This window comes from Oryza sativa, chromosome 11 (genome assembly GCF_034140825.1).
Source record: "Oryza sativa Japonica Group chromosome 11, ASM3414082v1".
NCBI lineage: Eukaryota > Viridiplantae > Streptophyta > Magnoliopsida > Poales > Poaceae > Oryza > Oryza sativa.
Window position 1 is genome coordinate 24746066 of NC_089045.1, and position 72089 is coordinate 24818154.

General features: G+C 46.0%; 2 protein-coding genes, 1 long non-coding RNA gene and 4 pseudogenes across 4 annotated transcripts; 3 read left to right on the forward strand and 4 right to left on the reverse strand.

Moving 5' to 3' along the window:
• Positions 1-1807: 1807 nt before the first annotated feature.
• Positions 1808-11591, reverse strand: LOC9270199 (uncharacterized; annotated as a pseudogene). The gene is made up of 5 exons (XR_001541565.3): positions 11581-11591; positions 10863-11392; positions 5677-5873; positions 5416-5540; positions 1808-2448 (listed from the first exon to the last, which is right to left on the reverse strand). The product of XR_001541565.3 is annotated as an uncharacterized protein (transcript).
• Positions 2444-4712, forward strand: LOC9272653 (disease resistance protein PIK6-NP-like; annotated as a pseudogene).
• A 7321-nt stretch (positions 11592-18912) lies between the features above and the next one.
• LOC4350849 (putative F-box protein At5g55150) lies at positions 18913-21331 on the reverse strand (annotated as a pseudogene).
• Positions 21332-24373: 3042 nt separating this feature from the next.
• Positions 24374-51975, forward strand: LOC136353934 (uncharacterized). The gene is made up of 2 exons (XR_010737486.1): positions 24374-24729; positions 51570-51975. It is a non-coding gene; the product is annotated as an uncharacterized lncRNA (long non-coding RNA).
• On the reverse strand, positions 25245-30127 carry LOC4350850 (uncharacterized). The gene has a single exon (XM_015761865.3). It carries the CDS (start codon positions 30071-30073, stop codon positions 25805-25807), a length of 4269 nt encoding a protein of 1422 aa, XP_015617351.1. The 5' UTR covers positions 30074-30127; the 3' UTR covers positions 25245-25804.
• A 4035-nt stretch (positions 51976-56010) lies between the features above and the next one.
• LOC107279269 (uncharacterized) overlaps positions 56011-72089 on the reverse strand; it is a 16815-nt pseudogene continuing 736 nt past the window's right edge.
• Positions 64481-69402, forward strand: LOC4350851 (disease resistance protein Pik-2-like). The gene has a single exon (XM_026021615.2). The coding sequence runs from the start codon at positions 64987-64989 to the stop codon at positions 68857-68859; it is 3873 nt and encodes a 1290-aa protein (XP_025877400.1). The 5' UTR covers positions 64481-64986; the 3' UTR covers positions 68860-69402.

A 72089-nucleotide genomic window follows, 5' to 3' on the forward strand; every position in this document is an offset into this window, starting at 1 on the left:
GTGGAAGAGGACGAAGGGGCGGTGGTGGTGCATGTGGTGGGGAGGAGGTAGTGGTCAATCTCCTCCCTCTGTGTGTATATCTGTCTCCCTCCTAAGATCCTGATCGAGTAGGTGGCTGTGTGATGGGGAGGATGACATCAGGCGGCGGTGATGGGCGAGAAGGACAAGGGGGCAATGGCCGATGTTGTGGGCGAGGACGAGGGAGTAGTGGACAGTAAGGTGGGAGCTAGATCAAATTGGCCCCGAGCTAGGGATTGCCAGATCTAGCCCATGGCAGTGCGGTGACGACAGTAGCTCGGATGATGCAGTGAGGACGGTGGCTCCTGTAGCACATGTGCGGTGGCCGGTAGATCCGCGACAGGCACCGATGGATCTGGTGCCACCGAGTTCGTCGTACTGACATCGTGGAGGTCTTGGAGGAGTGTCGCCGACCATGTGAGTTTAGTTGATATTTTTTAGGTTCATCATTGGATTGATGTCGATGTGAAAGAGAAAAGTTTGTATTTGTGAGATTTATATGTTGGATCTCTAGAGAAAAATTTGTATTAAAGTGCGCAGCTACTGAACGCGTAAAAAACTGAAGCAGTGCATGAAAAAAATGAGTATAAGCGGTAACTTTCGTTTATCAGAATTTTATTGTAATTTATAGGAATTTTCACGACGATGTTGAGTACTTCAACGGTTGAACCTCATCATATACTTCCACCACATTTTATAGGAATTTTGTAGGACCTGTAAGAGGTCAATCAATACTAACAAATGGCTTTATATATACACAGGAGAGAGAAGCATTTCATTTGTGAGAGCGACCGCACCGTGTGAAGATTTTTTTTTTAATTTTTTAGACATTTTTATTTTTTAATTTTATTAATAGACCTTTTTAAAAAGTATTTTCAGATCTAAACCTTTTCGCCCACGCCACGTGCAACTGTCATGGCAGTGCTATACTATCATGCCAGCCTCTTGCCACGTCACCGTGGCTGGCGTGGCAGGACAACGCTGTGGCCAAAAGGTTTAGTTCTCGAAAATATTTTTTGAAAGGTCTATTAATAAAATCAAAAAATAAGTCTAAACAATAAAAAAAATTCCCACGTGAACGGCGACTACCATAACTCATTCCATTGTTTTAAGTCACATAATTAATCGAGGGCTGCTATACAACAGAATCTGATTGGGACGGGATGATACCAGTTAGATATCATGTCTTGGTACCTCTGAGGTATCATGTCTTAATACCTAACCGGTATCAGGCGATTCCTATCACATATCAGGTGATACCTGTCAGGCATCAGGCGATTCCTACCACGTATTAGATGATACTTGCGAGATATCAGGAGCCAGGCACCAAAGTGTCGTCACTAGTGGTCCCATCGTCCACGTCCCACGCCTGAGCTCGTCGGCGGCGGTCGCATCCTCGACAGTCCACACCACAATGGAGCTTGTCCCCGGCGGCCGCTCCTCCGTCATCCACACCCCACGCCAGGCTCGTCGCCGGCGGCCGCGTCCTCCGTCGTCAACGCCCCACGTCGGAGCTCGTCGTCGGCAGTCGCGTCCTCTACCATCACGCCGGAACTCATCACCCGCATCGCTGCATATCTTCTCCGGTGGTGTGCTCCCCGATGGAGCAGCGAGGCGAGGCAGCATGGGCCTTCTCCAACGAGCTCCCTTCTCTCCCTTCTTCCTCCGCTGCCCCAACGCTGCTCCACAGCCGCATGCATGCGCTCGTGCTCTAGGGAATGAGGAGGAAGACGATACCGTCGCAGGTGCTAGAAACGGGATACCGGTATCTAGCTTTTCCGATAATTAATTGCGAAAATCAGAGGCTGGCAGTATATATTCACATCCCACCACCATACGGCACCACCCCAGCGAGTTAGCCTTCCCCCGCGAGGCAGCAAGACCAATAATTGAAGCCATCAGTTGGGGGCCATTTACAAGGCAGGTGGCAAGTGAAATACATCTCAAGATTTGGATGGAGAGCTATCACCAGAAGACTAGAAGCTCAAGATTTGGATGGAGGGCTGGCACCAGAAGAATAGAAGCTTGATGGAAACCTTGGTCATCTGGAGAGTTTTGGGCTTCAGCAGTCACTTCTTTCTGCTGGCTTGATCACGTTTGTGTTGAGGATAGCTTTGCTGGGTCACTTCTGGACATAGGTCCTGTTTGATCGTAATTTCGGTTTCGGTCTTTTTTTTGTCCTTTGTTTAGTTTCAGCTTGGGCTTTCATTCCCTAGTTAAAAAAAAAAAGGGGGGCCATGACTGAGCTCGCGTCTGGCGCCGTGAGCTCACTGCTGGCGATCATCCGCAACGAGGCGGCTCTTCTCGGTGGCGTCCGGGACGACGTGCAGTTCATCAAGGAGGAGATGAAGAGCATGAACAGCTTTTTGGCGCACTTGGCGAAGAGCGCTCCGCAGGGTGGAGAGCACGACGAGTTGCGGGGAGGCAAACCTGATAAGAATCAAGCAACATGTGAACCTGATGTTCCACCTGATAAGAATCAAGCAACAGGTGAACATGCAGGTGTAATGGATCACAATGGAGAGGCTTATTTTACAGAAATAGAGCAGAAGATTGACGAAATCAAGCAGGAATTTAAAAAACAGCTGAAAATCAAAGGGATTATGGACAAGATCAAACATCACTTGATCGAGTACAAGATCAAACATGACTTACCGAATGAGTGCCCCCTCATTATCCTAAAATTTGATGATATGATGGATGGATCCAGATGGGAGGAGTTCAACCTTGATTGGACAATGGGTTGCAGAAGGTTTGACACTCAAGGAAGATTGGTCCAGTTCTGTGCATCAGGCAAAGATTTGATGCCCTCATCCATCGGTATCTTGTTTGTCCTGTTGATATTGGTGGCACAGGAAAGGTGAAGAGCTGTGTGGTAAATGATCCAGTTCATGGGTTCATTACCACAATTGCCAGAAAACAACATATTGTGGAGACACGCCTATCACATCATTTGGCTCGCCACTTCTCCATTTTCAATGATCTTCGACTCCGCAGCTCTGATGGAATTCACACATTCTTCCAAAGCCTCTCACGATCATCTCGAGTATCCCTACTAAAGGTGCTAGATCTAGAAGGTTCTCAGTGCTTTGGTGTTAAGAACCAGCGGTACCTCAAGGACATCTGCAGCAAGATGTTACTGCTCAAGTATCTGAGCCTAAAGAAAACAGAAATTACCCAACTGCCCAGTGAAATCAACTGCCTCCGTGAGCTAGAGGTATTGGATATCCGAGAAACTAAGGTGCCTGCAAATGCAACGGTTAATGTTCTGCTCTTGAAGCTAAAGCGTCTACTTGCTGGTCACATTGATTCAAGTCCAAGAAATTCTGGCACTAGCGTTCAGATTCCTCACAGGATAGACAAGATGGTAAACATAGAGGTACTATCTAATGTCAAGGCCCAACGCCGTGATGATTTGGAAGATACTGGAAAGCTATGGCAGCTAAGGAAGCTAGGTGTGGTTGTTGATGATAAGAGAGGTCACCTTGGGAATTTGCTTAAAGCAATCAGCAACCTACATGAGTGCATCCGTTCTCTGACAATCACTATTTCCACAACCACACACAAGGATACTCCTTCAAACCCAGAGTTACCAGATCATATTGGCTCTGACCTTCCCCATCCCAAGAAACTTGAGAGTCTAAGCATCAGTGGAGCCAGGCATCTTTTTCCATTGTTGATCAAAAGTGATAATAACAAGCTTGCCAAGGTAACTCTAAGTAGCACACCACTGAACCAAGATGATCTGGAGGTCCTCGCCAAGCTACCCAAGTTACAGTGTGTTAGGCTCCAACACATTTCATGCATAGTGAGTGAGCTCATCTTCAAGGAAGAAAATTTCAAATGTCTCAAGTACCTACTTATTGAGGGCTTTAACTTGACTAATATCACTTTTGAGGATGGATCAGCCTGTGAGCTCGAGAAAATGGTTTTATCTTCCACCAGCATAGAGTCTGTCTCTGGAGTTGATGTGCTTCCGAAATTCAAAGAGCTTGAGTTGAACAACAGCCATGTCCCGAATGAGTTGAAAGAAGCCGTTGAAAACAATAAAAGGATAATTCTTAAATGTAATGAACCATGAACTCAAGACCAGGCAAAACGGAGATGAACAAGAGGATGAAGACAATGCTGCAACATCCCCATTCTGCTGGAAGAAACAGGTTTGTCGCCAGCGGAGCATATCTCCTTTGATCCCATGGTGTGGTTTGTGTGTGCTAGTGTGGATTGCCATCTGCTGCTTGTCTGTTTATTTCTTTCTGCTGTGCGTGAGCGTGTCTTTATGTTCTGCATGATGTAATAATTCTTGTTGTACCCTGTTTTTTTCTTCCTTACTCTGTTTTGGTCTATTTCCTAGTTCGAGTCAGTGTAAGCTCAAGTCTTGATTGTTCAAGCCGGAGCAAGTCCTTAGCTAGTTGGCACAACATGCACTGGCGTGTGGGATGACACACGATTCAGCGAGCAAGTTAGCTGTGTCATTGGTGCGGCACGCCCTGACGTGCGGGATGGCGCACGAAGTGGACGGGCGTGGCGTACGTAGTGGCTTGAAGGCCACAATTTCATTTGCGTCTTGTCTATTTAAGTTTCAATATAATCGAGAAAATGCTGCCACTTGACAGCACCAAAAAATCTCTTCATGTTCGAGTTCTTCATCATCAAGTTCAGAGCAAGTTTGTTTGTTTGGTTTGTTTCTAACACTCCATGTGTTTCAACTGAGTGTGTCCGGTTACTTGCTATGCATAAGTGCCTTGTGCCTCTAATTGAGCTAAAATGGTCGTGTCTCTGCTCGGATTTGCATTTGTGTGGTTTTCATTTGTCAAACACCATATGCATTCATGGACATTTTTGTGTAATAATAAGTATAATATTTGTTTACACATTTGACTTCTAATTAATATAATGTGTGCTACATTATACAGTTTTCTTATTCCTGAAAAAGGAAATATTATGCAGCATGCTTGACTGGATTCTGAAACTCAACGATGAACTGGGTAAATGGGGGAAGCAAAGTTTTATGCAGATTACTTATGCATGATCTGCAATCTGTTTGCACCTTCCGATTGCACTGCTAGCAGTATGCATGATCAAGGAAAAACAGACGTTGTTTTCAGTCGTATGTTATCGTGCTTTTGGTTGGTCCATGTGGTTTCTCTCCGTTTTTTTTATGATGGAGAAGCAAGTATAGTTCAGAAGTTAATATAACTGAGTCCACGATTTAGCAAGCTGCATGCCTTGATCGATGGGGAAGCCAGGTCTTCAGACAAAAGGAATGATTTGTGCAGGAGGACAGCTTCAACCAAGCATTTAGCTAGCGAAGCAGCGGATATATGCATGCATACCGGAGTTATAATAATGAGCAGGAATAATTTTCAAGCAGTGAGACTACCAAGTGGCAATTACCTTGCATCAATGGCTGTCTTGGCGTGATCGACAATGTTGAAAAACTGGAGGCTGGAGTTGTTGGGGACGCACATCCTCCACCATGTGTTCACCATCAAGTCAATCAGCACCCAGCCTTTACAGCCCTGAACGGTGTTTAAGGTGTTATGTGTAATCAGCTACAAGTACTCGCTCTCCTCTGCTCCGGAATAGACGTTCTAGAATAGGGACCTGATGTCCTTTATATAGATGAGAACTCGATAGTGACGCTTCTTTCTTCACCTTTCCTTCCATGACCACTTGATCTGAGTTCCTCCCATTCTCCCCACCAATGAGCATCTCCTTTGCGCCTCGCCCGCACCCTGCCTTCCTCCTCCCATCTCCAGCGGCTCTGGCTTAACACTTCCTGCTGCACTAACCCAATGAGCTGCGACACCCCTGCCCCAACACTGCTCACACAATGGTTGACATGATGCTAGCTATAGTTTAAGAGGTTTTCTTATTAGAACCATTTATAAAGATATAACAAGATTGGAAGCAAGCAATAGTCAAACTGCCATCCTAACTGGAGTGTAATTCACTAGTAGGCTAGTAGATACTAGATACTAGATACTAGCTACAATAGTTTAGTAACAGGGCCAAGTACAACATGACACCATAACCAACCATGGGTCAGTAAGCATGGCTCAAGTAGGAAATGCAAAATATCCCAAAAGAATTTGAGAAGATAACTATCAGGATATCACTACAACATAGAAGAACAGTTTTAATTGTTGGGTAGTCAAACAAAATAGAAAAAAAGGTTAGGAGAGTAAAAAAAAAGGGGGAAATTACAAAGTATAAAAATGAAGTACAAACAGAACAATGGATACTACAAAAACTATAGATAAGTAGTTCATCATGTGCCCAATCATGATGTGTTGAGTGTTGACAAGAAGCAGAAAGGGGTAGCAAGGAGATGAAACAGCAGATTATGTGTATAATTACTACAATTTTTTACTATTTCTAGTTGTCCAGAGGAAATCTGATATCACAATACTTTCGTTGTTTACATTAATTTCAGTGCAAAAAGAACATTTATATTATCTGAGCCTAAGATATTCTTTGCATCTGTGTTTGGAAAATTTATACTTCAATTTTCAGGTTCTTAAAAGAAAACTAAAAATGACAAGTCCCGACACTTTCAGAGAAGAACCAATAGCGATGTCTCTCCTAGACACTCCCTAGTTTACATGGGGAGTAATACATTTCATGGAGTATGCTGTGATGTTCTATCCACATATACAAAAAGAAGAACAAGGTCATATGCTGAAACTCGGTTCAGTAAATATTATAACATCTTATGGCTATGGAACCTTCTTAACCAAAGTATCCAAAAATATAGAAAACTATGGTTCATCAAACTAACATGACAGACTGAAAGTTTAGCAACACTTTTAAATATTTAGTCCACATGAAACACTGAGAAATCATCCATACTTGACAATTTTCAAGAGAATTCCAACGAGCGTACAAACTCACTGTTACTGTCAAAACCCAAAGTTGATGCCTAGTGATTTAACTGAGCTCCCTTTTCTTCTGTGAGGAACTAAAGGTCCATTTTAACCCATAGCACTAGTTAGGAATCTTCACCAAGACAACTAATAACAGGGAACCAAGTCCACAGGATGATCAACACATTAGTCTATAGATCAGTATAAACATCAGATTTCCATGATCCCAAAGTACACAATCAATTGTTGGTTGTAGGGTGTCACATCCTGATTTTTGTTTCAGGATTTATAAATTATTATTAGAATTTATATTAAATGTTCATTAATTTGCAAGTGAAGTTAAATGTGGGAAATAAAATTTCCTAAATTTAAAGCATGGATAGAATTAATTTTTATTAAATTTTCCATGATTAAGTGTACTCTCTGAAATTTTCTCGGATTTTTTCGGAGCTCAATTCCTAAATGATACAAAGAACACATCGGTAATTATTTGATCATTAATGATCTAATTATAATTGTTAAGAGCTTTTCTTGTTCAAAAATCCTTAAATTATAAATTGTTGTTTAAAAGGAATTATTAGAAATGATCTTAAAAGCCTAAAAGAGAAGATCTAATTTTAATTTGCTAAATCTCAATATAAAATTGGGCTAGATAAAATTTTGTTAAATACTTCTCTTGAATCTTTAGTTCCTAGATTTTTCTGGGATTTATTTGAGCCAAGAAAGTATTTTTAATAAATGGAATTGCATTTCATGAATAATTTAAATTGAAAAAGGTTTTTAAAAGTCTTCTTTTGGCTTTGGGCCGAAAGTCGGCCCAAAACCTTCTCTCTCTCTCTCCCCGGCCCAAGCCGGCCCAGTCAGCCCGCAGCCGCCCGCGCGCGCGCGCTCGGCCGCTGACAGGTGGGTCCCACCTATCGGACTTGTCTTCCTCCTCGCGCCGTCGCCCGGCCGGAACCCTAGCCGAGCCGCGCCGCCGTCTCCTTCCAAATCCGGCCGCCCCTTTCCGTTTCCGATGGAATTAATAGAGGGGAAATGATCCCCGGGATCCCCTCTATCTTTTCTCTTATGGAATCATCGCCTAATTCGGTTTGGAAATCCGTGGATTCGATCTCGAATCGGATTCGTCTCTCTCCTCCGAACCCTAATCTTTCCTTCTCGTCGCCGGTCGCCGTGGGCCTTCGTCGCCGCCTTCCAACCCCTATAAAAGGACCCCCAAGCCCGCCGCTACCCGCCGCCACCCTCGTCTTCGTCCGCCGTCGCCCGTAGAGCCCTAGCCCCGTGAGACCTCGCGCTGCCGTCGCCGCCGCAGCTCCAGCCGTGCGCCGCCGTCGCTCCAGTCGTCATCGCTGCTCGGGAAGGTCGCCGTCGTGGTCGCCGTCGCGTCGCCGTCCTCGTCCGCCCCTCCGCCGTCGCTGTCGACCGCCGGAACACCGTCGCCATCGTCGAGCCGAAGAGCGCCGCCGCTTCTTCCTCGTCGCCGACGTCGTCCGGTCATCTTCCGCCGCTGTTTTGGTCATCAGTGAGTTCGCCGCGTCGCTCGCATCATTTTGGTGCTCTCCGTTCGCACTGCCGCGCCGTTGTTCGCCGGCGAGCTTGCACGCCCGAGCCGCCGCCGGTGGTGACGTCACCGCTGACGTCATCGTCGTCGTCTCCCGTGGTCCGGCCGTGGACCGGTCGATCTTGGCCGTCCGTTGTGGATAGGATCGATCTCGGCCGTTCGTTTCTGTGAGCCGCCGCCGTGCACCCGGTCCACCGCGAACCTAGCCGCTGACGCAATAATTCCCTTTTCCTTTTCAAAAATAATTCATTATTGCGTCATATTTCAATTAAAACCCATATAAGTGTTTTAATCCGATTTAATCTTTAAAAATTCGTAACTAATTCATCTTAGCTCGGATTTAGTTGGTTCAAGTCTCTAAATTTTTCTAAAATTGAGATCTACATGTTAAAAATATCCACATGTACTGTTCATGCTTGTTTATGTGCTGTTTTGGTGTTTTTGCTCTTTTCTGTTTAGATTCCGACGTTTCCGGAGAGTTCGTTTTCGCAGGAGAAGAATTTGAAGAGTTCCAAGGCTAGCAAGGCAAGTCACACAGATCCCAAACAACCCTTTGAGCATGTTGATCCCGTTTAAAGCTATTGTTTCTATTCAACTATTGCATTTATTTTCGAATGTCATTGGGTGGAATTAACCTATTGTTTGTTATAGCCCTTTCGTTCTTGATTACTTTATTCCTTGATACCTTGGGTTATTATAACTTGACTAGTTGAGCTTTATATATTGGTTCAGCTAGATATTAGATATGATTGCTTAGCCATGATTAGAAACATTAGCACACTATTGGGATAACTTATGACTCACTATTATTTAATGATGGCTTAATGATAGTTCACGATGGTCAATCGTGATTGATTAATTAATTAAATTGGTAATTAAAATATGATTAATGGTGGGTTGTGAGCACATGGTTTTGAAGGTCGTGCTCATAGCAATTAAGGACCGGTTCGCGAGCTACTGTTGTGAAACATTAACCGTGCCAACCACAAGCCAGCGTGGGCAACGGCTTTACCTTTTGTATAGCATGATTCATTGCGGAGCACCAGACTGAGAAGTGGCGGAGATAAGCCCACGGGGGTCGCTGGGGAGTCCATGCCTTGTTTATAAGGGGGTGATTATGATCCAGGAACGGTGCACTGTGGTGGATTGTGTTGTGCGAGGGGTACTGTCACAGCCCCTTTCCGAGGTACCGTGGTGGTATTGAGGCACATGGTGACATGTTGTGGGGCTGTGTCTCGTGGGTACAGTGGTACACCTCTGGCCAGAGTAAAACTATTCGAATAGCCGTGCCCGCGGTTATGGACGGGTTGAGCAATGTTTTTCGTGATTAGTCTCACACCTCTCACAATAATTATTGATGCTATAACTGGTAATAATTTGTTTAGCTCCTGGTTTGGAGTTAGATCTGTACAGCCGGATATGGTTGTTCAGGATGGTTGGGCCTGTGCAGCATGGGTGTGCTGTTCAGTGTTGATTAAAATTTCTGATTAATTACTCTACTGTTTTACTACTCTTAACTCTTTGCTAAATGCTGCTTTCGCAAATGAGACTATATTGTGCCATCCTTTGGTATCCTTATGCATTTGCATATTTGCTGTGTGGCTTGTTGAGTATGTCATATGCTCATTCTTGCAATAATCAATCAACCTCAGTTGAAGACATGTTGCGAAGGAGAAGACGTTTGGCTTATACCCCAGTTGAGCTGCCTGTGGGAGTGGAGCTGAAGCCATCGCTAGACCGTTAGTTCCGCTGCTGTTTTTCTTTTCTTTTGTAAGTATGTAACGTTATTATTATGATGGATTTGTATATTAAATTGTCAGTTTGTGTACCTCGGCTGATTCCTGGACGAGGATTTTATGCACAAATTAGTTCGGAAATTATTAGTGAATTTCCGGGCGTGACATAGGGCAGGAGTTACATTGCCAATATCTACAGCAAGGAGCCCCTCTGATCTTCACCGTTAGATAATTTACTCTTAACACATTAATTAAGGGTAGTAAACTACTTAACCACTGAAGACATCATGATTGCTACTAGTTTACAATCCCAATTCATATAACTTAAATGCAACCATATTAGTATAGAGTTAATCTCGGATAGCAAACTCTACTGATTATTCAAAGCTATGAAGGATCATTCTAAATCAGAAATATGGAACACGGCATCCAATCCACCCACCAAACGTCACTAATTCACCATAGAACCTACAAAAACGACATTTCTCACCAAGCAATGCACGCTAGTAAATCATCTCAAGCTCAAAATTAGGATCAGGAAACCAAGCTGACTAAATCGATCATTGCGATGGCACCCTTCTAGCTCTAAACTAACGCCCAAATCCTCATCAGTCATCACAAAAATTTATGAGATGCGGAGCAATTAAATTGGCACGAAATGAAGGCGAGGCGCCTCACCTCGGCGAGCCACCGGTCGTCCTCGGCGTCGGCGATCGCGAAGCCGGTCCACCCGCCGGCGCCGTCCTCGAGCTCTCGCACGAGCCCCTGCAGCGACGCGCACAGGCGGAGCCACGGGGAGTAGAACTCCAGCACGGCCGCGTCCCTGCCGCCCGCCAGCGCCCGCTGCTCCACCTCCGCCGCCAACCCGGGGATCCTCCTCCTCCTCCTCACCCCCACCGCCGCCTCCTCCGTCCGACGAGGGGGAGGGGAGGTCCCCGGCGACGAGGCGGCCCTGCGCCAATGTGCGGATGGACTTGAAGAGCCAGGGAAGCTCGAGGTCGCCGCAAGGCCATGGCCACTTGAAGCAGACGAAGGGAGGGGGGCGTCGCGGCGGCGGCCATCTCTCCGGCGAGAGAAGCGGTGGAAGCGCCGACGAGGCGGCGGCGGATTGGTCGAAGGCGTGGGGGATGAATGGACGGCGCAGCGCAACGCAGCACAACTCGATCCAACGGCTAACATCTAACTCACTGGAGTACTGGACGCGGCCTCTACTTTTGCGATATTTCCACAAAATACCCCAAAATTAATTTTCGTTTATAAATATGCCCTTTGGCTATGGGGCCATTGTGTGCTATAGCTGTCACTCCCTTTTTCTGAAATGAACCATAGTTCAATCTCAATTCATATCACCAACCCTTTACTCCTGCTCTCTAATGCCACTGAATATTTTGCTCACTTCGCTGGCATAACTGGAATTCTTTGCAGAGTACTCCATCCATCTCATGTTATAACTCGCTTTAACTTTTCTTTTATTTTTTAGAAAAATATAGCAACACAAAACAAACGTAGTATTAAAATATATTCAATGTGACATTTAATAAAGCTAATTTAGTATCGTAAATGTTATTGTTTTCTTTATAAACTTAGTCAAGCTAAAAATTGTTTAACTAGAAAAAATGACTTATAATATAAAACAGAGGAAGTACTTAGGATGAGAGCTCCTTTGGAACAAGGTTCCGAGGGAATTTGGTACTGTAGGATTTTTGAAGGATTTAATTTTATAGCAACATTTTCTACATGGTCATTTGGATTGTAGAGTTGGGCTGGCAAATTTTATATGGAACCATTCCTTTCCTTTACTAGATGATGTTTTGTGCTTTGTTGCGGGATATATGTTAGATAATAGAGAAATGATGAAATGATTTGGATTGAAATATTATGAAAATGATTTAAGAATTATGATTTAGCATGTGTATGTTTAGTTTTAGAATGAAATAAATTGTAGATATAATTACTATATGGTTGCATGTTGAGTTTTGTGTGCTTAGTGGGTTGATGTGGTATGCTTACATGTGTTTTAGGAGTGCTAATAAATACTTTGCTTGCATGTTGAGCTTTAGGTATTTTGTGGGTATTAGCTTTATAGAAAGAAGAGATTTGCTGAAGGATTTTTAATATGAGCTCTAACCTTATGTTTTGATTTCCATGGGGAAGTCGAAGGCATTTTTTTTCTATTCATCTCTCCTCTTAACTCTATAAGGGCTTCTTCGGTTCACAAGTTTTTCGAATCACAAGAATAGAAAAAACATAAAAATTACGCAGGAATACATGTGCAAAATAGATGATAGGAAAAAAAGTAGAAATGGACTCTCGCAAAAGAGTCTATTTCGTGGAAAAGCTCCAAGCAAACCGTCATAACATCATCGACGATGTATGCCACCCCTCCTCTTTACCATCATCGGGATTCTAAAAATCAAACCTAATCATCATTTTAGTTCTGATTTATAGTTTTTAGATGTGACATCAACTGCTGCCACCCTACTCCTAGCCTTTATAACCCGCTTGCTACCCGCTCTATTTTTTGTCATTTGCCACCCCTTATCTCACTCGTCCATCTCAACTACCGTCTCCATGCTTCTTTGTTACTCATCACTTGTCTACCTGCCTCGTCGCTTCTCATCTTTGTTATCGTTGGCACCTTATAAAATCAAACCTTATCTCATCATTGGAGTTCCTTTTTATAGTTTTTAGACATTGCTTCTACCACTTTACTCCTTTGTTACTCCTTTGCTCGCTCTCTCATGGCAATCACCACATCCCTGCCCCTGTGTTGCCTATCCACTCGTTAGCCCGATCTGCCTTTCTTCTTTGTTGTCATCGGTCCCTAACAGCTAACAAAAGCGAAACATATCTTATTTATAATTATATTAAAGGTCTCACCAGCTTTTTTTAGATCATATTTTTCTATGGACTTTCCTTGGCATGCAGTATTTCCTACCTCCGTCTCATAATAAATGTATTTGTTAGATTCAAATTCGTCCCAAAATAATTATCACGATAGAGTACTAACTATCTCATTAATCATTTTTTATCTGAATTTCTCCCTATTCTACCCTAAAACCATCATCCTACAACCTATACACAATTTAGTGAGGGACACATTAGTCTTTCTTTTCAAACCTTAATATATACTAAGCAATCTAGAATTGCAATTATTTTAGGACAGAGGTAGTACTTATTTAATCTAGCTAGATCATAGCTTGTGCATTTACGCATTTAATCGATAATATGTTTATATAACTAATGACAATGTCATTGAGTACCTCCTATTAAATTTCAACTACTATGATTTTGATCTACCATGATCTATGTCACATCCTGATTTTTGTTTCAGGATTTATAAATTATCTAATAAATTATTATTAGAATTTATATTAAATGTTCTTTAATTTACAAGTAAAGTTAAATGTGGGAAATAAAATTTCCTAAATTTAAAGCATGGATGGATTTAATTTTCATTAAATTCTCCATGATTAATTATACTCTCTGAAATTTTCTCGGATTTTTCAGAGCTCAATTCCTAAATGATACAAAGAACAGTTCAGTAATTATTTAATCATTAATGATCTAATTATAATTATGTTAAGTGCTTTTCTTGTTTAAAAATCCTTAATTTATAAATTGTTGTCTAAAAGGAATTATTAGAAATGATCTTAAAAGCCTAGAAGAGAAGATCTAATTTTAATTAATAAATTCCAATATAAAATGGGGCCAGATAAAATTTCATTAAATACTTTGCTTAATTCTATAGTTCCTAGATTTTTCTAGGATTTATTTGAGCCAAGGAAGTATTTTTAATAAATGGAATTGCATTTCATGAATAATCATAATTGAAAAAGGTTTTAAAATCCTCTTTTGGCTTTGGGCCGAAAGTCGGCCCAAAACCCTCTCTCTCTCCTCCCCGGCCCAAGCTGGCCCGCAACCAGTCCGCCGCGCCCCTCCCTCCTCTCTCTCAGCCGCTGACAGGCGGGACCTACCTGTCGGACTCGTCGTCTTCCTCCGGCCGCCGCCGCCCGAACCCTAGCCGAACCGCGCCGTCGTCTCCTTCCAAATTCGGCCGCGCCTTTCCTTCTCCGGTGAAATCAATTGAGGGGAAATGTTTCCCGAGATCTCCTCTACCTTTTCTCTTTTGGAATCATCCTCTAAATCGCTTTGGAAATCCGTGGATTCGAGTTCGATTCGGATCGGTCTCTTTCCTCCGAGCCTTAACTTTCCTTCTCGTCGCCGGTCGCCGTGGGCCTTCGCCGCCGCCTCCTTGCCCCTATAAAAGGACCCCCAAGCTCGCCGCTACCCGTCGCCACCCTTGCTTTCGCCTCTCGCCGTCGGTAGCGCCCTAGCACCGTGAGACCACGCGCCGCCGTCGTCGCCGTCGCTCCAGCCGTGCTTCGCCGTTGTTCTAGTCGTCGCCGTCGCTCGGGAAGGTCGCCATCGTGGTCGCCGTCGCGTCGCTGTCCTCGTCCGCCCCTCCGCCGTCACTGAAGACCGCCGGAGCATCGCCGTCGTCGTCAAGCCGAAGGACTCCGCTGCCTTTTCCTTGACGCCGCCGCCGTCCGTTCATCTTCCGCCGCTGTTTTGGTCGTCGGTGAGTTCGTCGCGTCGCTCTCTACGTGCTGGTGCCCTCCGTTTGCGTCCTTGCGCCGTCGTTCGCCGGCGAGCATGCGCGCCCGAGCCGCCGCCGGTGGTGACGTCACCGCTGACGTCATCGTCGTCGTCTCTCGTGGTCCGGCCGTGGACTGGTCGATCTCGGCCGTCCGTTTTGGATAGGATCGATCTCGGCCGTTCGTTTCCGTGAGCCGTCGCCGTGCACCCGGTTCACCGCAAACCCTAGCCGCTGACGCAATAAACCTTTTTTTTTCTTTTCAAAAATAATTCATTATTGCGTCATAATTCAATTAAAATCCATATAAGTGTTTTAATCCGATTTAATCTTTGAAAATTCATAACTAATTCATCTTAGCTCGGATTTAGTTGGTTCAAGTCTCTAAATTTTTCTAGAATTGAGATCTACATGTTAAAAATATCCACATGTACTGTTCATGCTTGTTTATATACTGTTTTGGTGTTTTTGCTCTTTTCTGTTTAGATTCCGACGTTTCCGGAGAGTCCGTTTTCGCAGGAGAAGAATTTGAAGAGTTCCAAGGCCAGCAAGGCAAGTCACACAGATCCCAAATAACCCTTTGAGCATGTTGATCCCGTTTAAAGCTATTGTTTCTATTCAACTATTGCATTTATTTTCGAATGTCATTGATTGGAATTAACCTATTGTTTGTTATAGCCCTTTTGTTCTTGATTACTTTATTCCTTGATACCTTGGGTTATTATAACTTGACTAGTTGAGCTTTATATATATTGGTTCAGCTAGATATTAGATATGACTGCTTAGCCATGCTTAGAAACATTAGCACACTATTGGGATAACTTATGACTCACTATTATTTAATGATGGCTTAATGATAGTTCACGATGGTCAATCGTGATTGGTTAATTAATTACTTGCCAACTAAAACTTGATAATGGTGGGTTGTGAGCACATGGTTTTGAGAGTCGTGCTCATGACAATTAAGGACCGGTTCACGATTTTCGGTTGTGAAACATTAACCGTGCCAACCACAAGCCAGCGTGGGCAACGGTTTTACCTTTTGTATAGCATGGTTCATTGCGGAGCACCAGACTGAGAAGTGGCGGAGATAAACCCACGGGGGTCGCTGGGGAGTCCATGCCTTGTTTATAAGGGGGTGACTATGATCCAGGAACGGTGCGCTGTGGTGGATTGTGTTGTGCGAGGGGTAATGTCACAGCTCCTTTCCGAGGTACCGTGGTGGTATTGAGGCACATGGTGACATGTTGTGGGGCTGTGTCTTGTGGGTACAGTGGTACACCTCTGGCCAGAGTAAAACTATTCGAATAGCCGTGCCCGCGGTCATGGGCGAGTCTAACAATGTCTTTCGTGATTAGTCTCACACTTCTCACCATAATAAATGATGATATAATTGGTAATAATTTGTTTAGCTCCTGGTTTGGAGATAGATCTGTGCAGCCGGGTATGGTTGTTCAGGATGGTTGGGCCTGTGCAGCATGGGTGTGCTGTTCAGTGTTGATTAAAATTTCTGATTAATTACTCCACTGTTTTACTTCTCTTAAATGTTTTGCTAAATGCAGCTTTTGCAAATGAGCTTATATTATGCCATCCTTTGGTATCCTTGTGCACTTTGCATATTTGCTGTGTGGCTTGCTGAGTATGTCATATGCTCACCTTGCAATAATCAATCAAACCTCAGTTGAAGACAAGTTGCGAAGGAGAAGACGTTTGGCTTATACCCCAGTTGAGCTGCCTGTGGGAGTGGAGCTGAAGCCATCGCTAGACCGTTATTCCGCTGCTGTTTTCTTTTCTTTTGTAAGTGTGTAACGTTATTTTTATGATGGATTTGAATATTAAATTGTCAGTTTGTGTACCTCGGCTGATTCCTGGACGAGGATTTTATGCACAAATAAGTTCGGAAATTACTAGTGAATTTCCGGGCGTGACAATCTAACAGTAAATATTTTTCTTTAATTTATGTGAAAATTTCTAAACCTCAAGAGTAAATTATCTTCTTTTAAGCTATCTTATTTTAGAAGATAGTATGTTACAACCCTATCTGTAGATTTACTTTCATGTTATCATAGTTTTATATGGGTTTTTAAATGTTTTGAAAATAATGATTGAAGTTATATTTTCAAATTATGCACCTGCCCGATCTGCATGCATAGATCGTACTAATGAAGATATCAGACCTTAAATTTTATTTGCCGCATGTCTTAAGGCTTTATGAAATTATGCATATATATGCTGATTTCTTGGTAGCATACTTTGCTTCGCTTCTAGATCTATTGTGAGATATCTCAGCCTAATTAATCTTTCTGGTATCTTGACATGTATGTACGGCATGATGGCATGCAGACGTATATTTGCTATCAATAGCCATGTATGCATGGCATGCATGCATATATCTTCGAGCCACATAACATTGATTACTATAATTCAATTTGTACTCTAATTACCGTCCAATCATGGATTACTATAAAATCGTTTTGTACTTTAATCAATCAACCCGTCCGACTCCTAATCAATCAACCTGCCCAATTCCCATGTTCCATGTTAGATAAAGTTGCTTTCTATTCAGACTCAATATTGTCCCGAATAATCTACACCACTAAAATCTAGTACCAGTACGATCTAACGGTGTAAATATTTTTCTTTTCTTCGATTAATGTGGGAATTTCTAGCCTCCACAGCGAACGTGGTGCCTTCTTTCAAGGCTGTTTTAATAATATAATAGATGGTTAGGTAAGATGTGAATAAATTTAGACATGAGTTAATTTATGTGACAGGTAGTTACAAATTGTAAGAAATTCTTGTATTGTGGTACACATTTCGAATCTATAATGCTTATACTTTGAATGAAAAGAGTATTTCCAGTTTTGTTGAAGTACAATTTGTATGTGTTGTTGTTTTTGTAGTTTGCCGTAAAGATCCGCTTGTTGCTTGTCAAACCCCCACTGTTCAGCTTGAAATTCATAAGGTATTTATCTATTTCATATAAAATAATTTTAATATAAACTATATTTTATTAGTTATTAATTTGGAAATTTAAAGTTATTTATTATGGTGTTATGTTTTATGTGCAACACTTGTGTGATGTACAGGGTGATGACGCATTCAATGGACAGAATTTTGGTCTTGATGTGATTTTCGACGAGTCCATGGATAATAATAAAGAGGATGAGGTAACAATGACCTATGCCCGTTACTGTTCTGCACGAGATCATGTTCGATCCGGCAAGAAAAACAAAGAGATATGTCACCCCTGCTTTTTCAAATTTGATCAAGTGGTTCCAATCCACAAGAACGAGGTTAGTATTTTTCCATTTAGTTTTCTCTCTTTTTTTTTGCTTTCCTATTCGACTCCCTTATTTGGTAACAAACTAACAATCTGTTCCTATTTATGTCAGATAAAAAGCCATATCTCCAATAAACACAACACCGATGGGTTCTTGTGCCCATCCTCTGGTTGCACTGTCAGGGCGTGCACATTGGGGGATATCGGGCTCCACCACCTGTTTTGCCATGAGAAGAAGAATGGTATGGTTAACAATTTTGTACAAATGATTAGATTCTTAACTTGGTTATAACTTTTAGAAGTGATTAACTTGGTTTTACCTTTTTAGGCTGGTGGACGTATTACCTGTAGATTAATTGGAGGAGGGTTCGGCTGTGGATAGAAAGAGGATTCGACTTGAATCGACTGAGAAAGCTTGTTCAAGGCTATTGACATTTGCAAGGCTTGTTCATACATTGTCCATGATATTAAGCGTGACTGCATGAGTGCAAACCTGAGATGATTTCCACGGGCATTTTGTTTTTCTTCGAGTTGGATTTAAAACATATATCTGAACTCTGGATTCTGTAAATCTCATATGGCTCTGGTATCGTAGTCTTGGTTGCGTGCCTTATAAGGAAGGCAGGATTCACAGGCCAAGCAGGACAATTAACTACTGATAATTTCCTGATGCTTTTCACTTCTGTTTGTTGCTATTACTACCTCGCGGTAATTTCCTGATGTTTTTGAGTTATTTTTGTTGCTATTACCTTGCTACCTTGCGGTACTGAAATTGCAGTACACTTGACCAGAGGCTTAGAAACAAGAAATTGCGGTAATTCATATGGAATATATGACGAAGCATCCAAGAACAGATGAAACTAAATTTATTATCACGAAAATCTGATCAATGCTGTAAATTGAGTAACACACCATAATCAGAGTAAAGTAGGATAAACTCATGACTCATTCATCAGAATTATAATAATTCTTGAGCATATTATCCAGATATGTTTGAACACCAGAGTACATACATAGATGACCGGAACTACTATAACATCACAAACTGTGCGTTTCCAAACTTATTTTTCTAGCATTGGGTGTCATCCAAACAGGGGGAGGCCAGTTCGACCAAAGCTGAGGTGACACAATTTCCTCAGCGCAGTTGTTTTCCAGGTTGAACACTCCAATATCACGGCAGCCATTCTTGCATCCTTTAATATAGAGCTCTCTATCATCACTGAGGTAGACATGATTCGCCTTCAGCAGAGGATATTCATCAGCACGGAGACAAAGCGATTGGTTGTGCCCAAGAATCAGCACATTCTCACCCAAGTCGCATGCTTCCACGAGCATTCTCGCTACCAAGTCAACCTTGTGTACTTTGATCATGGTGGTATTCCAAACATAAGACTCATCATCATGGTCTGCCTCGAGGTCATCCGATGCATCTTCATCCTCGTCATCCAGCGGATCGTACGATCTCCACACCTGCAATAGATCACCACACGGAGCTCGGACAATGTACATGTTCTCGCACGTAAAGCCCTTCACCTTGTTCAGGACTATCTTCCGTGTGATTGCCGGGCCACTGAGATCATACTCATAAATTTCTCCTTCTGACGTCAAGGCATACAACAACCCATCCCGGAATATGCAGTCCTCATAGTCTTTGTGTGGCGGCAGCCAGGTCCACTTATCATCCCCTGACCTCGCAATCGAGAGCTGCAAATGAGGATTGTGGATGAGCACCACAATAAAGTTTCCCCCAGATGGATCGGAAGACACGATCGCCTTGTTGAAAAGAAAATTCCGCAGCTCATCCGGAGCAAGGATCGAGGGTGAGTCGGAAACCGTCATGTCCTGTATACCATGAGTACTTGTACTTGTGGACAGCACCGGAATCGTCGAAGATGGGCTTCACCTGCTCAATGGTGGTGACAGGTGGCAGGGCGATCTGCTTGCCGGTGATGGGGTTGACAAGGTGCAACTCAGACCTCTCGTCGGCGGTGATAATCCAGCCATGGCTGGATCCGATGATAAACCTACTAGGCAATGCCGGATCCAGGAGAGTCAACATGTACGCCTTCTTTTCCGCTAGGCTGTAGAGACCTGTCGCCTTGGTGCTGTCAGACTCAAATGTGTACAGCAAGCATGGTGTCTGCTGCGGCTTGCAGTGTCCAAGGCTGCATATACTTGTGTACGCAGATCGCCAAGAGTTGCAGACGGAACCGGCCCGAATGAGGTCAAGGATCTCCAGGGTGCTAAAGATGCTCATCAAAATGTCCTGTGGGAGCTCCATCAGTGCCACTGGATGGTGAGATTTAGGGCCTGTTTGGTACAGCTCCAACTCCTAAATATAACTCCTGGAGTTGAGTATGGAGTGGAGTTGTGGAGCTGCCTAAACCCAGCTCCACAACTCTAGTACATTTTATGAGAGAGCTCCACCCAACTCCACTCCCAGTTTTGGTGGAGCTGAAACTGTTTGGCTGAGCTCCAGCTTCAGGAGGGGTGGAGTTGGAGCTGGAGCTGTGCCAAACAGGCCCTTATTAAGCAAACTACTCCCCTTGCTATCAACTTATCCTGATCTGATCCTTCAGAGATTTACTAAGAAAACTACTTGCAGTTAACTTATCCTGATCCTGAGATCCTTCAGCTGTTCAGGACTCAAATCTCGAATCCCCTTATTGGCAAAGAAGAAACCCCAACTTATTCTTGCTCAAACCTCTCACACTGTCAAAATCATGCTGCTGAATCACTGAAGGCAGCAGCAGCAGCACCCCAAAAGCAGAGTTGTAGTTCCTCCTTGTGAAAACCCCACCTCTAATCCCTAGTTAACAAGCAGCTATTCTTGCTAGAAATAATCGTCTTCCTGGTGTATGTACCTATATAGGAGTAATAAATAAAAGCAAAGCCGATCTCTGCCCGAGTAGGAGATTGACGAACTAGACTCCCGCTGTTTGATTGAGCCCTAGTCCCAAACGGACTAGGGCAAGAAATCCCCCACAACTGACATGACATTCAGATCCCGCCATTGCCCATTCATTGCCAATGCCTCGACCAACACTGGGAAGATCTATTACCGACCGAGACCAACCATGTGGAAACCTCCAGCCGCAAGGAGGCTCGGAGCGCCAGATTCTTCTTCCCGCTGCCGCGCCGGAGGAGGAAGGCCGAGAATCGGGGCCAGGGGGATTCGTGGTTCGTGGAGGGAGGAGGAGAAAGGGCGGCGGATGGGAGAGCGAGAGAGAAAATTGGCATAATCCCATCGTCAAACAGGTACCATCCGGGCTTCGCCGAAACACCATTTTCTTCTAATTATCTTTTTCCTCTAATTTTTGCTGACCAAAATACCAAGCAAACATATAGATTACATAGTACATATCACCCAAATATCTTGACATGCTATATTTTCATTACACTAAATTACAGAGTATAAGACACTATCTCCACAGCATAAATAAAAAATATTTTTTACATCACTAAAAACTGAGTTTCAGTTGAGAGTGTCTTTTTTTGATGTTGTGGAGATAGTACGCTGCATATTATGTATTCTGGTGCAGAGAAAAAAAATAAAATGTAAAAATATTTTAGCGTATTTATTTTATAATTTATGTATTTTTGATATACTTAAATTGGTTCAATTAGGGACATTTTGGTCAATAATGATGAGAGGAAAGAGAGAATTGGAAGAAAATGGCATATGGGCAAAGCCCATCAATTGAGAATGGTATTTCGGCAAATCCTAACTGCATAGTGGTATTTAGGCGAAACCCCTTTTTGACAATGGTAAAATGTCAATTTTCTCGAGACGAGATGACACAAGTATGCGACCAATCAGGCCCACGTGAGGTTCAGAGCCCACGCGGGTGCATTTCCGAGCCCGTTTAGTTCTAAAGCCCACGTTTTCGGATGCGGTTTCCCCGTTCCCGCCTCTATTTTCGATCCGTGTTCGCGAATCATAAAATCTACATAATGGCATATTGTCCTAACGGGATAGACTAATGACTACCCAATGCTCCATGCCTCATCTTGACTCGTCGTCTACGTAGCGTCATCCACCACCCACTGCGTGTTCGCTGCTCCCTCCGTCCTCTGTCCCCCTCTCCGCGGCTATGACCACTAGCTACTGGCCACCAGAAGCCGTTCCCTTGCTGCGTCAACTGCAACCCTATCTGAGCCGGTCATCGACACTATCTCCGGGAAGCCAACAGGAGTATGGCCGCGAGGAAGGCTGCATAGGGCTAGATGTCCACGGAAGGATGGAAGAAGATGAGGGAATGGCTTTTCTAGGAGTTTGTCGTCTGCATCTACTCACAATTTTGTCTTCTTTGGTTGGTGCTTTGATTTTGTGCTCAGGGTCAACGGAAGGATAGGGGTACATAGTGTTGGAGAGAGGAAGAATATGACTTATTTGGTACCAAACGATACTTCTAGGAAGTAGGAACCATACTTTTATACCTTTTTTTCGTTGTTACCTGGCCTAATATATAGTGTGGTTCACCTCGTGTACCAACCGGGACCAAAGATCCTAACTTTAGTCCCGGTTGTTGTTTCTAATCGGAACTAAAGTTTATATAGATCTTTAATTCCGGTTGGTATTAACAACCGGGAGTAAAAATCAATATACCGTATATAATCCCTTTGCACGTATCCTCAAAAATTTCTATCTCCTATTCCTCCTCACTCGTATCCTTTCCTTATCTTCCTATTCCTCCTGTCTCTCTCACACACAGTCTTATCCTCTTTTCCCACAGTGCCGGCGACAAGCGGGCGGCGGCGGCAAGAGATGCGCACGGAGGAGGGCGGTGGGTGGCGGGAGACGATGCGGTAGTGGCCGATGGCCTGCGCGGCGGTGGGGCCAGCGGGCGGTGGTGGCCCGCGCGCGCGGAGGAGGAGGCCGGAAGGGCGGCGGGCCGAGGGAGACGGCGCGGCAGCGGCCGGCGGCCTGCAGGGCAGTGGGGCCAGCGGGCGGCGATGGCCTGTGCGCGCGGAGGAGGAGGCTGGGAGGGCGGCAGGTCAGCGGTTTTTTTTTTTAAGAATTTGTGATTGGAGATCTGAGATATATTTGATTTGTGTGTGATGTATTCATGTGATGTATTTGTGATGATTTTTGTAGAGCTTGTGATGTAATTTTTTAGAATTTGTGATGTATTTGGAAATGATTGATTTGAGGATTTAGAGATATCTTCTGTTATGTGATCTGTTGGATTTGTGATATGTGATGATTTATTTGGGGATGATTTGGGGATGGAGTGAAATCAATATTCAATGTTAAAAACAATAAAAAAAAAGTAGCAATCAGTCCTGGCCTGGCTACATCTTTAGTCTCGAATTCTCTCTCTCGGTTTACTACCCGGGAGTAAGGGGGTTACGAACTGAGAGAGATGAGGAGTTCTCTAGTAGTAGTACTAGAATTAATATAAGAGGAGCGATGAAGAGAGAAAATGCCTTGGACTTCCGAAAGAAAATCAAAATAACCAGATTTGAGCTCATGTTTGAAATCCTTCAAAAATGGAGGCAAAGAATGATTCCAAAGAAAAAAAATTGCTAGCGCAAGGACCACGTAGAAAATGTTTATATGAGATTTGAGTTTTCTTTTTAGTATTGTTCAACCTTACTAAATTTGTGTAAGTTTCGATGTTACCGAATTTTTATAGCTGGTTGCATGTATTTAGTTTGATGCCTTTCTAAAATTTGGTAATGTTTTTATTAGAGGAAAATTCTGAAACTACCCACCTTTTTAGATCATATTAGTAAGATTAAAAATGGCAATAAACTGAATATGCCCATCGTGCCCCATACCAAAGTACTCCCTACTTGGGTGGTTGGTTGTGGTCAGTGACCTCTATGTTAAATTGGGTGCGTGAGTATGTGCTCATGTGGTGTTATGCGTTGCATGGAACCTATTGTAAGGTTTAAGTCTAACTCTTTGTATTAGTTTTGGTAAGGGTGTAAGCGGACAGACCTGTAAACCTGTCTATTTGTACTATAAACGGGTTCATGGTCTATCGCTTGCACCCCTAGTTTTTAACCGTACACATTTTTTTTTGTGGAGGCCGGGTTTTAACACATTTTTTAAAAACCTGGTATGTACCAACTTAATTTTTTCGTCCCATAAAAAAACAATCTAGTATCGGATGAGACATCTAGATATATCATATCCGGTTCTATATTTGTTTTTTATGTGACGGAGGGATTATATTGGAGAGGGGTGTTTTGCCAAAGAGAAAATATTATGAACGCTACCATCCTGGGGGCACAAGGGCAATTTGCAGAACTAGAGGTCGTGTCCAGAATTAGATCTTAGCCGTTGGATCGAGATGTGCCGTCCACTCATCCCACGTTCCTCAAACACTCCGGCCGCCGCCTCGCCGGCGCTTCTACCGCTTCTCTCGCCGGAGAGATGGGCGCCCCCTCATTCGTCTGCTTCAAGTGACCATGGGGCCCCGAACCCTCAAGTCCACCTGCACCGTGCCCTGCATCGCCGGGGACCTCCCCTCCCCCTCATCTGACGGAGGAGGCGGAGGTGGAGCAGCGGGCGCTGGCGAGAGGGAGGGACGCGGCCTGTGTGGGTCGCTGCAGGGGCTCGTGCGCGATCTCGAGGACGGCGCCGGCGGGCGGGCAGGCGGGCCAGATTCGTGCTCCCCGACGCCAACGACGACGACGACCGGTGGCTCCCCAAGGTGAGGCGTCTCGCCTTCTCGTGCCAATTTCATTGCTCCGTGTCCCATAGATTTGTGATGAGGATTTGGGCGTTAGTACTAGTTTTCAACTACTGCCCTAAGCCCTGGCAATGATCTACAGAGTATTAAGTCAGATTGGTCTCCTGATTCTAATTTTGAGCTGAGATGATTTACTAGCACGCATTGTTTTGGTGAGAAATGTCGTTTTTGTAGGTTTTATGGTAAATTGGTGACATTTGATGAGTGGATTGGATGTCGTGTACCATATTTCTGCTTTAGAAATTATTACATGAAAACGTACATGAATGCATATGGTGTTCGAATTTCGATATATGAGAACCACACAAATTCGAATTCGGGCATAGACACCACCATTTTAGCTCAATCAGAGGCTCAAGGCACTCATGCATTGCAAGTAACCAGACACTCGGTTGAAACAATCACAGTGACAGAAACAAACCAAACAAACGAAGTCGCTATGAACTTGATGAGGAAGAACCCGAACAGGAAGAGAGTTTTTGGCGCTGTCAAGTGGCAGCATTTTCTGGATTGTATTGAAACTTGAATACAAACAAAATAGTGGTTTTGATGCTACTGCACGCATCATGCCCGTCCTCTTTGTGCGCCATCCCGCACGTCGGGGCATGCCGTGCCAATGACATGACTAACTTGCCCTCCATGGCCGCTGCATCGTGTGCCATCCCACACGCCGGTGCATGTCAAGCCAACTAGTTAAGGATTCGCTCCGGCTTGAACAAGCAAACCTCGAGCTTACACTGACTCGAACCAAAGGAAACAGAGCAAAACAGAGTGAGGAGGAAACAGAGAGCAGGATGGAAAAACAAGGGATAACAAGAATTATTCCATCATGCAGAACATAAAAACATGCTCACGCACAGCAGAAAGAACTAAACAGACAAGTAGTGAATGTCAATCCACACTAGCACACACAAACCACACCATGGGATAAAAGGAGATGCTCCTCTGGTGACAAACCTGTTTCTTCCAGCGGAATGGGAATGTCCCAGCATTGTCTTCATCCTCTTATTCATCTCCATTTTGCTTTGTCTTGAGCTTATGGTTTATTATGTTTAAGATTTATGCTTTTATTGTTTTTAATGGCTTCTTCCACATCATTTGGGACTGAGTATCCATTGAACTCGAGCTCCTTCAACCTAGGAAGGTTATTGATGCCAGAGAGAGAGGTGAAAGATGACCAGACGATCTTCTTGAGCCTAGGAGCTGATCCAGTGATGAAGTTAATCTTGGTGATGGTAGAGCAATCAACACTAAGAAGTTTGAGCCATATGAACTCTTCTTTTTCGAAGGTAATCTGGTTCTGGCTTATGTCAAAAGAGTTTTCCAAGAGCACTAGGCAGCATATATTTAGTTCCCTGGCGATGATTCGTAGATCACCTTGCTTCAGCAATGTACCACGAAGAGTCAGCTTGGCTATTCGTTCAACATTGTAAAAACATGATGATAGCAACCTTCCGCAGCTGCTGCTGTTCAACTCAAGCTCTTCGAATTTTGGAAGCCCATGAACTCCAGAAATAGACTCTATGCAAGTGGAAGATAAAACCATCTTCTCGAGCTCACAGGCTGCCTCATCCTCAAAAGTAATATTAGTCAAGTTTGAGCCCTCAATAAGAAGGTACTTGAGGCATTTGAAATCATCTTTCTTGAAGTTGAGCACACTCTCGGTGCATGAAATGTGTCGGAGCCTAACACACTGTAACATGGGCAGCTGGGCAAAGAACTTCAGATCATCTTGGTTCAGTGGGGTGTTGCTTAGAGTTACCTTGGCAAGTTTCTTATTACCACCTTTGGTCAACAATGGAAAAAGATGCTTGGCTCCACTGATGCTTAGACTCTCAAGAAACTCAGGATGGTCTTTTAGGCGAGATGCAATATCTTGTAACTCTGGGCTTGAAGGAGTAACCTCGAGTGTGGTTGTGGGAATAGTGATTGACAGAGAACGGAGGCTTGCATGTAGGTCACTGATCGCTTTAAGCAAACTCCCAAGGTGACTTTTCTTACCATCAATAACCACACCTAGCTTCCTCAACTGGCATAGCTTCCCAATATCTTCCAAATTATCATGTTGCTGGGCCTTGACATTAGATAGTACCTCTATGTTTATCATCTTGTCTATCCTGGAAGGAATCCGGACGTTAGTGACAAAATTTCTTGGAGTTGGATCAATCTGACTAGCACCAGCAAGTAGACGCTTCAGCTTCAAGAGCAGGACATGTACTGTTGCATTTGCAGGCACCTTGGTTTCTCGGATATCCAATACCTCTAGCTCGCGGAGGCAGTTGATTTCCTTGGGCAGCTGGGTAATATCTGTTCCCTTTAGGCTCAGATATTTGAGCAGTAACATCTTGTTGCAGATGTCCTTGAGGTACCGCTGATTCTTACTAGCAAAGCACTGACAACCTTCTAGATCTAGCACCTTGAGTAGGGATACTCGAGATGATCGTGAGAGGCCTTGGAAGAACGTGCCAATTCTATCAGAGCTGCGGAGTCGAAGATCATTGAAAATGGAGAAGTGGCGAGCCAAGTGATGAGATAGGCGTGTCTCCACAATATGTTGTTTTCTGGCAATTGCGGTAATGAACCCATGAACTGGATCGCCTACCACACAGCTCTTGATCTTTCCTGTGGCACTAATATCATCAGGATAAACAAGCCACCGACGGATGAGGGCATCAAAACATCGATTTGCTTGATACACAGAGCTGGGCCAATCTTCCTTGAATGTCAACCCTTCTGCAACCCACCTTGCAATCAAGGTTGACCGCCTAATCTTCTGTCCCTTGGGGAAGATAGCTAGGTACAGCAAGCATGACTTGTATTCTTTAGGTAGATCATTGTAAGAGTACATGAACATCTTCTTAGCTATGGTGTCGAATGATTTTTTTGGAGACTGCAGGGTGCTGTGTAGCTTCCTTAACTCTTCATTGCTCCTCTTGGGATTAGCATACACAGCATGAGTGAAGATCTTCATGCAGAATTCATGCCCCTCACACTCCTCCAAGATGCCACGAAAAATCTGTGCGTTATCGTTGTCTTCATTCTTGTGCTTGCTAGTAAGCTTGAGCACCGTATAATAGTAGAGACCAACAAGAGAACAGTGATCTATAGGTTCTCGTGGTGGATAGCAATATCCTTTAGCCTGTTCTGTGCTCCCTGTGGTGAAGATCAATGCATCGGCACTCAATTCTAACAGGCTCAGAGCCTTTCTGATCTCCTCCCATCGGGATCCATCCATCATCTGATCAAATTTTAGGATAATGAGGGGGCACTGATCCTGTAAGTGATGTTTAATCTTGTCCACGATCCATTTGATCTTCAGCTGCTCTTTAAGTTCCTGCTTGATTTCTTCAATCTTCTGCTCTACTTCTTCAAAATAAGCCTCTTCGTTTTGATCCAGAACAACTGCATGTTGACCTGTTGCTTGATTCTTATCAGGTGGAACATCAGGTTCACCTGTTGCTTGATTCTTATCAGTTTCGCGTCCCCGCAGCTCCCTTAAGACATCTTGTTTTGCTTCGTTGATCATTTGTTTGATTCGTTCCTCATCCAATGTAGTGGCTGCAGTCTTTGTAGCTTGCTCGGCCACCAATTTATCTTGCTCCTGGGCCTTGCTGCTGGCGTTCTTTGTGAACACTTCTCGTAGGATTTGTTCATATTGATCTTCATGAAGATGAATTGGTTCTTCTTCATCATCGTCGTCGTCCTCCTCCTCCTCCTCCTCATCATCATCATCATCATTGCTGTCTTCATCATTATCAGCATCATGGTCTTCTTTTTCTTCCTCCTCTCCTGCTACTTGTTCTTTTCTTCCTTCTGTCTCCTTTCTTACCTCGTTCTGTTCCTCCTTCCTCCCTTCTTTCTCCTGCTCCTCCTGCTGCTGCTCCTTCCTCTCTTCTCCTCCTTTCTCCATGTCCCTCCTCTCCTCCTTCCCCTCTTCTTCTCCGTCTCCTCTTTCGTCTTTCTCATCCTCCTCCCTCTCTCCTCCTCCGCCTTGTCTGACTGCTGTTTCTTCTTCTACTCCAGTTTGCTCATTAAGCTTCTTGGTCTTTTCATCTGCTTCCATATGATCCTTCAGCCTCATGGCTAATTTTTCTATGAGGTTGTCGTTCCACTCTGGTAATTTATGGGTGTCTACTGCTTTGTTCTTCGCTTGGTCTTGCTGAGACTGGAGCACCAACAGCTGAAGGAGTACATGTAGGTCCACCTGATCCGCACCTTTCTTTTGTAGCTGAAGCAGCAACAGCTTGTTGCTCTTGTGTTGTCCTTCTCGAATGTCGCTCTTGATCTTATCAAGCTTTTCGTAAATATTCATCTTTTTTATATTCCTTTTGATTTTACCGAGCACACTTTTTTTGCTACGGTAAATGCCACATTTTTTGTAGTAATCTTGCCAAGGGTCAGGATCCTCCTCCTCCCATTCACCTTGATCTGTGGGCTGCTTCTGCGATCCGGCCGCTTCTTCCCGCTCGAGCTCCCGCAAGATGTAGTAGAGGACCTCCTTGGGTCGAAGCGGTAAAACATCAAGGTGCACCGCCGGGACGTTGACCATGATACTGCGACGGTAGTAGTAGTTTGGAGCAACCAAAGTTTCATGTGCAATAGCAAGGACTTCCTTATTATCTGCATCTGGTGCTACAATGGCGATGGACAACGTCACGATGGCGTTTCCAGGAACTCCCCCAATCCACTCCAATAACTTCGCCTCCACGTAGTCGTCCAGAGAAGGGGGCTCAAAGACGGGCCATCGAGCAGAATGATGGGCCAACGTTGGTGTTGCCACAGCAAATTGTCCTTCGCGGTCATCTTCATCTTCTTCTTCATCGTCCTCAGCAACATAGCCACCTGTTGCATCAGGTGCGGCCGCCTTCGTCGTGGCTGGGATCTCAACGCCATACCTCAGTCGTCGCTTGCCGACGTCCCGCGCCCGGTCCTTGAGCTGGCGGAGTTGGATGGCCGCTCGGTGCTGCGCGACCATCTTGCGCAGGGACCAGTAGACCCACCAGAGGTGTCGCCGGAGTCTACCTTTGGTACGGTGGATCTCCGGGTTCCCGCTGTAGAGGTAGAGGTCGATGCAGTTGTTGCAGTCCTGCGCGAGCAGGCGCACCTGGTTCATCCAGGTGCGCACCTGCTCGTCGTGCTCTCCACCCTGCGGCGCGCTCCTGGCTAGGTGCCCCAGGAAGCTGTTCATGCTCTCCATCTCCTCCTTGATGAACTGCACATCGTCCCGGACGCCGCCAAGCAGCACAGCCTCGTTGCGGATGACCACCAGCAGTGAGCTCACGGCGCCAGCCGCGAGCTCGGTCATGGCCGCTGATGGCTCCCGCTCCTTCCGTGGTCTTCAATTAAAATTGGTCTTGCTGCCTCGCGGTCGGTCGCGGCGGCAGAGGCTAACTGGCTAAGGTGGGGTTGGGGTGGTGAACTGGGGGATGTGTTCTTCGCATGGCGGCATGGGATGTGAACATACTACTACTCCTACCAAACATCCGCTTTATGGCATCAATTATTTGACTTAGACGACGGACTGAGGGTAGTCACAACCGTTCACACTCTCACAAATACTTCCCTCTCGTATTTATCTATACTCTTCTTAAAGAGCAATTAATGTACTACCACCAACTCACTGAGCATTGTACTTTTTATTTACCATCCACTTGATCATTCATGTTTTCTACCCACTACCTTATAAACTTTTATGTTATAAAATAATCTCTCTCTCTCTCTATATATATATATATATATATATATATATATATATATATATATATATATATATATATATATATATATATATATATATGATCCTATCATATTTCATCTGTACAATATAACATCTATAGGTATAAAATTGTCCCAAAAGTTTATAAGGCACGCGCCTATGAGCGCAAGGCGTCCAAGCACGGCGGCAGGGCCAAACCGCTCTGCTTGATGGTAGCGTGCTGCCGCCTTCCCGCATTGTGAGCGAGAGGCAAGCCGGGCTGCCGCGCCGCTTCATGCCGGAATCTGCCACCGGCCGGGAGATAGTCACGCTGGGCGAGGGACGCCCGGCGCCATGCTACCCGGGGCGGTCCGTCTTCTTTCTCCCTTTTGCAATGGCGGGGCTGGTTCCGCCATTTTCTTCTTTCTTCATGGATGTTCTGGAGTTTTACGATCTCCAGATGGCGCACCTCACCCCCAACGCGGTAATGACATTGGCCATCTTCGCGCACCTGTGCGAGATGTTCATCGGGGTGCGCCCATCCCTTTGGCTGTTCCGGTGGTTCTTCACCGTACAGTCGGTGTCGCCGCCGTCGGTGGTTGGTGGCTGCTACTTCCAGCCGCGGGGGCCGGTGCTGAACCGCTACATTCCCTGCGTCCTCCGCAAGAAGTGGGATGACTGGAAGAGCGACTGGTTCTACACCCCCCTCGCCGACGAAGCGCGCCTCCGACTTCCGAGCCAGCCCCCGGCGCAGGCCTCCAGCTGGCGGGCGCCGGTAGATCTGGGAGATGGCTATGACGCCGTCCTCGACCGCCTGGCGGGCCTGCGATCCCAGGAGCTCACAGGGGCCATGGTGTACGGCGACTACCTCCGTCGCCGGATTGCGCCGCTCCAGCGGCGCGCCCGGGGCGCCTGGGAGTACACCGGGTCCGAAGACTACATGAGGACCCACCAGGGGGTCAAATGGGATTGGGCTCCTGAGGACTTCAAGATAGTAGTCCAACGGGTGCTGAATCTCAGCTCCGTGGAGGCATCCCTCATTCCCCAAGGAGTCCTTCCCCTCTGCAGCGATCCAGATCGCGCCTCCATCCTGACCATCATGCTGGCGGTCGGGGCGTCGGAGGAGCGGGCTCCTCGAGGCCACGATGGCGCGGGCGGGAGCCGTAGGGGGGAACAATCTACCCCGGGAGGGGGTCGTGCTTCTGGGCCCCGCGACGGGGGCCCGGGGAGCAGCCGCCCTGCCGACGCCCGGGGGAAGAGGAAGCAGGAAGGAACCCCTCCCCTATCTCCTCCCCGAGGGGGCGGGGCGGCGAGTGCCAGCAGCAGGCGCCCGGAGGGGGCCACGCCGACGTCGCAGCCCGAGGGGGAGCGGAAGAAGAAATGGCTCCGCAAGATGGGGGGGACAGAACCATCCCGGGGAAACCTTATTTCCCCTCCAAGGTGGTCGTTTAACCGACCCCCTCGCAGGTTCGTCCCACGCCCATCGTGGCTGTATTCATTCTCTAAACGCGAGTTTTCACTCACCCATCTTGTTTGTCTTCTGGTCTTTCTTCTGTTTCAGCGAGATCCCGTCGCGTCCCTCCCGCCATTCCAAGTCCGGCCAGTCTGAGGCCGAGGATCCGGCGGCCGCAGAGGCTCGGAGGCGGGAATCTGACCGGCGAGAAGCCGCGGATCGCCTACGGGAAGCCGAGGAGGCCGCTCGGGAGGCTGCCCGGGCTCGCCAGGCCGAGGAAGCCGCTCGGGAGGAGGCCGGACTCCGCCAGGCCGAGGCGACGACATCCTCCGAGGCGACCCGTGAAACTGACCAGCAAGAGGCCGCGGATCGCCTTCGGGAAGCCGAGGAAGCTGCCCAGGTGGCCGCCCGAGCTCGCCAAGCTGAAGAAGCCGCTCGGAAGGAGGCCAGACTTCGCCAGGCCGAGGCGACGACGACTTCCGAGGCAGCTCGCGACGAGGCCGCGGGCGCATCGCTTGGGCCCACTCCCTCGGGCGACGCTCAGGACAAGCCAGGTCCGGGGGACATCCCCGAGTCCGGCACGTCCATCGGCGGCCCGAGCCGCGTGGCATCTTCTCCGAGGCGGCTCTTCCCCACGCCTTCTGTTGCCCCACTGAACGCAGAGCCCCTTCTGCAGGCCTTGGCTGTCGTAAACACCACGGTGTTGGACGGGTTAAATGCCCAGGTGGAGGCCCTGCAAGCAGAGCGGGCGGAGCTCGACGCCGCATGGGCGCGTGTCGAAGAGGGGCGACGCTCGGTGGAAGCCATGGTGGAGGTGGGCCGCAAGGCACACCGCCGGCACGTCTCAGAGCTTGAAGCCCGTCGGAAGGTGCTGGCGGAGATCGCCAAGGAGGTGGAGGAGGAGCGGGGGGCTGCCCTCATCGCCACCACCGTGATGAACGAGGCGCAGGACACCCTCCGCCTTCAATACGGGAGCTGGGAGGCGGAGCTAGGGAAGAAGCTCGACGCCGCCCAGGGGGTCCTTGACGCTGCCGCTGCCCGAGAACGGCGGGCGGCAGAGACCGAAGTGGCATCCCGGCGGCGCGAAGAAGCCCTTGAGGCCCGTGCCATGGCGCTGGAAGAGCGTGCCTGCGTCGTGGAGAGGGACCTGGCGGACCGCGAGGCCGCCGTCTCCATCCGGGAGGCAACGCTGGCGGTGCACGAGGCCGCCTGCGCCGAAGAGGAGTCCGCACTCCGCCTCCGTGAGGACGCGCTCACTGAGCGGGAGCGAGCTCTCGAGGAGGCCGAGGCCGCGGCGCAACGGCTGGCGGACAGCCTGTCCCTCCGCGAGGCAGCGCGGGAGGAGCAGGCGCGCCGTAATCTGGAAGGTGTCCGCGCCGAGAGGGCCGCACTGAACCAGCGGGCCGCTGAACTCGAGGCGCAGGCAAAGGAGCTGGACTCGAGGGCGCGCAGCGGCGGGGCGGCTGTGGGCGAAAGCGACTTAGCCGCCCGCCTCGCAGCTGTCGAACACACCATCGCCGATCTGCAGGGCGCGCTAGACTCGTCCGCCGGGGAGGTCGAGGCCCTCCGCTTGGCAGGCGAGGTAGGGCCCGGCATGCTTCGGGACGCCGTCTCCCGTCTAGACCGCGCCGGGCGGCAGGCGGGTCTCTGGGGCAGGCGGACTGTGAAGTACGCCGCCAACTAGGGGGGTCTCGCCCAACGCCTCTCGGAGATGGCCGGGACTCTCCAACGGCTCCCCGAGGAGCTCGAGAAGACGATTAAGTCATCCTCGAGGGACCTCGCCCGAGGAGCAGTGGAGCTCGTACTAGCGAGTTACCAGGCCAGGGATCCCGACTTCTCCCCATGGACGGCGCTGGACGAGTTCCCTCCCGGGACCGAGGACGGCGCGCGCGCGCAGGTCCGGGACGCCGCCGACCACATCGTCCACAGCTTCGAGGGTTCGGCCCCTCGGCTCGCGTTCGCCCTCAACTCCGACGAGGAGGACGATGACGGCGGAGTGGGCGGCAGTGGCGACGAGGCTGGCGACCCGGGCGCATCGGATTGAGCCCCCAGGCCCCCGCCAATCTTCAGTTTTTTCTTCTTTTCTTTCTTCTAAGGCCTTCGGGCCTCCTTTTTGTATAAATTAACTTAATCTGCAATCAAAATGAAGAAATTTTTGTCTCAATTTCATTTTGCTATGTGTATGAGATGAGGATGATCTGTGCCGTGGTCCTTTTGTGTCTTAGCTTGATTAAGGGCTCGTGCCCAGGTCCCAGTCCTCAAAAGGCGCGGGTCGGGGCTAGTGCCTGGGGAGATCCACGTGTCGAGACTGGCCAGGCCGGGAGCGTGGTGACCGAGGGTTATGGGTGACCCTATTGTGGGTTTTTGCCGATTCCCCCCCCCCCCGGAGTTCACCACGCCCCGGGGCACGGCTCGGTTCTGGGCCCCTTTTGGCGATTTTAGCCGACCCGAGCCCCCGAGGGCAGGATTGAGCACGAGTGACCTATTTCAAGTCAAGATTCTTCAAAAGGAAATAACAGTACAGATACAGCCTTTAGGAAATCGAAAATGCTTTTATTGAAATACAGATATAAGAGCAGATATAAAAGAAATAAAAATATGCATGTGTGGTAGCCCCCGGCCAACCCTGCACGCCCGAGGGGGGTGCGGGGTTGGCCCGAGCCCGAAACCTGACACCCGATCCCCCTTAGGGGTAGAAGCGACGAAGGTGTTCGATGTTCCATGGGTTAGGCAGCTCTGTGCCGTCGCCCGTGGCCAGCCGAACGGAGCCCAGCCGGGGGACGCCGATCACTCGATACGGACCCTCCCACATTGGTGAGAGCTTGCTCAATCCAGCACGCGTTTGGACGCGGCGTAGGACGAGGTCTTCGACGCAGAGTGATCGGGCCCGGACGTGGCGCTGATGGTAGCGCCGCAGGCTCTGCTGGTAGCGCGCGGCTCGGAGGGCCGCGCGCCGCCTTCGCTCCTTCAAGTAGTCAAGGTCATCTCTGCGAAGCTGATCTTGATCAGCCTCGCAGTACATGGTGGCCCGAGGGGACCTCAGGGTGAGCTCGGATGGGAGAACCGCTTCCGCGCCGTAGACGAGGAAGAAAGGCGTTTCCCCGGTTGCTCGGCTTGGTGTGGTTCGGTTCGCCCAGAGCACCGCTGGCAACTCCTCGATCCACGAATCGCCGTGCTTCTTGAGGATGTTGAAGGTCTTGGTTTTAAGGCCTCTGAGGATTTCCGCATTGGCACGCTCCACTTGGCCATTGCTTCTGGGGTGGGCAGGTGAGGCGAAGCAGAGCTTGATGCCCATATCTTCGCAGTAGTCGCCGAAAAGCTCACTAGTGAATTGGGTGTCGTTATCCGTAATAATACGGTTAGGCACTCCAAACCGTGCTGTGATGCCCTTAATGAATTTAAGTGCGGAGTGCTTATCGATCTTGACGACCGGATAAGCATCGGGCCACTTAGTGAACTTGTCGATCGCGACATACAGATACTCAAACCCGCCCGGGGCCCGCCTAAACGGTCCCAGGATATCGAGCCCCCAGACAGCAAATGGCTATGAAAGTGGTATGATCTGCAGGGCCTGGGCCGGCTGATGGATTTGCTTGGCGTGGAATTGACACGCTCCGCACCGCCGGACTAGGTCGACCGCATCATTGAGAGCTGTTGGCCAATAGAAACCTTGACGAAAGGCTTTGCCAACCAAGGTGCGCGAGGCGGAGTGGGCTCCGCATTCGCCTTCATGGATATCGGCAAGAAGCTCGACGCCCTGTTCCCGAGGAATGCATTTCAGGAGGATTCCGTTAGTCGCGCGCCGATAGAGGGTCCCTTCTACCAGCACGTAGCGTTTGGAGATGCGCTGGACGCGTTCACTCCCTTCGCGATCCTCGGGTAGAGTCTTATCTGTGAGGTATGCTTGGATCTCAGCGATCCAAGCAATCAATCTAAGGGAGCTGGGAGCGCTCCCCTCGGGTCCCGAGGCCTGGACTCCGACGGGCCTCGGGGGCCGGTCAGGCGCATCCGTCTCCCCTAGGGGGTCGGGTCGCGCCGACGGCTGGGCAAGCTTTTCTTCAAAAGCGCCCGGTGGGGTCTGGGCTCGCGAGGAAGCGAGCCGTGAGAGTTCGTCGGCAATCGTGTTATCCCGCCTGGGCACGTGCCGAAGCTCTATCCCGTCGAAATGGCGCTCCATACGCCGTACTTGGCGCACGTAAGCGTCCATCTGCGGGTCAGAGCACCGGTACTCCTTACAGACCTGGTTAACGACCAGCTGGGAGTCGCCTAATACCAGGAGGCGGCGGATCCCCAGTCCAGCTGCCACCCTGAGTCCTGCAAGGAGTCCCTCGTACTCTGCCATATTGTTGGTCGCCCGAAAGTCAAGGCGAACCAGGTATTTGAGGACGTCTCCGCTCGGCGAGGTCAACGTGACCCCCGCACCGGCGCCCTGAAGAGACAGGGAGCCGTCAAACTGCATCACCCAGTAGGCGGTGTGAGGCAGCTGCGAGGGGCCCGAGTTGGCCTCGGGAATGGAGACGGGCTCGGGAGCTGGGGTCCACTCTGCCACAAAGTCGGCGAGGGCCTGGCTCTTGATAGCGTGGCGTGGTTCAAAGTGCAAATCGAACTCAGAAAGTTCGATTGCCCATTTCACCACCCGTCCAGTACCCTCTCGATTATGCAAGATTTGGCCGAGGGGGTAAGACGTAACCACCGTGACCCGATGCGCCTGGAAATAATGGCGCAGTTTCCTCGAAGCCATCAGAATAGCATAAAGCATCTTCTGGGCCTGAGGGTATCGGGTCTTGGCGTCCCGGAGGGCCTCACTAACAAAGTAGACGGGCCGCTGCACCTTTCGGTGGGGCCGATCCTCTTCGCTAGGGGCCGCATCCCTGGGGCGCTCTTCGTCCAAGCGGCCTCGGGGGACGCACTCGTCTTCTGTGCCGACGACCTCGGGGTCGGAGGACGACAGGGGCGGCCTTCCCATAGTGGCCTCGGGGCCGTCCTGGGGGTCGGGGGCTCCTGGCGTCGTCGGACATGCGGGCAAAGGGCCAACTCCGGTCGTCAGGGGCCTTAGGCCACCGTTCGGCTCGGGGGCCTCTTCTCCCTGCTCTCTCCCGGGTCGAGTCGGCACAGGGTTAGCCTCGGGGCCAGAGGGCGATAGGTGCGGCCTTCCCGCAGTGGCCGCCGGGCCATCCTGGGGGTCGGGGGCACCTGGCACCGTCTGACAAGCGGGCAGAGGGCCGGTTCCGGTCGTCGGGGGCCTTGGGCCACCGTTCGGCTCGGGGGCCTCTCCTCCCTGCTCTCTCCCGGGCCAAGCCAGCACAGGGTGGGGATGCGCGGAATGAGGATTGTCCTCATCGCGCTCCACAACCAACGCTGCACTAACTACTTGCGGGGTCGCCGCTAAGTAGAGTAGCAAGGGCTCATCTGGCTCCGGGGCGACCAGAACCGGGGGAGAGCTGAGATACACCTTCAACTGAGTGAGGGCACGTTCAGCTTCCTCCGTCCAAGTAAACGGCCCGGAGCGTTTGAGGAGCTTAAATAAGGGTAGCGCCTTCTCTCCCAGCCTCGATATGAACCGACTTAGGGCGGCCATGCAACCGGTGACGCATTGCACATCCCTAAGTTTGCTGGGTGGGCGCATCCGCTCTATAGCTCGTATCTTCTCGGGGTTGGCCTCGATGCCTCGGGCAGAGACCAAGAACCCGAGAAGTTTGCCCGCAGGTACACCGAACACGCACTTATCGGGGTTCAGCTTTATGCGGGCGGAGCGGAGACTTTCAAAAGTTTCCGCTAGATCCGAGAGTAAAGTCTCTTGGTTGCGCGTCTTCACAACCAAGTCATCGACATAAGCCTCAACATTACGTCCTATTTGGCTACCCAAAGAAATTCGAGTAGTACGTTGAAAAGTAGGACCTGCATTCTTTAACCCGAAGGGCATTGTCGTATAACAATAGGTTCCTATGGGGGTAATGAACGCAGTTTTTTCCTCATCCTCCCTAGCCATGCGAATCTGATGGTAACCAGAGTATGCATCTAGAAAACACAAAAGGTCGCACCCCGCGGTGGAGTCGACAATCTGATCTATGCGAGGCAGGGGGTAAGGGTCCTTAGGACATGCCTTGTTAAGGTCGGTGTAGTCGATGCACATCCGAAGCTTGCCGTTCGCCTTGGGAACGACCACCGGGTTCGCCAGCCACTCCGGATGGATGACCTCGCGGATGAATCCGGCCTCCAGAAGTCGCGCTACCTCCTCGCGGATGAAGGCTTGACGTTCCGGGGCCTGCCGCCGCACTTTCTGCCGGACCGGCCTTGCGCCCGGCCGCACGGCGAGACGGTGCTCAATCACCTCCCTAGGGACCCCGGGCATATCCGCCGGTCTCTATGCGAAGACGTCAGCGTTTGCCCGCAGGAAGGAGACGAGCGCGTCTTCCTATTTGCCGTCCAGAAGACCACCGATCCGTGTGGTCTTCGACGGGCCGTCGCCCAGGGCAACTTCCTTGACCGGGACCTCGTCGCATGTGATCATCCGCTGCCTCGGGGCGGCGGGGACGGAGGTGCCAAGCCTCTCGTCGCCACCCTCGGGTTTGGACGCGGCGGCGAGGTGGTCCGCGCGCTGCTCCATACAAGCAAGCGCGACTTTGAGGTCGCCATGGACAGAGATGGGGCCACCGGGGCCCGGCATCTTCATCTGGAGGTAGGCGTAGTGGACCGCCGCCATGAACTTCACCAACGCGAGCCTCCCTAGGACTGCGTTGTAGGGCAGACTGAGGTCCGCCACATCAAAGCTCACCCGCTCCGTGCGGAAGTTGGCGGATCCACCGAAGGTGACCGGAAGGTCGATATGACCTAGCGGCCAAGTGTGCCCCGGCGTCACACCGATAATCGGCTGGGACGGCCGGAGCACCATCCCCGGGGCCTTGATGGCATCAAAGGCTGCGGGGGAAAGGATGTTGAGGGCCGCTCCCCCATCAATGAGGACACACCCCAGCTTCACGTTGCAAACAGTGGGGGAAACCACCATTGCGATCTGTCCTCCCCGGGCAACGCACGGTGGGTGGTCGGTCTGGTCGAAGGTGAGGGCAACCTCCGACCACCGCGCCCGGCGCGTCGCCTCATGAGTAGGGGCCGCGGCCAGAAGCTCCCGCTTCATGGCCTTGAGGCTCCGGCGGGAAACGTGAGCACACGCTCCCCCATCGACAGTGGCAATTGTGGCCCCAGGCTCTTGGAAACCTAGGTCATCATCGCCGTCATCGATGTCCTCAGCGGGGGCCTTCTGCTTGGCCTCACTTCGCCGATTGCCGGAAGGAACCGCCGGGGACTTGCCCTCTCGGCGCTCCTGCCTCCTCTCCTCCTCCCACTTCCTCGTCCGCTCAGCCAAACTTTTGACTGCGCGGCAGTCCGCGAGATCGTGAAGGGAGGTGTTGTGGACGGTGCACCACTTGCCGGTTGGGCGCTCCCTGCTAGGAGCGCCGGCCTCCTTCTTTTTGTCACTCGCAGGCCTCCCCTTTCGGGTGGCCCGCGAAGCGCCCTCGACGGCGAGGACATGACCCTCGTCGTCGGAATGGGCTGACCTCTTCTTCCTCCTCCTGTCACGCCGCCCTGTCTGAGCAGCGGATCCGGGGGCGGCCGAAGCTGCCACACCGGAACCGGAGGGGTTCCAGGTCCATGCCTCCTCCTTACGAGCCACTCGGTCCGCGAGCTGAAAAAGCTCCGCGGTAGTCTGGAGCTCTTTGGAGGCGATCTTTTCGAGCATGCGGTTGTGCCGCACACCCCCCCTGAACGCGTAGATCACTGCGTGTGCAGGGATGCATGGTATGGTGTTGCGGACTTGACAGAACCGCTGAATGTACGAGCGAAGTGACTCATCATCCCTTCGCTGTACTGCGTGTAAGTCCGCTTCTTCACCTGGGCGCGGATATATGCCTTGGAAGTTCATGGTGAACTGTTGGCACAAATCCTCCCAGGAGTGGACCGACGCGGGTGGCAAGTTCATTAGCCAACCCCGCGCCTGTCCCTTCAGGGCCATGGGAAAGAAATTCGCCATGACCCTGTCATCACCCCCGGCGGCCTCGATCCCGGTCGTGTAGACCTGGAGAAACTCGGCGGGGTTGACGCTGCCGTCATATTTTTCGGCGATGGTGGGCCGGAACCTTGGGGGCCAACGGATGTTCCGAAGGCTCGCCACAAAGGCTCTACAGCCGACACCACCAACCGGAGGCACGGAGGGCTGATCCCCGCGTCCGGACGAGGAGGCGCCCTCCGTTGCGTGGGCAGTACGTCGGCCATTACGCCGGCGCTCGATACTGATGCGGGCATCTGGCCCCCCACGCTGATCTTCCCGGGTCGGAGGTGCTGACGAAGGAGTGGCGGCCGAATGGCGAACAGCGGCCGCCGCTCGCCGTGCCATCCGTCTTGACGACGCGGAGCCGGTGGTAGCAGCACCAGAGGCCTTGGTGGCGGAGGACCGCCCACCAGCATCTAGGCGCCACCGCGCCGTCATGACCAAGTTGGCCACATCATCCAGCCAACGTTGGGCTGGAGACTCCGGGTCAGGGACAACGGGCGGGTGACGTAGGAGCGCACCCGCCGCTTGGAGCGCGCCCTGGGGCGTGCTGCCGTCGCCGTAGACGAGGAGGCGACGCTCCCCATCTCGGCGCCCTTCTCCATCACCCGTGGATGTCGAAGTCGCGGATCCTTCGACCCTCTCGAGCGCCTCCTCCCACCTAGGACTTTGGCGTGGAGGGGGCGGCGGAGTACGAGCTCGACGGCGTGGGTTCGGCTCCCCGTCGTCACCACTAACGCTCGGAGAGAGGTTGTGCGCCTTTGCTTGTTCGGCCATTGGGCTGAACAGGAAAGGCTTGGCGCACACGAAAGAATGCGAGAGCTTAGAAAAACACACGCAGCGTCCCCTACCTGGCGCGCCAGATGACGGAGCGTGGGGTGAGATTCTAAGCTCCTAGTTTGTGGAAGGTTCGCGAGCGTGGAAAAAGCACAAGACACGGGCGATGTATACAGGTTCGGGCCGCTGAGAAGCGTAATACCCTACTCCTGTGTTTTGGTGGATCTGTGAATCAAGAAGCTACAAAGAGCTGGAGAGCTCAAGAACTCTAACTCCCTTCTCCCTTTTTCTCGTCCCCCTCTCTCAGTGGGCAAGGTCCTCCTTTTATATCTCAAGGGGATACCACATGCACCACCTCTCTTTTTTGTGTGGGGACTTCTCCTCTCTTCATAAATGGACGGAGATTTGTATGGTTGCCGTCCGAATGACCTTCTGATGGGACGGCCCACACCTACCTCCACTTCCGCCGGAAGCAGGCGCGACGTGGGAATATGGTTGTCTGCTGACGACATGACCAGAGTCAGACCGGTCACAAATCGGTCATTCTTGTCCACCACGTGTCAGTTTAGCAATCTGCATGTTCGCCCTTCTTCATACAATATCTTGCTTGTAATGGTTAGGATGAAGCCTGGCATATATCTGACCGGGACCAACGTGCCATCTCCAGGAGGTAACACGCCGGCTTCGGCTAGGGACGAGTGCTTGGAGGCTCACATCCTGACGGGATGGGGCGAGGCGTGTGTCAGACCGTCTGTCGCCACCTAACCCACGATCTGATCGGTCTGCGACTGGTCACAGACCGGATAAACGAGCGCGCTGTACTGCGTTACATGCGGCGTGACGCGCTCGTCCAAATCGCAATAAATGCGGTTAGGTGAGCCCTGCTGCGCTCACCTAACCCATACACGCGGCGCGAAACCTACAAGGGGTCGGTGCGCCTCAGCCCTCGGGGCCGAAACGGGAGCGGTCCGACCCCTCGGGGAGACAAAGAGGGGGGCGGCCACATCACCCTCGGGCCCGACCCCCCCCCCGAGGGGGTCAGGCCTCGCGGGTGATTGCTCCTGCCCAAGCCCCTAATCATGATACTCTCGGTCCCATGTCACCGACAACCTTGATGCTTTAGGTTTGAATATAAGCTTGAAAAACGATTGAAAATTTTGTTCAAGTGCATAGTATGTGCATTATGAACCTAATGAGACTAAATAATTGGTGCAGAAAAATTTAACATAAATTTTGAAAACAAAACAAATGTAATAAATTTAAATTTTTATTTAAAATTTTAATAGGACAATGGATTTTTTGATTGGGAGCATTCATAAAAAAATATTGTGAGCATTAGTAGTCCTATTTTTTATAAATGCTCCTCATTTTTACATTACTTTCTTTTAAAAAAATAAATACATATTTTTATTTTATTATCTAAAAATAAATTTTATGATAAATAATGCATCGGACAACAAACTCATAACTATAATAGTTTCATGCAACAAACTTTTACATTTTTGATAATATAATTTATAAATTTCTATGTTCATTCAAAGGGTAAAATGGTTATTTTTATAGAAATTAAATGGTCAACTGACGGTCAACTTATGGGAGGGATATGGAATAGATCAAAATCAAATTTTAGAGGTATACAAGAAAGTAAGCAAAATTTAAAGGCATAGAAAAGATTAGATAAAATTTTAGAGGTATACAAGAAAGTAAGCAAAATTTAAAGGTATAGAAAAGATTAGATAAAATTTCAGGGTATACAAGGAATTAATTTTCTCTGTACATTTTTAGGATGGTTCGCTTCTCGCTACCATTTGGCAGCGATCAGAATAATAATATTTTCATAAAACCCCCTAACATAGACAGCTGCCAAGTGCCAACTCCAAGTGTGCTAGCTGTCACGCCTTTTTTTTTTTTCTGAAATGAACCCTGGTTCGATCTCAATTCATACTCCCAAGCCTTTACTCCTGCTCTGGCGCCAGTGGAGTATTTTGCTCCGCTGGCGTGGCTGAAATTCTTTGCAGAGTCCTTTGGAACAAGGTTCGAGGGAATTTGGTACGATTTAAGTCTCCCTCCGCTGGCGTGGCTGAAATTCTTTGTAGAGTCCTTTGGAACAAGGTTCGAGGGAATTTGGTACGATTTAAGTCTCCCTCCGCTGGCGTGGCTGAAATTCTTTGCAGAGTCCTTTGGAACAAGGTTCGAGGGAATTTGGTACGATTTAAGTACCTTAAGGTATTTTCTAAAGAACCGTAAAATTTATGTTAATATTAATTTAACATGATTAGGATTTAATTAATGTAACTTGTTGCTAAATACATAGAAAAGTGAGTGCTTTGTCTCAATCCTATGTGTAGCTGTCGGAGATATGGGCCCGGGGTATGCAAAGTGAGGGAAAATTACCTTCCCATCCAGCCGCGTGGCTCTACAGCCTGGCCCTACTCCCGCACCTCGCGAGTCGCAGAAGCGGCCGGAGGGCCTCGGGGTGCCACGTCGTGCCCCTCGGGCCCTCGCACTGCCTCGCCCCGAGGCCCTCGCCCAATTGCCATGTGGCGGGGGGAGCGAACGGGGAGGGGACCCAGGCTGAACAGCCATCAATGTGCGGTGCCCCAACTGTCCCTCACCGCGTTTAATGCGGTAAGGGCAGACGTGCGGTGCCGCCTGACTGACCCACGTCAATCGGACGTGACCAGTCTGTGACCGGCCTGTTGCCGGTCATGTCCGATTGGACGGGCAGCCGTGCCCCGACGTCGCCTTTGTATCCGGCGGAGTGGAGATAGGTATGACCCGTCCCATCGGAGCGTCATTCGGAGTTCCCTCCGTGAGAGGAGGACCAGCACAAGTCTTCACCCATTTATGAGGGAATGACAGGGCTGTCCCCCGTGTCAGGCGGGGGGTGGCGCTGGGTCCCGTTCAAGGACGGGCTGCTGATTAGCTTCCGGGCGAAGGCACGGATCGTGGCCAGGTCAAGGTAAAGTGGGTCCCCCTCCCATGGAAGAGTAGGTAGAGGCGGTGCATGTGGTATCCCCTTGAACTATAAAAGGAGGACCTTGCCACCGAGAAAGGGGACGACCCTCAGTAGACCTGAACTCCAGGAAGCGAAGAGCAAGAACGCTCTCCGGAGTTTAGGAACCCTTGTAACGCTCAACCACTAATCCCACACACAGGAGTAGGGTATTACGCTCGATAGCGGCCCGAACCTGTATAATCTTGGCGCTCGCACGTGATTTAGTAGCATTCAGGGCGGATACGCAATCTCGAGAGGCGAGCCCTTTCCCCCGGCCGAACTCACAAAAGGGTGATCTCACGATCTCCTGCTAGAGAGGATCATCTCCTCGACAGTAGCAATAGTAAATAAGGAGAAGAAAAGACTACCTGTGGGGAATGGGAATGGGCCTCTGGTTGGGCCAGTTCGTAGCCATGAGCTGGTACATACTTCCTCTGTTTCATAATGTAAGTCAATATTGCCCACATTCATATAGATGTTAATGAATCTAAATATATATGTGTCTCCAGATTCATTAACATCTATATGAATGTGAACAATTCTAGAAAGTTTTACATTAGGGAGTATATAACTGTTGTAAAGAAACAAAGATCTAACACTGTTAATGTAAAATGATCGGACGGCTAAGATGAAATGATGATGTGGCGTCCTGTGGAGCAAGTTTTATAGCAAAAATGACTGTGGCTGTGGCTGTGTTTAGATCCAAAGTTTGTATCCAAACTTTTAACTTTTTCCATCACATTAACCCACTGGTGGAGAAACCCTTTGTAGTCCCGGTTCGTAACCCCCCTTTAGTCCCGGTTTCCAAACCGGGAGTACCAATCCGGGACTAAAGATCGCTATCTTTAGTCCCGGGTGAAATAACCGGGAGTAAAGATCGATCTTTAGTCCCGGTTGGTGTTACCAACCGGGACTAAAGATCGAGCTGACCTTTTTTTTTTTTGCATGGCCCTGTTGCTGCATGGTTTATATATATATATATATATATATATATATATATATATATATATATATATATATATATATATATAAACCATGTATATATATGTTTCAATACATATATATGCATACATATATATATGTATATATATATATATATATTATATTATATTATATGTATATACATGCATAATATATATGTATTTATACATATATATGTTATGCAAATGCATATGTATATAGATATATATATGACCAAAATATATTTACATTATAGAAAATATGTACACATGCATATAGAAACATATGTAGTCATGTATTAATTACAATCCATTATATGTCCTAGCTAGCTACGATTTCGACGTAGTAGTAGTCGCTGCTAGCTCAGAAGCTAAGGACCGGTGAATTGTGTTTCCGTCGTAGTAGAATTCACCCTTGGGATCAAGGATTTCTTCGTTGATGAATCCCATGAGTTGTTCTTGAACCGCCGCGATAAATTCCTTGTGTGTGGTCAGGTTATCCCTCATGCGAATAAACTATATGAATGTATGAAATTGATTAGTAATTAAACAAGAAATCGCTACGTAATGAAATTTTGAATTTATTTGTACGTACATCGAGCTCTCTTGTGGTGATGATTTGGTCTGCAAGGCAGTGGCAATACTCGCACACGTAATAGCCGCACAAGTTAGTTCCCTGCTTTTGCTTTGCGCACTACAAATAAATGACAAACAACGAGAGATCTAATTAATATACACTTGTATGTATTTGAATCGGAGAAATATAAATGTAGAGCATGTGTACTCACAGGAAATTTGAACTTCCGCCTAAGTCTTTCTCTCCATTTGCCGCGGACCAAATGACGGAACCGATACCAAGCCCTACATGGAGTTTAAAGCTATGATTCGTAGTAGCAATTAACATAACCAGATTTTCTTAATTAACAAAGGAACTTATGACGGTACTTGTCTATAAGTTCGAAAACCTTGTCAAACGTAGACTCTTTTTTATCCATTGAGTCATATACGTTGACGGTGCAGGCCTCCAGGTCGAAGAGTAAAAGCACCCAGTGGAATCTGCAATGTGCATGGGATGCATTACATATGCTAAGTGTTTCGTGCGTATATGCTAAGTCTAATTAAGACTACAATAGTCAATTGCTACTTGTCGCACCAATTCCGTAGTCAATAATTACATACTAAGTCTAATTACAAATAAAGTAATCTTATATTAAAACTCAAATAATATTACATGCTAAGACTAAAATAGTCATGTATGCTAAGTGTTTCGTGCGTATATGCTAAGTCTAATTAAGACTACAATAGTCAATTGCTACTTGTCGCACCACTTCTGTAGTCAATAATTACATACTAAGTCTAATTACAAATAAAGTAATCTTATATTAAAACTCAAATAATATTACATGCTAAGACTAAAATAGTCATGTATGCTAAGTGTTTCGTGCGTATATGCTAAGTCTAATTAAGACTACAATAGTCAATTGCTAGGAGTCGCACCAATTCCGTAGTCAATAATGTCATACTAAGTCTAATTTGCAATAAAATAATCTTATATTAAAACTCAAATAATATTAGAACACTACACAATCTTATATGATAAGTCTAATTACAGGTCTAATAATCTTAATTAATTGCATTACAAATATAACAATCATTTATATTATTACGTCACTTGCCTGCTCCAATTCCTTCTAGGGCTAGCTCTTCCACTCAGGCTTGACGGACGACTCCGACAACACGTCTTTTCTGCAAGATACAAAAAGATGTATTAGGATAAATGCGAAGTAACATATATATATATATATATATATATATATATAGTAAATTTGTTTGGTGCTCCATATATATATATATATATATATATATATATATATATATATATATATATATATATTGCATTTCACGTTAACGTTCGTCCTCGCTCGTTCGCTCGTTCACGTTCCCTAGCTCGTTCACGTTCGTTCGCTCGTTCTCGTTCACGTTCGTTCCCTCGTTCTCGCTTGTCTTCGTTCGATCGTTCTCGTTCTCGCTCTCGTTCGTTCGATCGTTCTCGTTCTCGTTCACGTTCTCGCGGCAACGTACGTTGACGTGTTCGTTCTCGCTCTCGTTCGTTCGATCGTTCTCGTTCTCGTTCGTTAACGGCGGTGTGGCGGCATCGAGGCGGCGGTTGACGCGGCGGTGTGGCGGCGGCGGCGGCGGCGGCGTGGCGTTGCGGGGCCGTGGCAGCGGCGGCGTGGCGTGGCGGCGGCGGCATTGCGTGCGCGGCGGCGAAGGCGGCGGCGGCGTGGCGACGGCGGCGGCGGCGTGGCGTTGGCATGCGGCGGCGGCGTTGCGCGGCGGCGAAGGCGGCGGCGTGGCGTGCCGGCGGCGGCATTGCGCGCGCGCCGGCGAAGGCGGCGGCGTGGCGTGCCGGTGGCGGCATTGCGCGCGCGGCGGCGAAGACGGCGGCGTGGCGTGCCGGCGGCGGCTTGGCGCGGCGTCGGCGTGGCGCGTCGTCGTCGTGGCGCGGCGTCTCGTGGCGGGCGGCGCGACGGAGAGAGATCGAGATCGGAGAGATCGAGATGAAGGGAGATCTGGCGGCGGCGGCTCTCACCCCAGAGATGCGGCGGCAGCGGAGGAGGCGGAGGCGGCGGCGAGGACGACGAGCTCGAGACGACGGCGAGATACGGCGGCGTCGGCGCGGGGATTTGCCCTAGGCAGTGGCGGCGAAGGAGAGAGGCCGAGAGAGATCGATTGGCCGAAAACGTCTAAGTGTTGGTGAAGAAGACGAGGGCGCACCGGGAATATATATACCCCCGGATCTTTACTCCCGGTTGTTCTCAACAACCGGGACTAACTTTAGTCCCGGTTGTTGAGAACAACCGGGAGTAAAGAAAAGATCTTTACTCCCGGTTGTTGAGAACAACCGGGACTAAAGACTCAACAATCGGGAGTAAATATCTTTTCCCGCTATTTCGAAATTGTTTTTAAACCCGGTTAGGGTTAAGAACCGGGACTAAAGATTATAGCACTACATATGATTTTCGCTTACATATGTGTTTATAAAATAAAAGTTAATGCATTAACATTATTTAAAGTACAAAGATTAATGACAATTACTTCGAAAAATTATTTTTGTCTGTAATAAATTAAGTGGATAAATCGTAATAAGCAAATATATGACTTATAATTAATAAAAATTCCAATATATATATATACTTAGCATATATATGAATGATATTATTATATTGGTAAAAACTCTAATTAAGATATGTATGTACATACTACATGATTTAAAATTAATAAAAATTGTAATCATCATACATACTTAGCGTAGGAATTATATTAAATTAAATGCTAAAAACTCTAATTAACATATGTAAATGCCACATGCATGATTTAAACCTTTTAAAAATTCGAATAGTCATATATAAGTAGCATATGAAAGATAGTAAATTAAATTGTGAAAAATTCTAATATATGAATGATAGTTTTAAAAATATATTAAATTTAATACTTTTAAAAATTCTCCAGTCAATTATAATTAGCATATGAATGATAGTAAATTAAATGTTAAAAACTCTAATTAACATATGAAATTGCCACTTGCGTGATTTAAAACTTTTAAAAATCCTCTAGTCAATTATAATTAGCATATGAATGCTAGTAAATTAAATGTTAAAAACTCTAATTAACATACATATGAAATTGCCACCTGTGTGATTTAAAACTTTTAAAAATTGTAAGTATCACATATAACTAGCATATACATGATTTAAACTTGTTGAAACCTCTAATAATCGTGCGTAATTAACATATGCCATACATCAATTGATTTATATGGATAATCAATACATCCAAAATAGTTTACATCGTGTACACAATAATTACGGCATTAGGTACACGTCGATGTCGTTACCAGGTTGCTTGGGGCCTTGAATAATAATCGGCATCATTATGTACTTCCTCTTCATGCATAGCCAGGGGGGGAGGTTGTAGATACACATCGTAACGGGCCAAGTGCTATGGCCGCTGCTCATCTCTCCAAAAGGATTCATGCCATCCGTACTCAAACCAAACCGTATGTTTCGTGCGTCCTTTCCAAATTCTTTAAATTTTCTGTCGATGTTTCGCCACTGCGAACCATCGGCGGGGTGTCTCAGCATCCCGTCCTGTTGACGCTCTTCAGCGTGCCATCGCAACATTCTAGCATTCCCCTTGTTCCTGAACAAACGCCTTAGCCGTGGTATTATAGGGAAATACCACATCACCTTAGCAGGAATTCTCTTCTTTGTTAGCTGCCCGTCAACTTCTCCTGGATCGTCCCGTCTAATCTTGTATCGTAGTGCTTTGTAAACAGGGCATGCTTCTAGGTTCTCATACTCCTCACCACGATATAGGATACAATCGTTCGGACATGCGTGAATCTTATGAACTTCCAGTCCTAACGGGCAGACTATCTTCTTAGCCTCGTACGTTGTCTCGGGCAATTTGTTTCCCCCCGGAAGAATGTTCTTGACGAGTTTCAATAAATCGCCAAATGCCTTGTCACTAACCCCATTTTTTGCCTTCCATCGCAACAACTCCAGAGTGGTATCCAACTTTTTGTGCCCCTGCTCGCAACCTGGGTACAACGAAGTTCTGTGGTCCTCCAACATCTTGTCCAATTTATGGGCCTCCTTTTCACTTTCGCAGTCCTCCCTGGCGTCCTGCAACATCTGATCAAGATCATCCGCAACGTCGTTACCATCAGCAGCTATTTCCTCCTCGCCCGTTTGATTTCCTTCAAATCCAATATACTGAGCAAAGTCCGGAATATTGTCGTCTTCCACTTCATTTTCTTCCATTTCAACACCTTGCTCTCCGTGGGATGTCCAACAATTATAGCTTGGCATGAACCCCGACTCAAACAAGTGGAAATGAATAGTCCTAGATGCAGAATACTCCTTCTGATTCTTACACTTATTGCATGGACAACAAATAAAACCCCTTTGCCTGTTAGCTTCGGCCACTCTCAAAAAATAGTGCACGCCGTCAATAAACTCTTTGGACCGCCGGTCAGCGTACATCCATTGCCGATCCATCTACATGAGTCAAAAAAACCGTACACAAATAATTATTCTTACAATAATGACAGTCATACAATAATTATAAGATATCTTTATTCATACAAAAATCATAAAATATTACACCAAATAATTCTTAAAAACTATTTGTAAAGTTTTAAACTAATTTTAATGTGTTTTACTTCTTTTAATTTTCATTTTAGTTTGTTTTCTATTATTTAAGATTAACTTTCACTAGAGTTTTCCTTCTCAACTATTTTATAAAACCTTGTTTAGCAAATGAACTAAATTTCTATATATTCTTTCTTCCCCACACACATTTTCTCTCTCATCAACTTACAACTAAATTTTGGAGACAAAAAAAGTGTGCAAAACATAGGTGCAAATGTACTATGACAAAAAAAACATTGGAGGATGAAGTTGCAAACCTTTTAGGCACCTCCGATTTGTATGTAATTAATCACCAAAATAAATTCAATAGAAATTTTGGCATGACCTCCCCTCTGTTTTGAAGAAATTTTGAAGCTTGCTCGGGTAGCTGGAGGAGGAAGAAGACATATATATAGGGGTGGGACTTTAGTCCCGGTTGGTAGCACCAACCGGGGCTAAAGATCACCGGGATCTTTAGTCCCGGTTGGTATAGTTACGATCTTTAGTCCCGGTTGGTAATACCAACCGGGACTAAAGATCCCGGAGGGGCCTGACATGACCTGACAGCATTCGAACCGGGACTAAAGATGATCTTTAGTCCCGGTTGGTAACATAAACCGGGACTAAAGATCAAATATGCCCGTTACCCTTTTGAACCGGGACTAAAGATCATCTTTAGCCCCGGTTTTTATTGCATCCGGGACTATTGTGGAAATCGGCCGACCGACGAAAGATGGTTTCTCCACCAGTGACCTGTCATATACACATAAATTTTCAGTCACATCGTACCAATTTTAACTCAAACTTCTAACTTTGGAAGGAATATCATGTATATATATAAGAAGAAGGAATTGAATTCGTCGAGTGGCTCTCGTGCTAGCAGCTTTCTTGTCTTCTATTGCTAACGTCTTTAACTTTATTTTTTTACTGGGGAATGTATTCTAGCGGAACAATCCAACGCGTAGTCCATCATGTTTGTATCATCTTCCCTTCTCTTCCATCTACCGGTCACTACTACTACTAAACCGTTCCAAAACTGTCAATGGATTGCAAACAGTCCATGGGACATATGGGAGTAGGAGTCGAAAAGGGAGCCATCTGCGTTATCTTTCTTCCCACGGCACCACTTACCACCCTATAACACTCAGCCGTGACTGTTCTGCGTCCACACCTCCGTTAATCGTCGGCTGAGATCGTTCTATCCTACTGCTAGAACAGCGTCGTCTAGCGATGTGCTATGCTCCGTAGACTGCAGCTGGAGATGGATAAAATCAAGCTGCCACTTGGTTGTTTGGATTAACACTGCTCGAGCTGTTTGGAATCTTCACCTCGAGCTAGCAGGCCTGGTATGCTTCTACAGGAGTGTCACCAGGAAAAGGACCATTGTATCGATGCTGTCATCAAGTCCGCCTTTTCTATTTCTGCTGAATAATCTTCATCTATATAATCTGAACCACCATGATATAATGACAATAAACACTTATTCTTTTCTTCATTGATAATTTATAGGCCTCTAATCTAAACGTGGTAATATTTATTTTTTACCTTATGATAACACTAGAAAATGGACGTGCCACTTGGCACGCGGGATAGTCATTGCTCCTTTTATAGCATATAAATATTATCAGGTTCTTTTATAGAATTATTTAGCTTATTTATATATATCCCCTACTGCAGCGACGATAGAGCTTTTCGGTGACAATGGGATAAGGCGTTGAGATGAGTTCAAATGTGGCTGCGGGGTAACAGCCACCAGGAAGCAGATGATGTCTACTCACTGGTGGAGAAATGCTTTTTAGTCCCGGTTCGTAACCCCCTGTAGTCCCGGTTTTCCAACCGGGACTACGAATCCGGGACTAAAGATCGCTATCTTTAGTCCCGGTTCAAATAACCGGGACTAAAAATCAATCTTTAGTCCCGGTTGGTGTTACCAACCGGGATTAAAGATGGGAGCATCTTTAGTCCCGGTTGATAACACCAACCGGGACTAAAGATATTTTTTCTTTTTTTTTCTGCTTTTAATATTGAATATTGATTTCACACCGTCCCCTCCCATATCCAAATCATCACATATTACATAACATCTCCAAATCCTCAAACAAATCATCTCCAAATACATCACAAACTCTTAAAAAAATTACATCACAGGGTTCTAAAAAATTCATCACAGATTCACATCTCACACAAAAATACATCACAGATTCACATCTCAAAAAAAAAAAGAAAAAAAATCCGGCCGGCGGCCACTGCCGCCTCCCCTCCTCCCCTCCGCGCCGGCCGGCCAGCGCCGCGCCGGTCGCCGCCGAGCGGCCGCCCACCGCAGCCGCCGCCTCCGCGCGGCCCCAGGCGCCGCCGCGCGGCCTCCCGCGCCGCCGCGCTGGCCGCCCACCGCCGCCGCCGCGCGGCCCCCCGCGCTGCCGCGCCGTCCCCCGCGTCGCCGCCTCCGCGCCGGCCGCCTGCACTGTGGTGAAGGAAAAAAGGAAGGAGCTGAGGGGAGTTAGAGATAAGGAAAGAGATAAGAAGTTAGAGAGGAAAAAAAGAGATAGAGGGAGGAGTTTGTTGTGTGGACGAGAAAAGAGGATCGGTACTATGGATTATATAGTGTGTTTTGATTTTTATTCCCTATTTTTAGTCCCGGTTGGTGTTACTAACCGGGACTAAAGATCATAGGGCCCTGACACAGCCTGACATGGAATTAACCGGGACTAAAAATGAACTTTAGTCCCGGTTGGAGTTAGTTCCGGTTGGTAACAACAACCGGGACTAAAGATCTTCCTCTTATTAACCGGGACTAAAAATCATTTTTAGTCCCGATTTTTAATGGAACCGGGACTATTGTGGATATGGGTCGACCGACCAAAGATGGTTTCTCTACCAGTGACTGTGTCGGGTAGGCGAAGTAGCTTACGGCATTTTGCTTTCTATTTTTTCCCCTTTGATCGGTAGGCGAAGTAGCTTACGGCATTTTGCTTTCTATTTTTTCCCCTTTGATCTTTATTGTTTTCTTATTTTCCTTGATCGAGAGAGAAGGAATTTCTTTGGTTGCAAAGGGACAGATCCAATGTTCTTAAGAACCACCAGGAAGTTGGATGATGGCTACTGTGCCGGGTAGGCGAAGTAGCTTACCACATTTTTCTTCTATTTTTTCCCTTCGATCTTTATTATTTTCTTATTTTTCATGATCGAGAGAGAAGGAATTTTTTTGGTTGCAAAGGGACAGATCCAATGTTCTTTTGTAACCTCTGGAATCTCTTGCTTTTTTTTATTTTGATCAGTGTTTACCTAGTCACTAAACGCTAGTCGGACGGCCACCTACTGACTAGCGACTAGGCTGATTAGGTGGTGACTAGACGGATTAGGCGAATTAGACGTTTTTTCTATTTATTTCACACAAAAATACTGATTCTAGACATTCGGTACTCGGTAAATATATGTATTTAGGCAAATAGCATAAATCATAGTTAACTTCAGAAATCATCATACAACACACTGACACTGCACACGAAGCATTGGATTTAGTACAAATCTATAGGGATAGCGAACACATCAGTATAGCCATTGTACATGCACATCATAATTCATAAATCATAACTTTATAGATCTGAGGGGCTGGGGCTAGGAGAGAGGAAGAAAAAATTATCTAGAACTGGAAGAACAGAGGAGGTGACGTGGTGGAGGGGAGCCTGATCCCCTGATGGCCTGATCTAGGGTTGGCGTAGGCTGCTTGAGTGGTTCCATGCTTGACTGCTTCAATTGATGTGTTTGCCACCTTCCATTGACAGCAAGGATGAAGGATGAGATGGAGAGCAGGAGCAGCAAAGGAGGGGGAAGAACGTGGAGCAGCAGAGGAGGAGAGGGAAGAACGTAGCGGCACGGTGGAAGATCGATGGGCGCGGCGACGGAGCCGTCGCTCGTGGCGGTGCACGTGAAAAAGGGGTAGGCAGGGATTGCGCTCTCTCTCTAGGCTCTCAAATAAGGCAACCTAAATCCCCTTCTATACCGAGTTGGTCCCGCATGGCGCTTCTAAATTTTATCATGCCCAAATTTTGATTTCTATCGCCTAGTCGCCACCTAGACGCACTGTCCCGTTGTCTAATTGCGCTCAGGCACCGTCCTGTCCAGGCCGTCCAGGCCGCCTAGGACCGACTAGGACCGTCTAGGCGGTAAATCGACTAATTCACTGCCTAGGGTGTAAACTGGACAAATTGTCGCCGACTAGAGATTAATCACCGTCTAGACGGGCTAGGCGGCTGTTTAGGCGAACATTGATTTTGATAATGAAGGAAGAAGGATTTTCTAAAAACCTCTATAATCTACTACTGCATACTGGTGTTTTTCTATATTTACTATTTTTGCGGTCAATGGTTTTACAATTTAGCTCAGAATTTTTGTACCCAAGTAAAATATATTTATCTGAAAGTTCAATGCAGATTGCACGGGACAATGCACGACTGACTCTCTAGTAGAATCAGAGATCGCACCAGACACGTGGCTGATTTTCGTAGGAGCTAACCCTAAATTCTGAGTGAGCCACGTGGCCCAATCATATGCCTCATTTCCATCCCTGAAATCAATATATAAGATAAGATATTAAGATAACTAGCAGGATGTCCTGCACCATTGCGCAGCTAATACTGAAATAAAATTATATCATGATGTAAAATTATCTACAGTTTTTCAACGTAAAATCTTTTGAAGAAATAGATCATAATGATCGAGCATCTCCAATAAAATCCCTATTATACACCATTAAATTATGATTTTATAAAAATAATGATTACTTTTAAAATATTTTTTAGAGTCCCTGCATCATCTTTTTGCTCGTCTGCATCTTGTCTCTCCTTGTTATTTCCGTAGCCATCCCTCATATCGCCTCTGGTACCAGCTATCTCTTCCCTACTTGATCCTTTGTCCCCCATCACTCACTGCCTGGCGCTACTCTTTTTTATTAGGCACATTACAAAATCAAAAATATCAACATCGACGTTTTATTATTATAGTTTTTAGAAGCCATCACCGCCAATTTAATCCTTTGTCACCCCTCAACTCACTCTCCCATGGCAAGTGACACCTCTACTCAATGCTTCTTCTTTGTTTTTATAGTTATTTTTATTCCGAATTTTAATTAAATTGCTTTTCTATATTTATATATTGTATTTCTCTACGTAGTCTTTACCTATTTAGTTTTTATTATATTTTTTTATATTTTAATGATGTTTGAAGTTTATTTGGAATTTTTATTAAAAATCTAATTTTGGACTTTACTTTATTTATTATTAGAATTTTATTTGTAATGTTGTGTTGTGTTGTGTTCTAGATGGTCTCTTCTTTTAACGTTCCATAGTTTTTATTCTGAATTGGAGTTATTTCTAAATTGTAATTCTACATGAACTCTTTTTCTTCATATTAAAATTCCAATTTAGGATTTTATTTTTTATTCTAAATTTCAGCTATCCATAAATTGTATTCTATTATTAAAACTCTCATTAATTTTTTTAAAAGACCTCATTCTCCCCCAAAGTTTAATTAATCTTGTGTTTGTCTTGGACTCTTCCTTTTTTTCCCTTTAATTTCGGTTTTTTATAAATTGTATTCTACTTTAATTCTTATTTTTCTTTTTATCCGATTAATGTGAAATTTTCTAGCCTCTAGAGTGTGATGGCTTTCTATCGAGTTGTCTTAATGATATCTATACCATCTTAAAAGATGCTAGTGGTGGTGGTGGTGCTGTCACCTCCATCTATTTGACAAGTGGGGGCCACCATCTATCTTGTGGATCCATCATTGTTGACCAGCAATGTATTAGAGTGAGAAGCTCTATTTGTTTCATATACACTGTACAACACAATATTTATTCTATCATCATTAATTAGAGCTTGAGAGATGATGATTTAGTTTGAGTTAGCTCATACAATATAACTAGAGCCCACTTCAACGCACATGTATTTTGCTAGAGATAGATAGCATTGCATCCCTATTACCTTGTGATATTCTATGAGAGAAGTTGTTTGCACAGCTCCATTAGTGGCCCCAGGCTCCCCCTCCTTCCACTACTCGGCACTAGTTCATTTGGATTTGCTCGTTGCGCGATTGAGGAAAGACGGTGATCCATCATCACTTCCGCAAGTGATTGGTATCTGATTTCATAATATCTTAGACCATTCAAAGTACACCTAGGTGACATTCAGTCTTAACCTGCCACCTAGGAGATTCCCCTCCACATAGGCAACTGGCGTACCCCTAGGAAAATCTCCATCTCCCTATGAGGAACGAGTGGCACTGTTAGAGAATGCAGGAGAGAGAGAGAGAGAGAAGGGGGGGGGAGAAGGACCTGGTGAAGTGCCACACAGTCGATGAGGCCATCGCCGCCGAGCTCCATATCCACCATCACCATCTCAATCTGCATCAGCTCTAGAGGGGTGGCCCTATCTGTGAACCAATAGTAATAGAGCAACACTATCACTTATATGCTTTTTCGCACCCAATCCCACCCAAAAGTCCTAGAACATGTTGGTAGGGATGAAAACGAATCGGAAACGGATGGAAACTAGCTCTACAATATTTGTTTTCATTTGGGGGTACCCAAATCGAACTAGGATATAGAAATGGAATCGAATATTATCAAATACAGACACAAAGTGAATACGGTAACGAATATTTACTGGAAAATAAAAACCCCTTAAATTGAGCTTCCATAGTCAAGGAAGAGATATTGCTTGTTATTTTTTCTGAAATAAGAGGTCAACATCTCCAAAATTTACATCACCAATTTTCTAGGTGGTCCCACAACCGTATGTAAAAATTTATTTTCAATAGTTGTTCCCTAAGAGACTCGTGTGTAAATATGGTTATGCACTTTCTAGTCTCGAGACCTCTTACTTCATGCGTAGATTACTTACTATATTACTTATCAAGTTTTTGTTGTGTAGATTGAAGACGCTATTTATTTTATTTCACATCTTCGAAACCTGTAATGTTTGTTTTTCACTTCAAATATTTTTAAACACAAATGTCATAAGCTACAAAGTAGTAGGTCTCATTGAGCTCTACTACTTTGTTATGGAGCACATCTCCATCTGATGTTGTTTGAATCGTAGATCTAAGATTTTGTAAAAATAGATATGGTATTTTATAATGAATATTTAGAAACCCCCTCCCTCCCCCCAATGATCTCAAATAATAAATTTTTCAGAAACAAAGTTGTAGATCCCATCTAGCTCTACAATTTTGATATAAAGTTTGTCTTCATCTGACTTCATATGAAAAAATTATGTACATATACATGTTTTTCTTAAATTGATCCATGTCTACGGATATCGAATAAAATCCCGGATAATTTCCAACTGTTTTTCGATTCCAACGGATAGTGTCCTTCCTGTGTTTGTTTTTGTTTCCCTAAAAAAAACAAATTCGCTTTTGAATCCAAAAACATGCGAAACTATTCAACTGAACCTATCCGGTTCCCAAAAAACATCCGTAGACAGAAAGTATTTGTACCAGTTTCATTCCTACCTGTCGGTTTAAGCCATGAACCAACATTAGTACTTAACGTTGTGTAGACATTAGTGATACTCGAATTGCTTTTTCGTATGAAATTGGTTATGACAAATTTTATATAAAAATTGAAGAGAATGAAGAGATAATGACACTTTTTACATTTGAGAACGTTTACATGCTTGGATATGTATTAGAAATTCTCAAATTCTCAAATGGAGAGAAAAACTCTATAAAAATTTTAGATCTTGATGAGATCTATAGCTTCTTAGTTGACAATATTTTTGTTTGAAATCATTTAATGCCTAAACATACCCAAATGTGCATATACCGTTAGATACAAATCGGAGTTGAGATTTACCGGTCATCTATTAACTTATTAAAGCAATAGAAAAAGGAGCCTCAACGCTAGCTCTCACGGCCTAGAAATTCTCACATTAATTGGGGAAAAAGAGAAGTAGAGTCCATATAGAAATATAATTTAAAAATAACAAAAATTCGGAAATAAAAATAAGCCATATAAGAAGAGGAGACTAGAGTCCATACAAGTATACAATTTAGAACTAATTGAAAATCAGAACTAAAAGAAATAATAAAACTAAACCTAGAAGTCAGAGTCCCTATATAAACACAATTTAAAAATAACTAAATTTGGAACTAAAAAATAAGAAATATTGGAAGAAGATTCTATAGCCCATATAGAATATAATTTATAGCCTCCACGTTCACTCTCACGACTTAGAAATTCTCACATTAACCGGGGAAAAACGTAAAGTCCATATAGAAGTAAATTTTAAAATAACAAAAATTCGAAACTAAAAATAGGGAATATAGGAAGAGGATACTAGAGTCCACAAGTATACAATTTAGAACTAATTTAAATTCGGAATTAAAAAAAAGAAAACTAAAACTAGAATTCAGAGTCCCTATAGAAAAAAAATTAAAAATAACTAAAATTAGAATTAAAAAATAAGAAATATTGGAAGAAGATTATATAGCCCATATAGAATATAATTTAGAAAAACTGAAATTCGGAATTAAAAATAAATAATACTAAAAATATGAGTTTAGAGTCCATATAGAAATACAATTAGAAACAACGGAATTTTGGAATTAAAAAGGAATATTGAAAGAAGAGTCTAGAGTCTGTCGACGTTTCATGTCACGACTACGGTATTTGCATAGTATGGGGATCGTTGGCACCAGGGTATATGCGAGATTGAGGTAAAAGATGGAGACGAGGATTTTTATATAGGTTCGGGCCCCTGAATTGTCAGGTAATAACCCTACTCCTGTTGGCCGAAGCTGGACGCTGCTCTTATTCATCATAATCATACCAGTATAATATTTGGGGTAGCCTATCTTTCTATTGTCGACTTGGCGGCCATAAAACCATCCCGTAGTCGCCAACAGAGTAGTCTTCCTCCTCGAATCCATGTCCGGCGAGATCAGAGACAACGCTAGATCCCTCCTGATGGTAGTCGTAGGTATCGTATGGGGACTAACTAGGCTTATCTCCAATGTCAATACCCGGCGGCTTGTCTTGGCGTATGTTGGCTTGTATGTTGTATCTTGATCTATTGCTCCGTGTCCCCCCTCCTCCTAGAGGGTCTTGTATTTATACCCATAGGTGTCCCCTTGTCCAAGTAGAAATAGGGAGACCAATATGGATACAATTCTAGTAGTCCTTGTCGTTTCCATGTAGAACTCTATTTATCATTCCTTATCTGGAATCCCTCCTATATCCGAAGGTTATTTCCGTATAAGACATGGTATGTGGTGGGTCCAGCCGAGATTTAGTCAACTACTATTGGGTATGTAGTATCCATAACTCTGACAGTAGCCCCCGACTTCAAAGAAAATGAACGAGTTCATATTCCCAATCCGAAGACCTCGGAATAACTGTTGTCAAGCTCACGTGACCGTTCTCAGTGAGTTCAGAGATAACGTTAGACTTCCCTTATCAGCCTCGTGCGGGCACCGTATAGGGTTTGTCTGAGTCAATCTCCGACGTCAACCAAGAAAGTACAGAGCATGCGACTAAGTCTCCCGTCTTGCCATAATCGTGAATTTGGATTGAAATCAAGAAATTTTATCTCGGCGGGTACACCATCTCTTCATTCCGTATTCCTTGTCGAGATCCACCAACCGTTCTCAAGTGATCGAGAAGGCGCTGAGTCTGCAACGAAGCCTTGAAGTCTGACTTGACTGTTCCGATATCTGATTTTCCTGAAATCATTACTCAGAACATTTGTTGTACTCTCTTTAGTCGATCTCGGAGTTAACCGTAGAGACCAGGAGTCTTTGACAATGATGAATGGAACTTTCCTGAAATCAATACTCATAAAAGAATATTAGATAGAAATAACCCCCGAGCAAACGCTCAAAGGGTGACATGTTATAATATGTATGGAAAATTGAAAATGAATTAAATTTACAGACCAATGTTTTGTGTACGAGCGTCTTCTATTTTACCGATTTCGATCAGTCAGTTTGTCAAGTTATACACTCTCCCTAGCCCCCAGCCTTGTCATCGAAGATATTTTCTCGAAGGAGAAGGCTCTAAGACCTTTGACCTGCCTTGGTTGAAAATGCGCTTACCCTAGCCCGCAGCCGTGAAGTTGGAAAACCCAATTTCCGATTACACGGCTTGGTTAATACGCACGGTGAGCACTCTTACATGATCAGGTCTTACATGATCGTTCGGCTCTGCATTACCTGACAAAGCCTTATCCGCTCTAGACATCCCCAGCTGAAATTCCCTTAGGTTTCTCGGAGGCTTTGTCAGGGCGGCGTAAAGGGATAGTAGGATTGGATTCAACTCGAGGTGTCTTCGTAGTAAGGGATCTTTGAGCAAAACACTTGGCGATATTGTGTACCTGATATCAACTTTATTGAAGTAGAGGTAGTGGGAGAATCGCTACACCACTGGTCGAAAACCAGGGGTAGTCATAACTCGATCACTCGAAGTGGAGGTAGTGGGAGAATCGCTACACCGCTGGTCAAAGACCAGGTGTAGCTGTAACTCAGACCACTAGAAGTCGTGGTGCGAGGTCCGCTACGCTATAGCCATAGTCATACCTCGACCATCTAAAGTCGTGGTGCAAGGACCGCTACGCTATTGTCGTAGTCGTACCTCAACCATCTGGAGTCGTGGTGCGAGGACCGCTACGCTATTGCCGTAGTCGTACCTCGGCCATCTAAAGTCGTGGTGCGAGGACCGCTACCCTATTGCTGTAGTCGTACCTTGACCATCTGGAGTTTAAGGCGCGAGAGATCGCTACATCTCACCTATAAGGGCGCTAATGTTGGTTTATTACATGTGTTTGTCATGTGGCCAGCATGACTCACATACCCAACTTATAGCACATCAGAATGTCTGCTCGCAATCATGTCGGGTGATCAAGCCGACAACGTTCGCGAGGAATTATCCGTTAACAATCTTTTCTCGAATAGCCCAGCCATGGCTGGTGCTATGAAATAGGTCGTCGGTCTTCGTTGGTAGGTTGGGTGCGATGACTCTGCATTTGTCGAGAACGTTCTCGATAATAGGGTGTACTTGACCACAACCTACTCGAGTGCTCAATTATTCCTGAAAAATATTTTCTAGAGGGCTAGGCATATAGCAGATAACATCGAGTGTATACTCAGAAAACTGCATGAATCTTCTAGTATTATTAGGATATAACGAGCAGATGTAAATATAAGACATTATGTAAACCGTAAACAAACATGATCTATATGGAAGGAAATAGAGCGAGCCCCCAGCGTTAAACCGTAGTCAGTTTAACATCAGAAATACTCGCACAATAGATATTGTATAAAAAACATGCTCTAGGTAAACATAATAAATTATTGATCTGACAATGTTGTATGATCTTGAAAAAAGGTACAATAATTTTCATATGAAATATTGCGTACCTTTGTAGATACATGCCGGATGTATCTACAAAATTAGTAGATCAATTTAAAAAACCAATCTACCAATTACCTTACTGCGTACTCGTTCGACGTCATACGGCCTGACATCTTTTGGTACACCGCGAAACTTGAGGCTTGGATGATCTCGAAAGACCAAATTGTTGATGACGATGGTTCCGATTTTGTCGGGGCACGTACTCTGGTCGGGTTAGACTTCCCAGATCCAAAGTAGTTGAAATATCTCTTGTCAAAAAATCCATAGTGACGATGACTTGGCAAAGCTTGACGAAGATCCCGATCCGTCGGAGAACGCACTTTGTTCGGGTCATATCACCCAATATACGAAGTCGTTGAGTAGTTTGCTGTTGAACAATACATCTTCTTGAACCCATCTCGTCAAAACCCTGAAGCACCAAAATCCTCCTAACTGGTGTGCCACTGTCGACGTTTGATGTCACGACTACGGTATTTGCATAGTATGGGGATCGTTGGCACCAAGGTATATGCGAGACTGAGGTAAAAGATGGAGACGAGGATTTTTATACAGGTTCAGGCCCCTTAATTGTCAGGTAATAACCCTACTCCTGTTGGCCGAAACCGGTCGTTGCTCTTATTCATCATAATCACACCAGTATAATATTTGGGGTAGCCTATCTATCTATTGTCGACTTGGTGGCCATAAAACCATCCCGTAGTCGACAATAGAGTAGTCTTCCTCCTCGAATCTGTGTCTAGCGAGATCAGAGACAGTGCTAGATCCCTCCTGACGGTAGTCGTAGGTACCGTATAGGGACTAACTAGGCTTATCTCCGATGTCGATACCCGGCGGCTTGTCTTGGCGTATGTTGGCTTGTATGTTGTATCTTGATCTATTGCTCCGTGTCCCCCTTCCTCCTAGGGGTCTTGTATTTATACCCATAGGTGTTCCCTTGTCCAAGTAGAAATAGGGAGACCAATATGCATACAATCCTAGTAGTCCTTGTCGTTTCCATGTAGAACTCTATTTGCCATTCCTTATCTGGAATTCCTCCTATATCCGAAGGTTATTTCTGTATAAAAAATGGTATGTGGTGGGTCCTGCCGAGATTTAGTCAACTACTATTAGGTATGTGGTATCCATAACCCTGACAGAGTGCATATAGGAATTTAGAACAAATTGAAAGTCAAAATTATAGAGTTTTGAGTCCATATAGAAATACAGTTTAGAAATAACTAAAATTCAAAATTAAAAAATAAGCAATATTGAGAAAAGAGCCCAATGTCCATATAAGAATATAATTCATTTTGGAATTAAAAAAAGGAACATTAACGAAAACTTATATTCCATATAGGAATACAATTTATAATAACGGAAATTTGGAATTTAAAAATAATAATATTGGAAGAAGAATATAGGGTTCATATAGGAATTTAGAACTAACTGAAAGTCAGAATTAAAATATTTTAAAAAATTAAAAGTAGAATTTAATGCCCATACATAATTACAATTTATAAATAACTAAAATTTGAATTTTAAAATAAAAGCAAGATTGGGAAAAGAGTCTAGAGTACATATAGGAATACAATTTGGAAATAAGTAATAACTAACAATACAATACAAAATTCAAAATTGTGTTGCTATTTTTAATATATTTTAATAATAAAATATGAAAATATTTAAGCTATTACTATATGAGAAAAATATAACGATACTAATCGTGTAATCTGCGCGGGCCACCATGCTAGTTTATATAAATATAACACTTAATTAATACCAGCCAACCCATCCAAACCTTAGTCCCAATGCTACCACCACTCCTCTTCTCTCCACGTCGCCGCTGCCATACCTCTCCTCTCCTATCATCGCCTCCTTCCCTCTTGCACACTGTCGTCACTGACCCCCCCCCCCTCTCCCCTATACAGGCGCCACCGCCTCCTTCTCCCCCTTCCACGAGCCAAAGTGGCGGTGGCCAATGTTGTGTGGAGGAGGATGAAGGGGTGGCGGTGGTGCGTGTGGTGGGGACGAGGCGGTGGTCAAGCTCCTCTCTCTTTGTGTGTATTTGTCTGTCTCTCTCCTAAGATCCTGATCGAGTAGGCGGTTGTGTGATGGGGAGGATGACATGAGGCGGCGGTGATGGGCGAGGAGGACAAGGGGCAGTGGCTGATGTTGTGGGCGAGGATGAGGGACTGGTGGACAGTAAGGTAAGAGCTAGATCAAATTGGCCCCGAGCTAGGGATTGCTAGATCTAGCCCATGGCAGTGCGGCGACGACAGTAGATTGGATGATGCGGTGAGGACGGCGGCTCAAATGGCGTGGCGAGGACGGTGGCTCCTGTAACACATGTGCGGTGGCCGGTAGATCCGACGACAGGCACCGATGGATCTGGTGCCACCAAGGTCGTCGTACCGACATCGTGGAGGTCTTGGAGGAGTGTCGCCGACCATGTGACTTTAATTGATTTTTTTGGGTTGATCATTGGATTGATGTCGATGTGAAAGAGAAAAGTTTGTATTTGTGAGATATATATGTTTGGATGTTGTTTTTTTTTTGTGAGATTTATATGTTGGATCTCTAGAGAAAAATTTGTATTAAAGTGTGCAGTTACTGAACGCGTAAAAAACTGAAGCAGTACATGAAAAAAATGAGTGAGCGGCAACTTTCGTTTACCGGAATTTTATTGTAATTTATAGGAATTTTCATGATGATGTTGAGTACTTCAACGGTTCAGCCTCTCATCATATACTTCCACCACATTTTATAGGAATTTTGTAGGACTTGTAAGAGGTCAATCAACACTAACAAATGGCTTTATATATACATAGGAGAGGGAAGCATTGAGACTCTACACACTTTCCCGTAGGTGCCATATAAACTTACATGATAAGGTGAATGAGAGATATAAAAGGAGAGAGAAAGAATCACCTCTCATGTAAGGGGTAATCTCTACATAAATCCAAGAGAGATAAGAACAAGAGACCCATAAATTGATAGGAAACAAATAAAGTAAAATTAATATGATGTATTAGGGCAAGTGTGCTAGAGGTGATTTGTTCTATATATTGACTCTTAATTAATGAGTTGATGATGTTGACTAAATTAAGGTGACTATCACCTCCACTATAAAACTTGTCCTGAGAAAGCGACCGCACCGTATGAACGGGCCCTGACTGCCATAACTCAGTCCATTGTCTTAAGTCGCAAATTAATGGCGGAAAACGGAGGCTGGCAGTATATATTCACATCCCACCACCACGGCACCACCCCAGCGAGCTAGCCTTCCCCCGCGAGGCAGCAAGACCATTATCCGAGCCATCAGTTGGGCGCAGAGTTGGGGGGCAGACTTACAAGGTAGGTGGCAAGTGAAATACATCTCAAGATTTGGATGGAGGGTTAGCACCAGAAGAATAGAAGCTCAAGATTTGGATGGAGGACTGGCACCAGAAGAATTGAAGCTTGATGGAAACCTTGGTCATCTGGAGAGTTTTGGGCTTCAGCAGTCACTCTTCTCTGCTGTATTAAAGTCACTTCTTTCCGCTGGCTTGATCACGTTTGTGTTGAGGATAGTTTTGCTGAAGGGTCACTTCTGGACATAGGTCCTATTGATCGTAATTTCGGTTTCGGTCCTTTTTTTTTTCCTTTGTTTAGTTTCAATACTTGTAAAGCTTGGGCTTTCATGCCCTAGTTCGAAAAAAAAAAACCATGACTGAGCTCGCTTCTGGCGCCGTGAGCTCACTGCTGGTGGTCATCCGCAACGAGGCGGCTCTTCTCGGCGGTGTCCGGGACGACGTGCAGTTCATCAAGGAGGAGATGGAGAGCATGCACAGCTTCCTGGGGCACCTGGCCAGGAGCGCTCCACAGGGTGGCGAGCACGATGAGCAGGTGTGTACATGGATGAAACAGGTGCGGCTGCTCGCCCAGGACTGCAACAATTGCATCGACCTCTACCTGTACTCTGGGAATCCAGAGATTCACCGCGCCAAGGGCAGACTCCGGCGACACCTCTGGTGGGCTTACTGGTACCTGCGCAAGATGGTCGCGCAGCACCGCGCGGCCATCCAGCTATGCCAGCTCAAGGACCGGGCGCGGGACGTCGGCGAGCGACGGATGAGGTACGGCGTGGAGGTTCCAGCCACGACAAAGGCTGCTGCACCTGACGCAGAAGGTGGCTATGCTGCTGGAGATGATGAAGACTATGAGGATCATTCTGCTCGAAGGGCCGTCTATGAGCCCCCCGCTCTGGAAGACTACGTGAACGCAAAACTATTGGAGTGGGCAGAAGAAATTCCTCCAGACGCCATTGAGACGTTGTCCATCGCCATTGTGGCACCGGATACAGATAACAAGGAAGTCCTTGATCTTGCACGCGATACTTTGGTTGTTCCAGGCAACTACTACCATCGCAGTATCACGGTCAACGTCCCGGCGGTGCACGCCGATTTTTTACCGCTACGACCTAAGGAGATTCTCTACTACATCTTACGGGAGCTCGAGCCCGGATCCCAGAAGCACGTCACATATCAAGGTGACCCTTGGCAAGATTACTACAATATTTACTGTGGCAAAAAAAGGGTGCTTCATAAAATCAAAAGGAATATAGAAAAGATGAATGTTTACAAGAAGCTTGAGAAGATCAAGAGTGATATTAAAGATGGACAACATAAGAGTGACAAGCAGCTGCTGCTTCAACTACAAAAGAAGGGTGTGGATCAGGTGGATCTACATGTACTCGTTCAGCTATTGCTGCTCCAGTCTCAACAAGACCAAGCAAACAACAAAGCAGTAGACATGTATAAATTACCAGAGTGGAACTACGATAACATCATGAAAATAGCAAGGAAGCTTAAGAAGCATATGGAAGCAGACGAGGAGCTTAATGAGCAAATTAGTGTAGAAAAGAGAACAACTAAGCAAGGAGGAGGAGGAGAGAACAAGGAGGAGAAAGACAAAGGAGATGGAGACAGAGAAGAGGGGAAGGAGGAGAACGAGAAAGACAAAGGAGAAGCAGACGGAGAAGGAGAGCAGGAGGAGGAGATGAAGGACAAGGAAAAAGGAGGAGAAGAGAGGAAGGAGGAGCCGCACCACGAGAAGCAGGAGCACAAGAAGGAAAAGGAAGTGAAAGAAGAAGAGAGGAAGGAGGAGCAGAACAAGGAGAAAGAGGAGAGGGAAGGGACAGAAGAAAAACAAGTAGGAGGAGGGGAGAAAAAAGAAGAAAAAGAAGACGGTGATGATGATGGCGTCATCGACGACAATTACGATGAGGAGGAGGAGGAGGAGGAAGAAGATGACGACCCGATTCATCTTCATGAAGCTCAATACGTACAAATTCTACTAGAAGTGTTCCCAAAGATCACCAGCAGCAAGGCCCAGCAGCAGGACAAATCAGAGGCCAAGCAAGCTACAAACACCGCAACGACTACATTGGATGAGGTACGAATCAAACAAATGATCAATGACGCAAAACGAGATATCTTAAGGGAGCTGCGGGGAGGCAAATCTGATAAGAATGAAGCAACAGGAGAACCTGATGTTCCACCTGATAAGAATCAACCAACAGGTGAACATGCAGGTGTTCCGGACCAAAATGGAGAGGCTTGTTTTGAAGAATTAGAGCTGAAGATCGAAGAAATCAAGCAGGAACTTAAAGAGCAGCTGAAGATCAAAGGGATCGTGGACAAGATCAAACATCACTTACAGGGTGAGTGCCCCCTCATTATCCTAAAAGTTGATGACATGATGGATGGATCCAGATGGGAGGAGTTCAGAAGGGCTTTGAGCCTATTAGAATGCAGTGCCGATGCACTGATCTTCACCACAGAGAGCACCGAACAGGCTAAAGGATATTGCTATCCACCGCGAGAACCTATAGATCACTGTTCTCATGTTGGTCTCTACCATCATACAGTGCTCGAACTTACTAGCAAGCAGAAGAATAAAAGCAACTATGACCCCCGGATTTTTCTTGACATCTTGAAGGAGTGTGAGGGGCATGAATTCTGCATGAGGATCTTCACCCATGCTGTGTATGCTAACCCCAAGAAGAGCACTGAAGAGTTAAGCAAGCTGCACAGCACCCTGCAGGATTCACAAAAATCATTTGACGCAATAGCTAAGAATATGCTCATGTACTCTTACAATGATCTGCCTAAAGAATACAAATCCTGCTTGTTGTACCTAGCTATCTTCCCCAAGGGACAGAAGATCAGGCGGTCAACCTTGATTGGACGGTGGGTTACAGAAGGGTTGACATTCAAGGAAGATTGGCCCAGTTCTGTGCGTCAGGCAAATCAATGTTTTGATGCCCTCATCCGTCGGTGGCTTGTTTATCCTGCTGATATTGGTGCCACAGGAAAGATCAAGAGCTGTGAAGTAGGTGATCTAGTTCATGGGTTCATTACCACAATTGCTAGAAAACAACACATTGTGGAGACACGCCTATCACATCACTTGGCTCGCCACTTCTCCATTTTCAATGATCTCCGACTCCGCAGTTCCGATAGAATTCAAACGTTCTTCCAAAGCCTCTCACAATCATCTCGAGTATCCCTACTGAAGGTTCTAGATCTAGAAGGTTGTCAGTGCTTTGGTGTTAAGAATCAGAGGTACCTCAAGGACATCTGCAACAAGATGTTACTGCTCAAGTATCTGAGCCTAAAGGGAACAAATATTACCCAACTGCCCAGAGAAATCAACTGCCTCCGTGAGCTAGAGGTATTGGATATCCGAGAAACCATGGTGCCAGCAAATGCAACGGTTAATGTCCTGCTCTTGAAGCTGAAGCGTCTACTTGCTGGTCACATTGACCCAAGTCTAAGAAATTTTCGCACTAGCGTTCATATTCCTCACAGGATAGACAAGATGGTAAACATAGAGGTACTATCTAATGTCAAGGCCCAGCGCAGTGATGATTTGGAAGATATTGGAAAGCTATGGCAGCTGAGGAAGCTAGGTGTGGTTATTAATGCTAAGAAAAGTCACCTCGAGAAGTTGCTTAAAGCAATCAGCGACCTACATGAGTGCATCCGTTCTCTGACAATCACTATTCCCACAACCACACTCGAGGGTACTCCTTCAAACCCAGAGTTACCAGATCATATTGACTCTAACCTTCCCCATCCCAAGAAACTTGAGAGTCTAAGCATCAGTGGAGCCAGGTATCTTTTTCCATTGTTGATCAAAAGTGATAATAACAAGCTTGCCAAGGTAACTCTAAGTAGCACACAACTGAACCAAGATGATCTGGAGGTCCTCGCCAAGCTACCCAAGTTACAGTGTGTTAGGCTCCGACACATTTCATGCACAGAGAGCATGCTCATCTTCAAGAAAGATGATTTCAAATGTCTCAAGTACCTTCTTATTGAGGGCTTTAACTTGACTAATATCACTTTTGAGAATAGATCAGCCTGTGAGCTCGAGAAGATGGTTTTATCTTCCACCAGCATAGAGTCTATCTCTGGAGTTGATAGGCTTCCAAAATTCAAAGAGCTTGAGTTGAACAACAGCCCTGTCCCGAATGAGGTGAAAGAAGCCATTGAAAACAATAAAAGGATAAATCTTAAATGTAATGAACCATGAACTCAAGATGAGGTAAAACGGAGATGATCAAGAGGATGAAGACAATGCTGCAACATCCTCATTCTGCTGGAAGAAACAGGTTTGTCGCCAGAGGAGCATATTTCCTTTGATCCCATGGTGTGGTTTGTGTGTGCTAGTGTGGATTGCCATCTGCTGCTTGTCTGTTTATTTCTTTCTGCTGTGCGTGGGCGTGTCTTTATGTTCTGCATGATGTAATAATTCTTGTTGTACCCTGTTTTTTCTTCCTTAATCTGTTTTGCTCTGTTTCCTAGTTCGAGTCAGTGTAAGCTCGAGTCTTGATTGTTCAAGCCGGAGCAAGTCCTTAGCTAGTTGGCACAACATGCACTGGCGTGTGGGATGGCACACGATTCAGCGAGCAAGTTAGTTGTGTCATTGGTGCGGCACGCCCCGACGTGCGGGATGGCGCACGAAGTGGACGGGCATGGCGTACGTAGTGGCTTGAAGGCCACAATTTCATTTGCGTCTTGTCTATTTAAGTTACAATATAATCCAGAAAATGCTGCCACTTGACAGCACCAAAAATCTCTTCATGTTCGAGTTCTTCATCATCAAGTTCAGAGCAAGTTTGTTTGTTTGGTTTGTTTCTAACACTCCATGTGTTTCAACTGAGTGTGTCCGGTTACTTGCTATGCATAAGTGCCTTGTGCCTCTAATTGAGCTAAAATGGTCATGTCTCTGATCGGATTTGAATTTCTGTGGTTTTCATTTGTCGAACACCATATGCATTCATAAACATTTTGGTGTAATAATAAGTATAATATTTGTGTACACATTTGACTTCTAATTAATATAATGTGTGTTACAGTATACAGTTTTCTTATTCCTGAAAAAGCAAATATTATGCAGCATGCTTGACTGGATTCTGAAACTCAACGATGAACTTGGTAAATGGGGAAAGCAGAGTTTTATGCAGATTAAGTATGCATGATCTGTAATCTGTCTGCACCTTCCGATTGCACTGCTAGCAGTATGCATGATCAAGGAAAAAGAGAAGTTGTTTTCAGTCGTATGTTGTCGTGCTTTTGGTTGGTCCGTGTGGTTTCTGTCCGTGCATTTTTTCTGATGGAGAAGCCAGTATAGTTCAGAAGTTAATATAACTGAGTACACGACTTAGCAAGCTGCATGCCTTGATCGATGGGGAGGCCAGTTCTTCAGACAAAAGGAAATGATTTGTGCAGGAGGACAGCTTCAACCGAGCATTTAGCTAGCGAAGCAGTGGACATGTGCATGCATACCGGAGTTATAATAACGAGCAGGACCACTTGATCACTTGATCCTCCCATTCTCCCCTCCAATGAGCATCTCTGTTGTGCCTCGCCCCCACCCTGCCCTTGTCCTCCCATCTCTGGTGGCTCTACAGTCTACACTTCCTACCGCACTAATCCAACAAGCTGCTAGCCCTTCCCCAGCACTGCTCACACGATGGTTGACATGATGCTAGCTATAGTTTAAGAGGTTTCCTTACTAGAACCATTTATAAAGATATAACAAGCATGGAAGCAAGCAATAGTCAAACAATATCCTAACTGGAGTGTAATTCACTAGTAGGCTAGTAGATACTAGATACTGGCTACAATAGTTTAGTAACAGTGGCCAAGTACAACATGACACCATAACCAAGCATGAGTCAGTAAGCATGGCTCAAGTCAGAAATGCAAAATATCCCGAAAGAATTTGAGAAGATAACTATCAGGATTTCACTACAACATAGAAGAACAGTTTTAATTGTTGGGTAGTCAAGCAAAATAGAAAAAAGGTTAGGAGAGTAAAAAAAAAGGGGGGGGATTACAAAGTATAAAAATGAAGTACAAACAGAACAATGTATACTACAAAAACTATAGATAAGTAGTTCATCATGTGCCCAATCATCGTGTTGAGTGTTGACAAGAAGCAGAAAGGGGTAGCAAGGAGATGAAACAGCAGATTATGTGTATAGTTACTACAAATTTTTATAATTTCTAGTTGTCCAGAGGAAATCTGATATCACAATACTTTCGTTGTTTACATTAATTTCAGTGCAAAAAGAACATTTATATTATCTGAGCCTAAGATATTCTTTGCATCTGTGTTTGGAAAATTTATACTTCAATTTTCAGGTTCTTAAAAGAAAACTAAAAATGACAAGCCCCGACACTTTCAGAAGAACCAATAGCTATGTCTCTCCTAGACATTCCCTAGTTTACATGGGGAATAATACCTTTCATGGAGTATGCTATGATGTTCTATCCACATATACAAAAAGAAGAACAAGGTCACATGCTGAAACTCGGTTCAGTAAATAATATAATATCTTATGGCTATGGAACCTTCTTAACCAAAGTACCCAAAAATACAGAAAACTATGGTTCATCAACCTAACATGACAGAACTAAAGTCTAGCAACCTAACATGACAGACTTAAAGTTTAGTAACACTTCAAATATTTACTCCACATGAAACGCTGAAATCATCCATACTTGACAATTTTCAAGAGAATTCCAACAGAGAGTACAAACTCACTGTTATTGTCAAAACCCAAAGTTGACACCTAGTGATTTAACTGAGCTCCCTTTTCTTTTGTGAGGAACTAAAGCTCCATTTTAACCCATAGCACTAGTTAGGAATCTTCACCAAGACAACCAGCGGCGGAGCCAGCGTGGAGGGGGGGGGGGTGGCTCGAGACCCCGCTACCCCGCTGGACTCCATGGAAATGTGAGGGAGGAGAGGGGGGGAAAAGAGGGAGAGGAAGAAGAAAATGGGGGGAGAGAGGGGGCTGAAGGAGGAAGAAGAGGGTTGAGCCCCCCCTCTCCTCCAAACCTAGCTCCGCCACTGAAGACAACAAATAACAGGGAACCAAGTCCAAAGATGATCAACGCTTTAGTCCATAGATCAGTATAAACATCAAATTTCCATGATCCCAAAGTACACAACCGATTGTTGGTTGTAGGGCAGGAGTTACATTGCCAATATCTACAGCAAGGAGCTCCTCTGATCTTCACCGTTAGACAATTTACTCGCAGCACATTAATTAAGGGTGGTAAACTACTTAACCACTGAAGACATCATGATTGCTAGTTTACTACAAAAGGGATGCGCCTAACATAGCAATTTCCAATCCCAATTCACACAACTTAAATGCAACCACATTAGTATAGAGTTAATCTCGGATAGCAAACTCTACTGATTATTCAAAGCTATGAAGGATCATTCTAAAGCAGAAATATGGAACA

Bases quoted from the DNA above. Each gene is read 5' to 3' on its own strand.
- LOC4350851 (XM_026021615.2), top strand. From the start codon at position 64,987: ATGACTGAGCTCGCTTCTGGCGCCGTGAGCTCACTGCTGGTGGTCATC.
- LOC4350850 (XM_015761865.3), bottom strand. From the start codon at position 30,073: ATGACCGAGCTCGCGGCTGGCGCCGTGAGCTCACTGCTGGTGGTCATC.